Source organism: Eleutherodactylus coqui, chromosome 3 (assembly GCF_035609145.1).
Source record: "Eleutherodactylus coqui strain aEleCoq1 chromosome 3, aEleCoq1.hap1, whole genome shotgun sequence".
Lineage (NCBI taxonomy): Eukaryota > Metazoa > Chordata > Amphibia > Anura > Eleutherodactylidae > Eleutherodactylus > Eleutherodactylus coqui.
The window spans coordinates 181,104,902-181,176,990 of record NC_089839.1 but is presented as its reverse complement, the minus strand read 5'-3'; positions in this window follow the sequence as shown (position 1 = coordinate 181,176,990).

The following is a 72,089-nucleotide window of genomic DNA, read 5'->3' as shown; positions in this document are numbered from 1 at the left end:
CCTTTAAAAAACTGGCCAGCTTCACACGCTGTTTGCTTCATACTACCCTGAAGCATGCAATGCTAAAAAGATGAATCTGCAATGCTACAGTATACAGAGCCCCCAGATATAAACATAGCAGGACCATAATTACCATATTAAATTACAATGTATCTCAGCATCTACTGCGGTAAGCTGAAAATGCAGAGCAGCCGAGGACATTTATACGCTGGCCTCTTGCAACGTTGCTTACAAGATGTATGTGCCTAGGCAATAAAATGTTGTTTGGACAAATTGTGATTAAACAACGCCCCCTACATGTGAAATAAAGTAATATAAGTAGTAAACTATAGTAGAGTGAATACAGACATAATAAACTATTTACTACCCAACCACAAAATAAACCCTTTTTATTTACATATTGATTTTGCTTTTTACACTTACAGAGGAAGCTGAGCCAAATTTATCCCTTCCTTTTTTATTTGATGCCTTGGATAGACATCGCAAGAGCTCTCCGAAACAAGATAGTGATACACAGTTGCAAGAAAAAGTAAGTGAACCTGGATTTCTGCATTGATTACTAGTAAAATGTGGTCTGATTGTCATCTAAGCGACAATCACAATCAACAATCAAACACGAACAGTTCTACTGTTCGTGTCTTTTTTTAATGTACATTAGCATGAAGGGAAAATGCTCTGGATTTTACGAAGCAGAAAATTCTGTGACACAATCTGCAGCATTTCTGCATTAAAAACAGAGTTGAAATCCATTGGTGCAGATTTTGACTCAAATTTTCAGCTGATTTTTGCCTGCCGCTGCACTCATCCTGCAGTCAGAAGACCCTCACTGCAACGCACAGAGCAGCGCTCACTTCCCTCAACAGGCAACCGTTACTAAACGTCGACAGTCAGGTGACCCAGAAATGGTTAAATTACCTGACTGGCGGCTCTAGCGCTTAATTGTGACTGCTGGGTGAGGGCTGCTCTATGCGCTGCAGTGAAGGGTTGCTGATTGCAAGGTAAGTGAAGCACAAGTCTGAAATCGGCTGTGCATCCACAGCCATTTCTTGTCAATAGTACAGATTTTGACTCAATTTTTGGAAGTTTCCACTGTAGAACATCCGCAGAACTTCCACTGCGTATGGACATACTCTAAGAGCTCCTTCACACGGGCGACACCGCATCGCTGCGAGAAAATTGCAGCAATATCACATTGCTGCACGTACAATATCGCTGCGATTTTCTAGCAGCAATACTGCAATTTTGTAGCGCTACAAAGTTGCATGTGATGCTACAAAATCACGCGACTTTGGAGCATCTGCTACTGTCAAAGTTGCATCGCATGCAAACCGCATTTTCGTGCGATGCGATGCAACAGAGAGGAAGGCTCCATAAAGAAACATGGGTTACAAAACCTCGCGTATCGCGGGCATATCGCCGTGTGAGGGTATATGTATATATTGCCATATGTTTTTTATGCTTTATACCTATATGCAAGTTCTATTCAATTCCAAATGAGGAAAAACTTAATACTTCGCCTTATATCAGATATGCCAAGAGGCCTTGCAAGGCAAAGACAAAATGTATCTTGAACACAAGGAATAACCAGACACGAAGGCCGCGTGTACTTGGCTGTTTTTCCAGAGGCGCCGTAGCAAGATAACGACTGTTCAACTATGCATCTGAACTTTCACTGTCTCAGGCCGGAAATCCGGACTTCCCATATATGGTTATGCTGTGAATTTTAGCCAATGAGCCCATCACCCATTTCTAGTGATGAGACCAAAGGGTATAAGATCTCATGTAATCTGTAATAAAGGGCGCAGCGCTGTCATGTCCCCGTGTGAGAAACTATACCAGACCTCCGTGTGGTGTTTTCTTCTTTCCGCCGGCAGCGGGGCAAGTGGGGTGGGCCTGATTGGTGCTGTACTTAGAAAATTACCCTGACAATTTGGCGCAACCAACTGGGGCGACAAAACCGGAGCCGTACAACGCATTCCACCCGGATCCACGCCACGGAGAAGCCGTCCTGCTGCAAACCGAGCCTGATCAACTCACAGAACTCCAGGTAAGACCAGCATATATTTATGTTGTGTTTTATGCTGAGTCTTGCAGCAGGAGGGACTATCTGTGGTTTGTGACCGGACGGGTTGGGTTAAGAGTTCTACACGGTAACTCGTGGGCTCCGGGTTTGCCGTCATGGACCACTGACCGTGATATGCGCACCAATCGGTCACCCAGAAACTAGTCTGTAGTCTATTTGTTGTTGAAGTCCGTAGCGTTTTAGCAATAGTGAAGGTTGTTTATTGTATCTGCAGAATTTTTTTTTTTTCTCTTACTTTTCATTTAGTCTCACAGAAGAAGGAACCCTCGGTTGTTTTAGTTGTTAATGGTTTAGCAGGAGAGGGATGCACTCTGTGAGACAGGTCCCATAGAAGAAGGAACCCTCGGTTTTAGTTTAGTTAAGTTGTTGATGGTTTAGCTGAGGAGAGGGATGCACTCTTTGGGACTGGTTCCATAGAAGAAGATGCCTTCGGTTGTTTTGCCATATATAAGGGGCTGACAATTCTGGTCAGAAGGATGCACTCTATGGAGCGTGTTATTATTATTATTGTTGTTGTTCTAATATGCGTAAGACCTTATTAAAGAAGACAGAGCCCCTTAAGGGCTGCCGCCGTGCGGATCAATTGATGGAGGAGAGACAAGGGTCACAATCTGTAGACTGTAAGAAAACTTATGAAAATGTGTGACATCGACCCGCACGGTCGATTTCAGTATGGTGACTAGGAGGTCTTTAGGACCAAGAAGCGTGCCTTGAAAGACCAAGGTTTTCTAGAAAGTGCTGGAGGGAGGAGGAGAGAGAGACAGTCAGAGAAAGTTAAGTATGTATACATTATTTGTTTAAAGGTGTATAATACAAGATAGATAATAGATATAGATATATATGTGTGTATATATGTATATACTGTATGTGCAAATCGTTAACTGAGCTTGCTTTTAGATGAGAAAGATTGTTTACATGAAGCTGTAGAGCTTGTGTTTAGTTTTCAAGGTCAAGCGATAACAAAGCAGAGAAAATGAAATACTGACCCTGGAAAATATCTTTGCTTGCTTAAATGGAATGAAAGCTTGAAATGAATTTAATTAATTATACTGTCTTAGTAGGCAGGAAATATAGCAATTTCTAAGGTATATTCTTACTGGGTTCTGAGGTCACAAATGGACACGTCTTGGTCTCTTTCATACAGGTGTAAGAAAGCTATATCCCACTCACATCCTGTGGGGGCTTTTAAGAATACAGGGGTTGAAAATGCAAAACATGTTAAATTTGTCAGAAGGTCCCAGCATATGTGTTAATTCTGAGTTCAAATGCAGGGAATAGTTAAACTAAAACAACTCAGTCAGTGAATGCATATTCGGAGAGATAACAGTTGGTTTTACAAAGGTGGGGGCTTTCAGATTCACTCTAAGCTCAGGGTCACAGAAACTAAAACACTTCAGCGTTTAATATAGCATATAATAGCTTAAGTAGATAAGAAAGATAGAATGTCTCAGCAAATTTTTTTCACATCATTTGTCAAAAATAGCGCTCATTCACAATCTCATCTCAATAGAATCATGTACTTTATAACATTATAGCACTCACCTCAATGTTTTTCAACTGATGTATGTATGTTTGTCAAACTTTTTTTGTCTGTGCATCTGTATGTACTGGTACACCTTCAATAGGGGGTGACGGAGCAGACTTGAGTGCATGGATGGATGAGAGTTAGTGATCCGTGTTCGGGGCTGTGGTGAGTGTGTGATGCAGGTAATGACTGGGGATAAAAGTCCCCCCCATGCATGGGACTTTGCTTGGTTGAGATGTGGACGTGTAGACTGTTACGCTGAAATGAAGGTTTGAAAAAAGACGCACGCAGCCAGTATCGAAGGGGTGGAGCTAGATGATGTAAAAGTACGTAATGTGTTTCATCCCTCTTGTCCACAAGGGAGGGGGTGAGAATCTTGAGCAGCTAGTAAAAGTTTTTGTTTTGTTTTTTCTCCTGTCTCAAATTTGATAAGACATTGCAGGCAGGAACAGACTAATAATGAATTCACTTAAAGGATCTCACATTTCAAATATTAAAGGGGTTGTCCCGAGGCAGCAAGTGGGTCTATACACTTCTGTATGGCCATAATAATGCACTTTGTAATGTACATTGTGCATTAATTATGAGCCATACAGAAGTTATAAAAAGTTTTATACTTACCTGCTCCGTTGCTGGCGTCCTCGTCTCCATGGTGCCGACTAATTTTCGCCCTCCGATGGCCAAATTAGCCGCGCTTGCGCAGTCCGGGTCTTCTCCTCTTCTCTATGGGGCTCCGTGTAGCTCCGTGTAGCTCCGCCCCGTCACGTGCCGATTCCAGCCAATCAGGAGGCTGGAATCGGCAATGGACCGCACAGAAGCCCTGCGGTCCATGAAGACAGAGGATCCCGGCGGCCATCTTCAGCAGGTGAGTATGAAGACGCCGGACCGCCGGGATTCAGGTAAGCGCTGTGCGGGTGGTTTTTTTAACCCCTGCATCGGGGTTGTCTCGCGCCGAACGGGGGGGGGGGGTTTAAAAAAAAAAAAAACCGTTTCGGCGCGGGACATCTCCTTTAATAGGTGTTTGTAGATTATTCTGCCCTGATGTATAACTCATGTCTCTGTTATTGGTGCTAACATTTTACAGGCCTTATCTGCATCCATCAAATCTTTTTACAATGTTATACTAACTTGAACCCGGCTACTATTCTTCCAATTGAGTACCCTGGTTCAAAGGGGGGAGGAGAAGGCATAGGTGATCTAGGTATTGCAAATCAGCCATTTTTAAATTTTTTGCAAGCCATTTTTAAATTTTTAAATTTTTTGCAACAAGCTTCTGATCTTTTTGAAATAGAATATCAGCCTGATTGTCTAGCATTGATGCAACAAGAAAATGTAAGTTTTAAAAAAGTTACTGAAAGCCCTTGTTAACAATGCATATTTTGAGTTGGTTTTTATAGATGGTACCAGGGTGATTGACGACTCCACACTGGATATGCAGTGGTCACACAACAAGATGTCCTAAAAAAAGCAGAATGCCTCCACATGTCGCAGTACAAGAAGCGGAACGAAAAAGGCCATCACTGAGCCGTGTAGAGTGGTAGAAGGTAAGACGGCAAACATTTACACTGACTCCCGGTATGCATTTGGCATAGCTCATGATTACGGCCCAACATGGAAGGCCAGACAGTTTTTTACCTCAGCAGGACAGCCAATTAAGAATGATGCAGCGGTGCAGTCTCATGGAGACCCTACTTCTACCTGACAAGGTGGAAAGCTCACACCAATTCCTACACCAAAGAAGCAAGAGGCAACGCCATCACAGACCACACAGCAAAAGCAGCGGCCCTCAAGCCGTGGAAGAAAAGAAGAATTTAACAATAACCTTGGACTTTGATAATAACTTTGGACTTTGATAAAAACTTGGACTTTGATAAAAATTTGGACTTTGATATACTAAGGACTTTACAGTTACAAGCCAGCAAGGAAGAAAAGGAAAAATGGACTAAAAAGGGGCGGTGTATGGCGAACAGTCAACAGCACTTGCCTACCACAGTTCCTGTGCCCCATGATGGCCCAGCTGACGCACGAAAAGACGCACCTCTCAAAGCAGCAATGATGTCGACGCTTGAACAAGGACGGGTGGCTCCTGGGTTTTCTGTAGCTGCTGCATCATTTGTCCAGTTTTGCATGATCTTTGCCGTAAAGCAACAGGGCAGAAGTAAAATTTGCCACATCACACTTGCCTAGACCACTCTACCCATTTCAGGGATTGCAAATTGGCTACACTCAGCTCCCACTTGTTGGGAAGCATGAATATGTGCTTGTTGTTGTTGATGTCTTTTCAGGTTGGAGACCTACTCTGTTACCAAGGTCAATAAGCAGGTAACCGCTCAGAAGCTCATGAATGAGGTAATCCACAGATACGGGGTACCGGAAGTGATTGAGTCAAACAAAGGTACACACTTCACAGGTGAAATAATGCAACACATCATGTCTGCTTTAGGTATATTCCAGGCTTTTCACACACTCTACCATCCGCGGAGTAGTGGGAAAGTAGATACAAAAGCCAACAGAGGAAATGGGCAAATCTTGAATTGAGTGTCTTCTATTAGTTTTTCTTTTTCTCCGGAGGATACATGCCACAGTATCAGAGTTTGGGGAATGATTTTCTTGTTAATGTTGTCATAGGCCTCTCCAAGGAATTGTCAATAATGCATTCTGCAGTCTCTGCTTTTCTCCCAGGTCCTACAGATGAGTGTCACAATCTGAAACCAGGTGACAGGGTCTATGTGAAAAAGTTTGAAGGAGAAACCCGGTTTAAAGGTCCTTACCAGATGTTGCTCACCACCCCAACTGCAGTCAAGCTCGAAGGAAAGCCCACTTGGATCCACACTTCGCACTGCAAAAACTCATGATCCTGCATATCCTTTACATGCTATAATGTGGTACAATTCCTCTAACACACACCTTTGACTACTGTACACTAGCCCCCTGTTTCAGAACAAATTAATACAATCACATGTGCAATATGAAGCCTACACTGAGGGTGAGAATCCAACACCGCATCGTGCTAAGAGAGACGTTGACACTCCAGGTGGTAACTTTGATCCACATGTATACATAGATGTAATAGGAGTGCCAAGGGGGGTGCCAGATGAATTTAATTCTAGAGATCAGGTTAAAGCAGGTTTTGAGTCCTTATTTGCTATTGTCACTGTTAATAATAATGTAGATTGGATGAATTATATATATTGCAATCAGCAGAGGTTTGTAAACTACACCAGGCATGCTTTGCAAGGGTTAGCTGACCAGTTAGGGCCCACTGCATCCATGGCGTTCCAAAATAGAGTAGCACTGGATATGATTTTAGCAGAAAGAGGTGGGGTATGTAATTTCCTGTATGTGTATTATCCCTTTGATCAAAAAGAGTATGAGTAAGAGACTGGATAATGTGACACCAAAATTTCTCTTGTTTGAAAAAAGATGAAGAGCCAGTTCCGATAGTGCCAACCAGGTACGTTACCAGAAAAATGGAGAAATGTACTAGTACTGCGCCTGCCGCGATCTCCTAAGATGGACTGTCAGTGGAATTCCCATATGCCTAGGGACAGTGCAGAAGACCTTAGGTTCCGGCGAGGGCACACCCTGTGGGGTGTTAACTTGTACAGAGAGAGGGTATGGATGCCCGGAAATAAGCCCAGGGAATCCATGGCCTCCTTCTGAGGTGAGGTAGGGATCCCCCCCTTTTAGGAGTAGGGACTTACGGGCAAGTGGAGAAACCCTGACGCAAGGGAGAGGCGACCGAGGAAGAGTGCAAGGCCTGGTACTTGATCTCCATATTAAGTTTTTTAGGGGGGTTTGTGAGGGTATATGTATATATTGCCATATGTTTTTTATGCTTTATACCTATATGCAAGTTCTATTCAATTCCAAATGAGGAAAAACTTAATACTTCGCCTTATATCAGATATGCCAAGAGGCCTTGCAAGGCAAAGACAAAATGTATCTTGAACACAAGGAATAACCAGACACGAAGGCCGCGTGTACTTGGCTGTTTTTCCAGAGGCGCCGTAGCAAGATAACGACTGTTCAACTATGCATCTGAACTTTCACTGTCTCAGGCCGGAAATCCGGACTTCCCATATATGGTTATGCTGTGAATTTTAGCCAATGAGCCCATCACCCATTTCTAGTGATGAGACCAAAGGGTATAAGATCTCATGTAATCTGTAATAAAGGGCGCAGCGCTGTTATGTCCCCGTGTGAGGAGCTATACCAGACTTCCGTGTGTGGTGTTTTCTTCTTTACCGCCGGCAGCGGGGCAAGTGGGGTGGGCCTGATTGGTGCTGTACTTAGAATTACCCTGACAGCCGGACCTGCGAGGTTTGTGTGTCGTTTTGTAGCATGCTACAAAACATCTCATGTGTGAAGGAACCCATAGGAAACCATAGGCTTCTCATACATGCGATTTGTAACATCGTAGCACTTCCAACATGCGATTCCAACATGGACAGCTTCCATTGACATGTGTGCTCACCTTTCATAGGCCACTATAGGGCTATATGGTGCGCAAATGGACAAAAAATAGAGTAGGTCCTATTCTTTTGCACCTGTGAGAACGAACCCACTGAAATAAATGGGTTCTATTTTCCACGTTTTGCATGCTGAAATTTTCTACATGCAAAAACACTGTAAAATACACCCGTCTGAAGGAGCCCTTAAATAGATGATATTGGAAATGCAGGTTTCACAGGTATTTTGCTTATTTAGGGTTTATTCACGCTAGCATGTATCGGCTCCGTTTTCACAACCGGCTGATATACGCGACCATCTGATGTATTGAATTCCAATGCATCAGTTCAGATGGCCGACTTTCGGGTGTGTAAAAACAGTTGGCCAAAAAAGATAGGGCATACAATGCGCATTCCAGTAACCCGTTTTTAGATAGTTCTGGACCTATCTTTTTGGACGGAATACAGCGGGTGGTTCCATAGACTCCTATGAGAACTGCCGGGAAAAGGTGGTGGAAAAGGTGCTAAACTCCTTCCCCCTTCCCTCCATTTCTCCACCCCTTGCCGGCTGTTGGCAAAGGGAGGGTGCGGAATGGGCGGGAGAGTAGCACAATAGCTCCCACCGGTCCCTTCCCCTTCCCGCCAGACGGTATTCCAGGTGCCGTTGTATACTCGCCGAACCCTGGCCGTCTGAACGGGCATACAAAAGGGAGATGCAGCCGTGACTTGATTTTCAGCCGAAAATCGCAGCGCCTGTGTAAAGGAGCCCTCAGGCTGTATTCACACAAACGATTTTTATGCACAAATTTTATTCGATTGTAAGAAGGACAGAACTCACATGTGAAAAGAATCTATTAATTTCAATGTGTTAATTTACAAGTGATTTTTCTCTTGAACCAGTTGTTCAAGATAAAATAATCACAGCATGTCCTAATTTTAGGCAATTTTTGTTCAAGAATTATGTGTTATTTGCTATGACAGAGAAAAAAAATGCATAACTCTTACTTGCCATTTGATTTGCACGCAAGTATGATATGCTTTTTCCTATTTTAACTATTGGAACCAGATGCATGCAGGAAAATCACAGAAAGTTACTCGTGAATGACTATGATGTAGATATATTTTCAGTAACCTACAGTGACGTCATTTGCCCGTGCTCTGTGCTTTTTTTTACATGTGCGCAAATACTATGTTCAGGCCTTCAATGGGCAAAGTTTTATATGCCCCTTCACTGGTGCAGCTGTGCTTGTAGAACACTGTCCCAGTGTTCAGTGATCATGGGACTCCCCGCAGGGACAAAAGAATCCCATTCCACAGCTGTCACAGCTGTGGCAGAGGACTGCGATGCTATCCCATTGCTTTCAAATGGGGCCGGCACTGCTGCCACCCCATTGAAAGCAACGAGGTGAAGGCACCCCCCACCCCAACGATTATTTCACTGGCCAACAAAAAAATGTTTTGGAATGCTTCCTTAACTTCATGAGTCAAATCGTACTAATTTTGAGGTGAGAAAAACGAATATGACAAACAAAAATTTTTATTAGCTCTAGTTTCTGGGATATGCAATAGGTGGAAGTATGTTAATTTAACGGATTAAGAGAAAATCATATATTTTAATTACATATGCTAACAACATTGAAAGTGCATTTTAAATTTTTTTTAATGACAGTTACATTCTAAGGCCTGATGTCCACTGGGAAATTCGGGCCCGCGCGGATTTCCCATGTAGAATTCTGCAGCGGGTCCCTCTTTTTCCGCAGACAAGAGGCCTGAAAACAGATAATACTCACCTGTCCGAACGCTGCGGGTTCCCGTCCTTCGCGGCAGGATCTTCTTTTTTTCCTGCCCTGCGGTTGTGCATAGTCCCGCGGGACAGCATAAATACAGCTGCGGGTGTGCAATGGGAGCGGACGGCTCCCATAGGTTTCAATAGAAGCCGCGGGAGCCATACGTGCAGGAAACCAGCAGAAAATGGAGCATGCTGTGGGTGATTTCCCGCACGTGTGATCCGTGCGGCAGGGAAAAATGACATCTGCAGGTATTTACTTACCTGCGGGTATCCAATGCATCCCTATGGGTGCGGATCACGCGTGTGGGACACCCGCACGGATTTACTAATTTCATTTTGCTGGTGGACATGAGGCCTAAGAGTACTAAATTGATGGAAAAATTCCTGGCAGGTGGTTTAGTGTGAAGAGAATCATGTGGTGACTTCATTGGATCGTTTTCTTTTGGTTGCCTCTTGTAAGTGAGTTCCGGAGCATCCCTGCACACAGACCAGCAGTAATCCGCAAGCATTGCTTCATTCCAACAATCCTGATATCTTTGTTCCATTACAGAAATATCCTGGTGGAATCTTTCTCCGTGTTCATTTCTGACAGCTCCACAACTAGGAGGGAAAAAGTCTAGGTGGGAGTGGAGAAAATGGATTTTAAGGGACATGTTGCATCCGAGTTGATGGTATTTTTTCAGAAGTACTGTCACCAACTGAGTGTAGTTATCATCTCTTTTGCTACCTAAGAATCCATGAATAACTCACTCTAAGGCTTGCCAAGCTTCCATTTCTTTTCCCCTTCAAAACGTGGTGAAACGCAGGACCCTTTACAAGTTGTCGAAATTGTGGCCCAACAAAAATACCTTCCTTAACCTTCGCATCACTCAATCTAGGGAATTTGTCTCTTAAGTACTTAAACGCTTGTCGTTCCTGGTTCATACCTGTGACAAAATTTTTCATTAAACCCAGCTTTATATGAAGGGGTGGAAGAAGAACATCTTTTGGGTCCACGAGAGGCTCGCCAACAGCATTTTTCTCAGTAGAGTCAAGATTTCTTGCAGGCCAGTCCGCTTGAATGTAATGCGATTTTCTATCCCTACTGTCACACATACATAAAAAGCAACAGTATTTAGTGTACCCCAGTTACATTCATAAGAGTACAGCGATGACTTTTAGATCGCCACAGATTTTCCACTTGTGTTCAGCATATTTGATTGAGTCGAGGAGTGCTGTCATATTTGCATAACTCTCCTTCATGTGAACTGCATGACCAACAGGAATAGAAGGAAGACAGTTGCCTTTGTGAAGTAATACAGCTTTTAAACTAAGCTTTGAGGAATCTATGAATAATCTCCATTCAGTTGGATCATGGTTCAGATTCAAACATTTCATCAAGCTATTAACATCGCAGGAAACAACCAGATTTGTTTCTCTTCTCAAAAAAAGGAAGCAGATCCCTCTGATGTTCTCTGTACTGTGAGACCCTGACATCATGTTAGAGATAGAGATGAGCGAGCACCAAAATGCTTGGGTGCTCGTTACTCGGGATGAAATTATCGCGATGCTCGAGGGTTCGTTTCGAGTAACGAACCCCATTGAAGTCAATGGGCGACCCGAGCATTTTTGTATATCGCCGATGCTCGCTAAGGTTTTCATTTGTGAAAATCTGGGCAATTCAAGAAAGTGATGGGAACGACACAGCAACGGATAGGGCAGGCGAGGGGCTACATGTTGAGCTGCATCTCAAGTTCACAGGTCCCACTATTAAGCCACAATACCGGCAAGAGTGGGCCCCCCCCCAACAACTTTTACTTCTGAAAAGCCCTCATTAGCAATGCATACCTTAGCTAAGCACCACACTACCTCCAACAAAGCACAATCACTGCCTGCATGACACTCCGCTGCCACTTCTCCTGGGTTACATGCTGCCCAACCCCCCCGCACAACCCAGTGTCCACAGCGCACCCCAAAGTGTCCCTGCGCAGCCTTCAGCTGCACTCATGCCGCACCACCCTCATGTCTATTTATAAGTGCGTCTGCCATGAGGAGGAACCGCAGGCACACACTGCAGAGGGTTGGCATGGCTAGGCAGCAACCCTCTTTAAAAGGGGCGGGGCGATAGCCCACAATGCTGTACAGAAGCAATGAGAAATATAATCCTGTGCCACCGCCATCAGGAGCTGCACACATGGGCATAGCAATGGGGAACCTATGTGCCACACACTATTCATTCTGTCAAGGTGTCTGCATGCCCCAGTCAGACCGCGGTTTTTTATAAATAGTCACAGGCAGGTACAACTCCGCAATGGGAATTCCGTGTGCACCCACAGCATGGGTGGCTCCCTGGAACCCACCGGCTGTACATAAATGTATCCCATTGCAGTGCCCATCGCAGCTGAGGTAACGTCCGATTAAATGCAGGTGGGCTTCGGCCCACACTGCATGCCCCAAGTCAGACTGGGGTTCTTTAGAAGTGGACACATGCAGTTACAACTCCCGTGGACCCACAGCATGAGTGGGTGCCAGGAAGCCACCGGCGGTACATAAATATATCCCATTGCATTGCCCATCACAGCTGATGTAACGTCAGCTTTAATGCAGGTGGGCAAAAAATTAATTGGATTACACTGTAGGTGAGGGCCCCAAAAAATTGGTGTACCAACAGTACTAATGTACCTCAGAAAAATTGCCCATGCCCAACCAAGAGGGCAGGTGAAACCCATTAATCGCTTTGGTTAATGTGGCTTAATTGGTAACTAGGCCTGGAGGCAGCCCAGTTAAAAAAAAAATTGGTTCAGGTGAAAGTTTCAACGCTTTAATGAGCATTGAAATGTATAAAAATTGTTTACAAAAATTATATGACTGAGCCTTGTGGGCCTAAGAAAAATTGCCCGTTCGGCGTGATTACGTGAGGTTTCAGGAGGAGGAGGATGACTAGAATACACAAATTGATGAAGCAAAAAGGTCCCTGTTTTTGATGGTGATAGAGAACGATGCTTCCATCCGCGGGTGGAGAAGAGAAGTCTGGGGAAATCCAGGCTTTGTTCATCTTGATGAGTGTAAGCCTGTCGGCACTGTCGGTTGACAGGCGGGTACACTTATCCGTGATGATTCCCCCAGCCGCACTAAACACCCTCTCTGACAAGACGCTAGCCGCAGGACAAGCAAGCACCTCCAGGGCATACAGCGCGAGTTCAGGCCACGTGTCCAGCTTCGACACCCAGTAGTTGTAGGGGGCAGAGGCGTCACCGAGGACGGTCGTGCGATCGGCTACGTACTCCCTCACCATCCTTTTACAGTGCTCCCGCCAACTCAGCCTTGACTGGGGAGCGGTGACACAGTCTTGCTGGGGAGTCATAAAGCTGGCAAAGGCCTTGCAGATTGTTCCCCTGCGCTGTACATGCTGCCTGATCTCTGCGCCTCCCCTGCTACCTGGCCCTTGGAGCTGCACCTTCTGCCACTAGCGCTGTCGGATGGGAATGTTACCATCAGTTTGTCCGCCAGGGTCCTGTGGTATAGCATCACTCTCGAACCCCTTTCCTCCTCGGGTATGAGAGTGGAAAGGTTCTCCTTATACCGTGGATCGAGCAGTGTGTACACCCAGTAATCCGTAGTGGCCAGAATGCATGTAACATGAGGGTCTCGAGAAAGGCATCCTAACATGAAGTCAGCCATGTGTGCCAGGGTACCTGTACGCAACACATGGCTGTCCTCACTAGGAAGATCACTTTCAGGATCCTCCTCCTCCTCCTCCTCCTCCGGCCATACACGCTAAAAGGATGACAGGCAAGCAGCATGGGTACCCTCAGCAGTGGGCCAATCTGTCTCTTCCCCCTCCTCCTCATGCTCCTCCCCCTCCTCCTCCAAAACACGCTGAGATATAGACATGAGGGTGCTCTGACTATCCAGCGACATACTGTCTTCCCCCGCCTCCGTTTCCAAGCGCAAAGCATCTGCCTTTATGCTTTGCAGGGAACTTCTCAAGAGGCATAGCAGAGGAATGGTGACGCTAATGATTGCAGCATCCCCGCTCACCATCTGGGTAGACTCCTCAAAGTTTCCAAGGACCTGGCAAATGGCTGCCAACCAGGCCCACTCTTCTGTAAAGAATTGAGGAGGCTGACTCCCACTACGCTGCCCATGTTGGAGTTGGTATTCCACAATAGCTCTACGCTGCTCATAGAGCCTGGCCAACATGTGGAGCGTAGAGTTCCACCGTGTGGGCACGTCGCACAGCAGTCGGTGCACTGGCAGATTAAACCGATGTTGCAGGGTCCGCAGGGTGGCAGCGTCCGTCTTGGACTTGCGGAAATGTGCGCTGACCCGGCGCACCTTTCCGAGCAGGTATGACAAGTGTGGGTAGCTTTTCAGAAAGCGCTGAACAACCAAATTAAAGACATGGGATAGCCATGGCACGTGCGTGAGGCTGCCAAGCTGCAGAGCCGCCACCAGGTTACGGCCGTTGTCACACACGACCATGCCCGGTTGGAGGCTCAGTGGCGAAAGCCAGCGGTCGGTCTGCTCTGTCAGACCCTGCAGCAGTTCATGGGCCGTGTGCCTCTTACTTTCAGCACGGCCTGCTGACGCTTGCCCACCGCTGTGCTACCATGCCGCGCGACACCGACTGCTGGCGACGTGCTGCTGCTGCTGACACATCTTGATTGCGAGACAGAGGTTGCGTTGGAGGAGGAGGAGGAGGAGGAGGAGGGTGGTTTAGTGGAGGAAGCATACACCGCCGCAGATACCAGCACCGAGCTGGGGCCCGCAATTCTGGGGGTGGGTAGGACGTGATCGGTCCCAGGCTCTGACTCTGTCCCAGCCTCCACTAAATTCACCCAATGTGCCGTCAGGGAGATATAGTGGCCCTGCCCGCCTGTGCTTGTCCACGTGTCCGTTGTTAAGTGGACCTTGGCAGTAACTGCGTTGGTGAGGGCGTGTACAATGTTGCGGGAGACGTGGTCGTGCAGGGCTGGGACGGCACATCGGGAAAAGTAGTGGCGACTGGGAACTGAGTAGCGCGGGGCCGCCGCCGCCATCATGCTTTTGAAAGCCTCCGTTTCCACAAGCCTATACGGCAGCATCTCCAGGCTGATCAATTTGGCAATGTGCACGTTTAACGCTTGAGCGTGCGGGTGCGTGGCGGCATACTTGCGCTTGCGCTCAAACAGTTGCGCTAGCGACGTCTGGACGCTGCGCTGAGAGACATTACTGGATGGGGCCGAGGACAGCGGAGGTGAGGGTGTGGGTGCAGGCCGGTAGGCACTCGTGCCTGTGTCCTCAGAGGGGGGTTGGATCTCAGTGGCAGGTTGGGGCACAGGGGGAGAGGCAGTGGTGCAAACCGGAGGCAGTGAACGGCCTTCGTCCCACCTAGTGGGGTGCTTGGCCATCATAAGCCTGCGCATGCTGGTGGTGGTGGCTCCCCAGCTGATCTTGGCGCGACAAAGGTTGCACACCACTGTTCGTCAGTCATCTGCACTCTCAGTGAAAAACTGCCAGACCTTTGAGCACCTCGGCCTCTGCAGGGTGGCATGGCGCGAGGGGGCGCTTTGGGAAACAGTTGGTGGATTATTCCGTCTGGCCCTGCCTCTACCCCTGGCCACCGCACTGGCTCGGCCTGTGCCCACACCCTGACTTGGGCCTCCGCGTCCTCGCCCGCGTCCATGTCCTCTAGGCCTACCCCTACCCCTCAGCATGCTGTATTACCAGTAGTGCAGAAACAGAACGCTGTAATTAAATGTGCCGCTTATTGGCCTGTGGTTGGACGCTGACTTCGCTTACGAAATGCACAGCAGAGGCAGGAAAGAATTTTGCGCAAGCCTGCTGTAACACTTAGCTGGCTGCGTATGAATTAGGACAACTACCCCCAGCAGAGACCCAGTACACTTGTGGACAGGAATACAGCGGTGATGTAAGAGGCAACACAGAGGCAGGAAAGAATTTTGTGCAAGCCTGCTGTAACACTTAGCTGGCTGCGTATGAATTAGGACAACTAACCCCAGCAGAGACCCAGTACACTTGTGGACAGGAATACAGCGGTGATGTAAGAGGCAACACAGAGGCAGGAAAGAATTTTGCACAAGCCTGCTGTAACACTTAGCTGGCTGCGTATGAATTAGGACAACTACCCCCAGCAGAGACCCAGTACACTTGTGGACAGGAATATAGCGGTGATGTAAGAGGCAACACAGAGGCAGGAAAGAATTTTGCGCAAGCCTGCTGTAACACTTAGCTGGCTGCGTATGAATTAGGACAACTACCCCCAGCAGAGACCCAGTACACTGAGGACGGTTACAGGGAGCCCAAATAGATTTTTTTTCCCAAATGTTTTTGGAAAGGCCCACTGCCTATATACACTAAATATGTCTTCTGTCCCTGCTTCACCACTACTGGCCCTGGACAATGTAAAATTACTGCAGGACGCAATGCTCTGCACGGCCGATATACAAAAAAAAATGTGCAACACTGCAAAAAGCAGCCTCCACACTACTGCACACGGTTAGTTGTGGCCCTAAGAAGGACCGTTGGGGTTCTTGAAGCCTAAAATAACTCCTAACGCTCTCCCTATAGCAGCTCCGGCACCAGCAGCACTGTCCCTGATCTCTGTCAGAATGCATCTGTGGCGAGCCGCGGGAGGGGCCGATTTTTATACTCGGGTGACACCTGATCTCGCCAGCCACTCACTGCAGGGGGGTGGTATAGGGCTTGAACGTCGCAGGGGGAAGTTGTAATGCCTTCCCTGTCTTTCTATTGGCCAGAAAAGCGTGCTAACGTCTCAGAGATGAAAGTGAAAGTAACTCGAACATCGCGTGGTACTCGTCTCGAGTAACGAGCATCTCGAACACGCTAATACTCGAACGAGTATCAAGCTCAGACGAGTACGTTCGCTCATCTCTAGTTAGAGAAGATTCCATTGCTGTAGTCTTGACCCTAGAAGTTCCGCCTTCTCCTTTGACAAGTCAATGTCTTGAATGAGATCACTCAATTCCGCTTGACTCAGTCTGTGCGGTGTATCATCTTTTACCGCAAAGTCAGGGTCATGGGATGTGGAAGGCGTGTTGGGTTCTTCTTTTTCCACACTTTCTTCATTTTCTACTTCAAGCTCATAATGTTGGGGTGGAGTAGGAACTGGTAAACTATGTGAATGTGGAATAGGTTGAATAGCAGATGGAAGATTTGGGTATTGAACTGTTCCTGTTTTCTTAATTGACAATCCTGCCTTTAAAGGTGGAGTCAAGCAGTCATCTGTAAGGTTTGTAGGCTCCCGCCAAACATTAGGTATAGCAAGAGCCATAGATCTTTTTTTTTTTGCAGCCATTCTCGTAGTTTAACTGAACAAGAGATGTAACATATATGTGGAGCCCATGACTTATCCTGGTCCCCTACCTTCATACCAAAATAATGATGATAGGCGGTCTTCACAATAGGCGTCAGATTGTGTTTCTCTGACAAAAATGTTATTTCACGACAAATATAACAAAAATTATTCACTAAATTTACACATTTTCGTGACAGTTTAATATAGCAGATTTTACACTCCAAAAGCACTCCAAAACCAAAAATTTTGAAAAAAAGAAAACCAGAAACAATATGAAACTCAGTCATAGCAACATTTATTATGTTTATAACCTACAAACATATGGAGAACGTTGTGTTATGTCAGTTGAGAGGTGTGATAACTCCCCACCCCCCCAAAAAAATTCCCACAAAATAAAAATGCAAAATCTAAAAAATGACATGTCACTGTATCTCCATAGCAAGAGCTAATTGGTCATTTTTATGGTGATTTTTGAATTCAGCAGATGGAAATACATGAGAATATGCTAATTTTGAGTTAATTTTTGAAACAAAATCTTCGCTGAGCAGTGTTTTCGGAATGGGGGGCTTGAAATAAAAAATCATCCCTAGCTGTAAGAGAAAGAAAAGTTAACTCACCTAAAAGTGCTGTCCGGCTCTTCTTCGCCTCTATTTGGTCACAGAGCTCAGCCAATCAAAGGCAGTGCTTTCTGAAAGCGGGGATGTTTCAATCCCCGGCCACCAGAATACAGAAGAAGACTGCTGGGGACGGGAAAAAGAGCCAGACAGTGCTTCTAGGTGATTTAGCTTTTATTTTATTTTTTTTCTACAGTTAGGTATGATTTTCAGGGTAGGGCGTATTTTCCAGGTCCCATACACCCCCCAAAAATCCTTGCTGTGATGGTTGCCGTCATCCCTTTGTTTACAATGGGGCAGCAGCATCGCCGGCTCCATTGAAAGCACTGGGATGGCATCGTGCTTCTCTGTGACAGCTGTGGCAGGGGATTCTTTCATCCCCACTGCAGTCCCCTCATCACTGAACACTGTGAAACAGTGTTCAATGATGAGGGGACACCCTGTGGGAATTAACGGAACCCTCCAGGAGTCCCCTCATCCCCTGTCTCCTCTGTAACATCACATGACGTCTTTACGTGCAGCATGGACCTTACAGGCATGCATTCTAGGCACACATGTCCTATATTTTGCAGGTGTGAGTATTTAGCACTTCTAAAAAATGGACATGCGAACACTTCATAGGAAACCAATGCGTCTAATAGACGCAATTTATTTTGTACACATAGGCACGGAAAAAAACACACTCATCTGACTGAGGCCTAAAGGCATATTCCACGCTTTTACTATTGATGACAAGTCCTCAGAATAGGTCAGAATAGGCCATCCACTGCTGAGACTCCTGGAAGATCAGCTGATCCTTCTGCGCACTGTAAGTGCTGTAAATGTAAGGCCTTATGTCCACGGGAAAAATATGGTCCATGAAGATTTCTGCTGTGGATTTCCACAGCAGATGCACTTTTACTTGTCTTTTTTTGCATGCGGGATATCAATTGAGATAGAGGACAATTGGGCCCATCCCCGCATGATCCGCCATAAAATGGAGCATGCTGCGTTTTAATTCCCGTGTGGGTGATTCCGCAAATCACTCTAAAAAAAAAGATCCGTGGCTATGATATCCTAGAGGCAATTTTATATGCGGACCACGGATGCGGGAGATCCATGCGGATTTAATAACTCTATTTTCCCCGTGGACATTGGGTCTAAGAAATGGCTTTAATCCCAATGAAAGCAATAGAGGGATGCCATTTATTACATTTCTGTCTCCTCATTACAATCAGGCCTGGAGATGTTTTTTTTTCGTTGGGTGCTTTTCCTCTGTAGTGGCCTGAATCATTGCTGTAAATGCAGGCTCCAATGATAGAGTTAGAGATCCAAAGATATTTGAATTAGAGGATGAGGGGGTTTGGTGCTCGGAGGAAAACCATGGTCCTTTTACTCTAATGATCATTGGGGTCACAGGGTACAGTGCACCTCCAATGACATCTTTTGGCTCTCCACTGACCTTTTAACAAACTTCAACAAACGTTACCTAAAATTATGTTTTTGTGCTGAAACATTTCTCTAAAGTTATGGCTACTAAGGATAAATCTTCCTTGTAATTTACATTGCACTGTCAGTTGCCATATAAAGTCCAGACAGATATTGCTGCAGCTAATAGTGTTTGCTGTGTCATAGCTACTTAAATCACATTTATACTGCTCAGAACGGCAGTACAATGTCCTCCATGATGCTGTTATTTTTCAGGGTGTACTATAGAAAGATGGAGAAGACAATATCCTGCCCTCCCATGTGTGCAGTGTATGGGAGGCATTATAACAGCTAATCTACACTCACCAGCCCAAGGAATTTTAGAAGGGTTTTCCCAGGACTTGAAATTGCTTCACAGCTACTTTGTATTCATGTTTGCTAATGCGCACTATAGTTAGCAGTGCTTACTATAGCCAGTGATTGGCTCCATTAGTCACATGTCCTGGCAGCAGCAACCATGAAGGACAGAGTGGTTGTAAACCGATTTTAAGTCGTACGACAACCCCTTTAAGAATTGTATATACAACCTGAAGATGCGTAAACTGGTGAAAAATGCAGAATACAAGGTATGTTATTCTTCATTTACATACATGGCAGCTAAAAGTCTCCTGAAAGTACACATACACTTTTAACTAGAGATGAGCGAACGTGCTCGGCCCCGCCCCTTTTTCGCCTGAGTACCGCGATTTTCGAGTACTTCCGTACTCGGGCGAAAAAATTCGGGGGGGGCCGTGGCGGCGCGGGGGGTTGCGGCGGGGAGTGGGGGGGGGGAGAGGGAGAGAGAGAGGGCTCCCCCCTGTTCCCCGCTGCTACCCCCCGCACCGCCGCGCCTCTCCCCGCCCCCCGGCGCCCCCCGAATCTTTACACGCGAGTACTGAAGTACTCGAAAATGGCGGTACTCGGGTGCGTAAGTACTCATTACGAGTACGTTCGCTCATCTCTACTTTTAACCTTTCCTTAAAGCCCAGAGTTTGCATGATGGCAGAGCTTCCCAAATTGTTTATATTTTAAACTCAAAGAACTACAAATGTAGCAATCATTAACATGACTGAAACATCACAATAACTCGACTCACAACACTGTAGTACATTGTAATTAGGTTATCATAACGTGTTACCCTAATGTCAAAGTAACATTTGCTACATCTATACATGCCATAAAGGCAGACTTTCAGGCCCTTGGAAGGAGAAGCCGTAGCTAAGTACACCACAGGTACTAAGATGAGACTGAAAGCATCATGGAAACGGGTTAGAGAAAGTACAACCGGATACTACTGTACAGCGGGGTGAGTTCATTTTTGGTCTTTGTTGTAAGGCGCTCTCTCATTTATGTAAAACACTGTTTAAAACCAATGCAACTTTTTGAAAAAACATGCAGAATTCATTCGATCATGAGATTCATAGATCGGGACGTTTCCAAAAGAGTAAGTATTATTTTTCCATCAACTGTAATTGTGACTCTTCTAGCTGAAATAGTAATGATGTTCTAGAAAATCCATGCAGAGATAGCATTCCTCCCATGAGAATGTTTTAAACAGCAAGCCCCCCTGATGCCTCACTCCACGGGGACATTTGTATGATGCTAAAATATTTTATTCCAAAGAGTAGCATCTATTATGTTGAGATAACAATAGATCACCAAGAATCGTGATGTGCCTAAAAATATGAGGCTACTGTGGTTATAAGGACGCATCAAATATAGAATCAAGCACTTGGGGTCTCTCTCATGTATACAGCTTAGATGATTATAGGAGATCCCATGAGGAAACAAGGACAAGTCATTCTTTTGTATTTGTTTCCATAGAGAAACGTCTTTAAATAAAATGTTGGCACAGAACTGGGAAGTAAACAAAGGATTATTGCGAAAGTTGTTATAAATCAATTCGAGCATGCATTTTATTGTACGCTATTTACTATAATCAAACATGATCTAGAAAGAAAGTATAAAAAACGTCTTTTCATATTAAATAATAGCTCCGGGTGATGTAGCTTTTGGTGTCAGAGTGTTGGAAGGAAATGTAAGCCTAGCCATTTTTGGTGTGCCAAATAGAAGGTTTTATAGGCTGCAAACCATACATTATAATTAGGTACTGTTGCCGGCAACCTTTAGATTGTTATTTTTGTGCAGGGCGCAAATACGACGTCCCTCATGGACGTTACCAATATGTCAGACCAAGAAGTAATGAATTTCCAAAATGAACCAATATAGACATGTACAGCAGGTTGACACAAATATGGACACACCATATGAAATGCATGGGATTTTAATCAATAGCACTGAGCTGCCCTTTTAACCCCTGCTTGTCTGAGAGCTTTCCCGCCAAATTTGTGTTTACTTCACCTCTTGCTCTGCTCTGGTTGGCTTTGACAGTCAGCTTGTAACAGCTGAGTGGCTCAAACACCAAGCATCTGTGTCATATTATCTCCACTTAAAATTGGTCTCTATATGTCTTATCGAAATATGATTGATAATCGCATGTAACTTAAGGCATGAATTTCGTATGGTGTTTCCAGGTTTTTGTCCATCCCCGTATTATATCACCAGAACATGGAGAACATAAGATAAGGCAAATAACGGTAACAGAAACACAGGGATGGGAATGCTTTCCCTAACTAACTTTGGTGTGGCAGACCCTGCCTAGAAGCAGGGTGATCACCATGATAGAGGCGACCCCATGTCAGGTACCTAGGGGGCCTAATCTGTTCATGGATGAAGGATAGGGAAGATGTTGCAGGCAGAAGGAAAGAGCAATGTATATTAAATAATATTTGGTAGAAGTGAATAAGTCCCATACAGAATAAATAGCCACAGGTACTTAGCTGACAGGAGCTGCCTCATCAAACACCTCAGGCAGGATAATACCTAGTACCTATGTAGAGGCTGTTCCAAAATAAATACACTTCCATTATGGCTGATTAGTCAGCAAGGGGAAACATCTCCTTGTTGGTCTATTGATCCATGCACCACAAAAGAAGTTGTAACAGGGGTGTGAAGAATGGCACATTATACACTGAGTCCACTGAGGGACGATACTCTAGGAAATTTCTACAGTAACAGGAAGAAGGCATTCATTGGCACACAGTGCCGAATGACAAGGCACATGTGCAAAAGGCGTAGTCACATGGGTCGGGGCAGACATCATGATGTCACTATAGCTCCATTTCCTGATTTGGCCAAAGTTCTGTAACATAGATACACTTTTCTATTTTTGTCCACCCCATACAAAGTGAAACTTTAGGGAACTAGAATGTATAGAAATGGTAATATTCATTGCAGATGATACAGGTCCTTTAAGAAAGGTTTGAAGGTTAAACCATCTTATAGTAGTTAAGAGCCCCGCACACATAAGAGAGAAGTCAGCTGAATCATCTGACTTTGGAAGGAATTTTGACTGTCTTATCTGTACAGGGACACATAGATGATGTTGGAGAAAAGAAGGGTTGGGCATGTTGAATTTTGTTCATAAGGGAGATAACCCACTACCATAGTCTGACAGAGGTTTACTCCCATCTCACCTCTTAAAATGCATGTTCATTGCTAAGCTGAAATGATCATGAATATATATTCTGGAGGATTTGATGGTGTATGGTTACCATTTTTGAAGGTGTATGGTCACCTTTAGGCTCAGCCTTGTCCCTGATGAAGGACTAATGATAACTTCCTCTTACCTTCCTAGTTAAGGTACCTCCAACTTGATATATATATTCATTTAGGTGCAGCTCATTTGGGTACCTCTGAAGGTTATACCCACCTATCCGTCCTTGACTGTTACTTCATTTTATTGATACTTGTTGCTAGTAGTTGTTTTCATATTTTGTGTTCTAAACGATTTTTTTTCCATTTTAAGAATAAAATCTCATCATATTGATCATTGGTGGCACTGAGATCCTGGAAAGATTCTGAAGTTGAAGGCAGACTTGCTTGTTTCATACCACTTTCACCACCCATGAAGAAAACAGTGTGCTCAGTATTTATGCTCAAATTGTGGGGAAGGTAAGGAGGATGTGGGGAATCGTGTGTGTACGGGTATACATTCTATCATCTGTAGTCTGATCTACCCAGCACTACCATTCTGCCCTCCAGAAAATACATTGGATATCTGAAGATTCCTTTAAAATCCTTAAAGGAGATGTCCCGCGCCGAAACGGTTTTTTTTTTTTTTAAACCCCCCCCCCCGTTCGGCGCGAGACAACCCCGATGCAGGGGTTAAAAAAACCACCCGCACAGCGCTTACCTGAATCCCGGCGGTCCGGTGACTTCAATACTTACCGCTGAAGATGGCCGCCGGGATCTTCTACCTTCGTGGACCGCAGCTCTTCTGTGCGGTCCACTGCCGATTCCAGCCTCCTGATTGGCTGGAATCGGCACGTGACGGGGCGGAGCTACACGGAGCCGCTCTCTGGCACGAGCGGCTCCATAGAAGACTGCTGAAGACCCGGACTGCGCAAGCGCGGCTAATTTGGCCATCGGAGGCCAAAAATTAGTCGGCTCCATGGGAACGAGGACGCCAGCAACGGAGCAGGTAAGTAAAAAACTTTTTATAACTTCTGTATGGCTCATAATTAATGCACAATGTACATTACAAAGTGCATTATTATGGCCATACAGAAGTGTATAGACCCACTTGCTGCCTCGGGACATCTCCTTTAATAGTACTGCAAGCCTACAAGCAACCAAAGAGAGACCCAAATAACAGAGTAGTAATAATGGATATGTCTTTATGCCTAAAGAGTCAATCACTTTTTATTAGGGTCTGTATGTTATGAGATATTTAAAACATTATCTATTAGACTTCCTTGATGTTATATCCTGTGTGCAATCATAAGAAGAAGGATTATTTTGTAATAAAAGCCAAGAAAAAACTATTGATGACCCTTCCTCGGAATAAGTCATCAATGGTTAATCACCAGGGACCCTCCGCATGTGTTTCCCGGTAATCTCCCGATAGCGTAGCCAGCTGTCAGTTCAGCAGGACCTATGTGTGTCATAGATAAGACTGGAAGTGGCCTAGCTGTTTTCACTCCAATTGAAATGGAGTGGCTATCATATGTCCATGGTGTTGGAAACAGAAGAGCTGGAAGTGCAAAAGCTGCTTCAGCTATCATTGATTTCCATGGGACCAAATCCAACTATGCCACTTACGCTTCTGTCTTCTATTACACATGTCCAGTCTGTTGCACTGGCATTGGGCTGAGTGATCAACTTGAAAAACCCCTTTAAATATAAACATCCAGAGGTTCTGTATCGATGGAGCGTAACTCCTTAGTATCATGTAGGCCAAGGAACCTCAGTCCATCACTACAGATCTATTATTACAATGAGAAAATAAGTGTTTGACATGTTGTGTTTTTTTATACCCATTGCAAAACCATTGTGTGATGTTCCCTGAACAAGGTAATCCTTATAAGGGTTTGTTCATATCAGCTTCGGAGGTTCTGTTCAAAACCTCCGTTGCTGATTTCCAGTAGAAAACAGGTCAAAATAGCGCAGCAAGCAGTGCTATTTTGTCCAGAAGTGGAACGAACTCCATTACAGTTAGTAAGGGTCCGTTCGGCACCATTTGGTTCTGCCATAAGATGGAACTATTCAGCTGGGGGGGGGCGGCTGTTTTACTGCTCCCCAAACAGAGCAAGAATACTGAATTCCAACAACAGTGATGTAAACGAACCCTATCTTAGGAGTAATGATTCATTATATATTTTCCTATGGATTCCTAATGATATTATGCTCTACTATAGTTATAAATTGAATTATCCCCCAACATCAAAGGAAATGATTGAACGAAACAATTTTCTTAAACAGACCTTCTCGAAAACGCACAATAAAAACTCAATTATGTTTACATCTTTTAATATTTAGTCCTAAATTGCATTTAGCTCTACAATGCCTTTAGTCATTCCAGTTATTATCAATTTCAATAGTTTTTTTATGCATGAATGTTTTATGTGTCTCTGATCTTTTATTTTAATATTTCATATATTCTGTGAGATGTATTTCAGGCAACATAAAACAATTATGTGCTTCGTCTTTACACTGTGGAATGGACAGTATGCCAGAGGGAAATAGACTTTAGATATTCATGTCCGTGTCATTTTAATTGTACTCCTAGAGACAAAAAAATGGTCCATGGGATTCTTTCATTGAGAAGCATAGAGCAGAGGTGAAACAGATGTGCAAATCCCAAGGTAACTCAAATGGGATCCAGGGTGTAAATCAGAGCAGATAATTCATTTCTTACATTCATTTCTCGAACCATAAATGTGAAGTCTAGGGCAGAGCATAAAAATAATGATAAAAAGTGAATAGGAAACACGGGGTTACAGCCTATTTGTGGTTATCGGATCGCTTAACCTGGATTCTTGGACTTTTTCTAGATTTTTCTTTTCTCATAATATGAATCATGCTAAAATATATATAATCTGTAAATAAACCATGTTACATCACCTTTAAAGGGGGAAATTTAGGTAAAAAGGTCTGATGCTCATGTATGTCTTCCATTAGTAAAGTTCATGATTTTGGATTTTCCAAAAATGAATGGCTCTATCCTCGCATGTACTAGGTTATGGGACGCAAAGGCAGGGAACATGAGTCCAAGGAGTAGTGCTTCATACTCATTGCAAAGATGAATGGGGGAGCGTGGGCTGAAAAGAGTTGCACTGTTTGCAAGTGCTGGGGGGAAACAGTGCTGGAAAGGGGCCCTTTTGTTTTTGGCAAGTAGTGATGGTCCAAGATCACATACTTCAGCAATGTGGGGTGGCTATACACATTTAATGTGTCCACTGACACCTACTGTATTTTGTCTGACATCCTCATATACATGAACACTCAACTGAGTGTGCATGTGTTCTGAATGTAGAGAATAAAAAGATTGGTCATATTGCAATCCAACTGTCCAATCCTTATTTGCCTTAACATTTTCCAGCAGTAAAGAGGTAATAGGCCCCCATGGACATTATATGATTGGCCGGATCCACTGAAATCAGGCGTTTTACCTATATATATATATATATATATATATATATATATATATATGGTTCCCATAATCTTCTCACATCTAGCTACAGGTGTAAGTGTAGTAATGCAGGAATCAAGATACAACACACTAGATGGAGTAACCAATATGTATAATATTTAAGAACATGACATTAAAAGTTAATACAATGGATAAACAATTGGATTATATTGGATGAACAATAAAATTGTTACAATAGTTTATTGCACCAAGATTGATTATTTTGGTGCAATAAACTATTGACTATTGACAACTAATATCCTCTTAAGCAATTTCATTAATACTTTTCTAATCTTAACAGAGTTTCAGAGAAATACAGTTTGGAGAACTTGACTCTTCATGTCCTCTTCATCTACGATGTATGCACGTTCTGAACCACCGTTCCTCTTCGTGATCAGGACATGAGCAATGGATTTCGTCAACTGTCTGTATGCCTAATGTAGTCTCTGTTCTCCTGCAGCAGGCCTTCTAGCTAACTGTTTATAACTAGTGTGCAGACCTAGCATCTGTGATGAGACCGGCCTAACTTACAGCTTGTTGTGTGGAGGTTGCAGCTTATATCGAACCATGCCATCCCACCAAGTTGTCTAGGAGCACTCTTCTTCACTCCTCTCTACTCCTCGTCGACGATGGTCAGCCCTCTGCAGCTCAGGGTTGTGAACCCTCCTCTCAAGGCCTTTCTTCCAGTTCAGTATCCGATTCAGCTTAGCTCACACTTGCAGTCAGTGGCCTCCTTGCTCCTCAGTGTGATGCCTACTTAGATCACTATGCAGTTAGAAAGTCTCTTTTTCGTGTGAGAGCCTCCAAGAATCAGAAAATGTTCAGTAAGCATGCTCAGTTTTGCTGTGCCAAATTTTGTGCACATTTTGGCAAATTTTTTCAGAAGGTCGCTATAACAATGGAGCACTATAGCAAAATTGATAATTAAGCCGCATTTTAACAACGTGTGAAAGTCTTAAGATTATTTTGTTCATACTCTATCCAGTGTGTCTTTTCCTCCAATCCTTCATCTCCAAGCGATCTGCATCCTTTTTTCTACTTTTGTCTTCCATCATCTAATGTTTTTACTAACTACCACTCACCTCTTAGTTGCTTAGCTACAAAGCCCCTGCTATGCCTACTAACCTGGTAGGTACACAGATGTATTCAACTAAGAGCAATCAATTCAGATATATTCTTTCGACATCAGTCGAACATAGTCACAAACATTCCCCTTATATCTAATTAACATTTACTGAAGTCTTTTATGGTTCTAAAAATGTGGTAGATGAAGAAAACCTCACTAATACATTTATGATCAATTTTACTTCAAGCAAACATCTTATAATATGTAACGTTGGGTTCCTTTGCCATTTGGCTCAGCATTAAAAGATTGTTTCAGCCAGTACTAGGTGTTTTGCACAAGGAACAGAGGCTCCAAGCCCAAACTGGCTGGAACATCTATCTCCTTGGAGAAGCCCTCTATAATACATGAAAAACCGTCTAGAAGCTTGCTTTATTTGCCAATGACTGGTAACAGCTTTTTCTTTCATATTAAGCCAGCTAGGACTCATATCTGTATTAATCCCACAAAAATATACTGATCTGCATAGAAACAGCAAAATAATGGATTTCCAAAATTCAGTTAACTCTTTTAGGACCACTCATTATTTAATTATGGTTGGCAGGATGTGCATGAACACCTAGCCTTCCTCTTAGAAGGCCAACACACACACACAGAATCAGGGACTTAACTAAAGGCTCAGGGGCCCAGGTGCAAAAGCTCAGTTTGCCCTCTCCCCACCTGTACTCATACCCATACCTAAACTCCACTGCCTGCAGCTGCAAAACGAATTTACATACATGATCTAGTCCCTTGGCATAAGCTTTTCAAACATGGCTCATTTCCTAGACTGCGTGAAAATTTGTTTGTAGCCTTTTGGATAGCTTCTTAATCACAAGCGCAATATCAGCCATGTATCACAGCTCAATATCACACTGGCCAACATGCAATATTCCTGCAGATGTGATGCATTTTTATATCAAAACCACCTCCCATCACTTTGGGGAAGTAGCGATCCTCCATGGCTGACAGATGCAGCAGAGGATTGCAGAGTGTCTCCAGTTGTTTTCAATGGGCAGACCTTGCACCCTATTGAAAAAAATAGGCCTTGCAATGCGAAGGCACACTCAAAGATAAGACGTTCCACGATTTGTTTCCTGCACATTGCTCATGTGTTAGGTACTACTCAAAAGAATGGGGTTCATATTGTTGCAAGATTTGTGTGTCTCACAAAGCACATATCTTACGCAATTTTTTCAGCCATGCAAAAACAGTTTTAGGCTGTGTTCATGTTTTTTGTTGTACTTTTCAACCACAATTAAAGAAACACATAAAAAACTGCATGTGGTATTCAAAAACCACCTATGCTTTTAAGAAACTGCATAAGCTATTAAAAACTTAATGTGTCTTTGCTGCATTTTTGTGTGTAAAGTGTAAAGTTATACCAGCTGGACATATATAATTATATATAGGAGATACCCAGGTCATACTAGCATGGTCGATATCACTGTATACAGGGAGATATACAATTCCTGTATACAGTGATATCGGCCATGCTGGTGTAAGGCCAGTTTCACATCTGCGCCAGAACCTTCAGTCAGAGGTTCCACAAATGCGGCTCAAAATACTGAAAGAAAAAGCACTGAATGCAGCTCTTTTTCTTCCATCCAAAAGCAGGGCGAAAAGTGGACAGACCCCAATATAGTTTATGGAGTCCGTCTGGTACGGTTCAGTTCAGTCCAGAGACTGAGTCATTCAGCTGTAGGATTCCTCTTTCCTGTTCCCTGAATGGAGCAGAAAGCGGAATTCCACCCTAAGGGCTCATGCCCACAGTCGTATGTGTAAAATGCTGCGGGTCTCATGCCCACAGTCATATGTGTAAAATGCTGCGGGTCTTCCGCAACATCTTACACTTTTCCCGCCATATGCCCTGCCAGCAGAGCCCATGTATGGCACTGCGCATACCCGCAAATCACATGATCACAGACATGCGCAGTGTGATTTATTTATTTTTTTACTTTCATATGGAAACGCTACCCATACACAATCTATTGCGTATGGGCAGCATATTATACGCAGCCTATACAAATGTATAGGAATCACATTGCGTGGTACGCAGAGAAATAGAGCATGCTGCAATTTATTTCTCTTGCGTATCGATACACAGTGTCTAAATGCACATTTTCATAGATCAATGAAAATCCATTGACTTTCATTGACTTCATTCACCGAGTATCACGCGTTCATGCAGCACATGCATGATACATGGTGAAAGCACGGTTATAGGCATAAGCCCATACCTGGGTATCTGCTGTATATAGTGACATGCACTATGCTGGTGTAACTGGTATCTCCTGTATATAATGATATACCAGGGTAAACCAGCATGGTCGATATCACTACATATGGGGGATGTATAACATGTAGCAGCTGTACATATATAATTATATATAGGAGATATCCAGGTTATACCAGCTTGCTCCATATCACTATATAGAGGGATATATATCTGTAAATAACTATGTATGTACAGCTGGTATAACTTATACCAGCTATACATACAAGATTACATACGATACATACCTCATTGTACTGCACGTATTTGTTGTCCGCTCTTCTCCTTGGCTACCTGACACCATCAGTGAACTGATAGATTGCAGTTGTGACCAATCACAACTACAGTCTCTCTGTAGTAGGAGGACCACGCGGCCGGGAAGTCTGCAGCCTGTAATTGGCTGACGGCTCCACGGGTAACGGACATCCCCTCCCTGAGTGCTGGCCTGTGAAACGGCATGTGGCAAGGGCCTGTTGGCCCTTTTTGCTGAAGGGCTGGGTTGCAATTGCGATCCTAGCAGTATGCTTGTGCCCAAAATACTATTCATAAAGCCATCAGGATAGGTTCCAGGCTATATAGGGCATCCTTCCTCCTTGGAGGGTACTTGAGTATTTAGTCTCTAATGTGCAAATCTGCTAGTTGCTTCCTATCTCATTTCCTGGTATTTGACCCCTGCCTGACACACTCACGTTTTCCTGATTTCTCTATTTGTAATCCAAGCTCATTTATTGATTATGCATTTCTCTGTCCTCTACCTGCAGACTCTTGGCCTGTTTCTTGGCTATGCAAGACATCTGTCAACCCTGACCCTTGTCCTGTTCTTCAACTACAGAAGTTGTCCACTAGCCTTGACCGCAGTTTGTTCCTTGTCTATGTTTCGGTCTACATCCTTCGTTACTGCATTACAGTTTTCCTGACCACATAACATCAGTTGTCTCTAAACTGAGACTATTTCTGGGTTATTTGCAGGGAAGACCAGATCCCAACTAGTGAGGTTAAATGGTGAAAACCAAGGAATCCTGGGTGCAGCCCAAGACTTAGTCCAAAGGCAGTTTGGTTAGAGACACAGTGAATCCATGTCTACTGTTGTGCCACTTATCTCGCTCTTTACAGCTGCCACAAACAGGAGATCCCACCAAGGAACAGTTATCATCTCCCATACTACAACCAGAACTCTACAAATGTTCCCATGCGTAATGAATCAAGTTCTTACATTTAGAAGCCAGAATATGTAGTCCCTTTAATGCCACATCCAAAGCCAGTTCAGCTGTAGCCAGAACCACGTGAAAAATAACCTGTTGTTTCCTGGAGTAAGTAAGGCAGATTAAATAAAGGTTTCTTTCTCCTTCACAATCACAGTGTTAGTAAGTATATGGCTGTTTCCAGTTATTTCTCCTTCGCTACCATAGTTTAAAAAGTAGATGAAGAACTTTAATTAAATCGGTGATCCAGAGTTCTGTCTTGTTTGCTTTTACTTGGAAACCAAGTTTGGAAGCTTTTAATGTTCTGTACCTTCAACCTTTCAGTGCAAGTAACACGGTTGAATCTATAGAAGAATGTGCAGATCCGGAATTATCAACAGTTGGCTATATTGGTTATTACTGGAAATCTATACAGGTCACCCCACCATGAGATAACTGGATACGGGTATTGTGCATATTGTCTTGAACATAATCAAGTCCATACTTAGCAAACAGTGGAGCCAGAATAAGGTTTCTTTTAAGTAGGGCACTTAAGCACCCGACAGCCATCCCAAAGATTATCGCTCCTGTGCTTTATTGATCATTCGCTGAATGGAGGTAGAACGCACCGGAGGTCTCTTGTGGTCACCCGTGTCTATTCACAGTAAACAGGCAATCATTCATTGATGGATTCACTTTTAAAACTACATGAATTTGGCAATTTTGCCCTAGAAAGACTACTTCATTTTCATTCTAATCATGTTATTTCCATTGCACTTTGCTTTCAAAATGACTCTGCTAAAAGTTTCCAGCCATTAAGACACAATTCACTCTTGATGCATCTCCTATGTTGATGCTATTGGTATAGAACGACTGTACAATAGGAGATGATAACACTCCATTGTTGTGTTAGTACCTTGTGTTGCGACAACAGAGTACAACCTCTGAGATTTGCTCATTCTAATCCCATTATGTGATCAAAACTAAGAATCCCGGCCTTACACAAACAATGATATGGAATGTATTATATCTTCATTGTGTCGTGTCCTGAACAGATAGAAAAGCTATTCAAACTGTACAGTCAATTTCAAGTTAGTCATTAAGTACCAAGCATTAAACACATGTATAAATAATAGATAAAAAAATACAGTTTAAAGTTGACTTTTTGCACACTGTAGCTTTTATATGGCATGTTTTACAGAATTTCTTTTTTCTTTTCAAAAAATGCTTTTGTTAACTTAAAGCCAATACAGAAATATAAAACAGACTACAGTGTTTTTTCTGACTTTGAATACATTTTTGATGATTTTTTTTTAAACAAATGGTGTTCTACTGTAGGCATGGTTTCTATTTTTCATTTTCCCATAGGTTACTTGATAGGACTAGGGTTTAGGGGCGGCAATGTTTTTGTTTGTAGGGAGCACCACAGGAGAGAGTACTACAAGGGCTCTCAGCTATTGAATGATAGCTGAGAGCTGCCTCTGATTGGTCCCTGTGCTCAGCCAATCAGAGGCAGCACTCACTCACCCATTCATGAATTCATGAATGGGTGAGTGAGAGCTGCCTCTGATTGGTGAGGGCTGTGAACAATCAGAGGCAGCCCATTCAGCAGACAGGGATTTTAAATCCCCGGCTGCTGAATACTACACAGAGCAGTTCAGGAGAACTGCCGGCCGGACGCGGCTGAACTCCGGCTGCAAGAAAAAGGTGAGTATACTTTTTTTTTAACTTTTACACATTTTCAGCATGGTTTTCAGGGAAGGGCTTATATTTTAAGCCCTTCCTCGAAAATTCATCCAGCGCTTGCCAGCAGCCCATTGATTTCAATGGAGTCGGCTGTATTGCCGGCTCCATTGAATTCAATGGGCGAACAGCGCTGGGCCGTTTCGCCGAAAACGCTGCTAGCTGCAGATTTTTCAGCGAATCGTCGGCCCCGGTCACGCGATTTGCAGATGCACATCCATCATGCGATCTGCAAATCGCGCGAAAAAATGCCCGCGTGACCGAGACCTCACGCGATTTCCAGATGCGCATCAGTCATGCAATTCGCAAATCGCGCGCAAAAACGCCCATGTGACAAAGGCCTAAGGGTGTAAGGGCTCTTTATAGGCCATATAATGCTACCTGGGAAAAAGCCAAGCAAATGAGTATCACTTATTGGAAGGAAGCTATGTTATCAGTCAATACGTATATGACCTTTTAAAATACCTTGTAAGATAACTAGTGATTTAACTCAAATGCAAATATCCATGTCTAAAGAGATTTTTAGAGGTTTTTGCCCTCATCGGTGTACAGTAGAATATTGGGTTGCTCGGTACACCAGTCATCACAATACTGATATCGGCAAAATGACTAGACTAGTTAATCCCAGCATAAAATTAAAGGCTCTGAACACCTTTTGGGAGGGGAGGGGGGGGGGCTTTTTTCCACTTAAATGCATGTATTCAAAATAGTTCCAAAGAGAAGAGTTTAGGGCAGAAAACTAAGTCAGCGGTCCAACCTCGCTAACAGATCACCCACTGAAACTTAAACTGCAGTATCTATTGAAGGATAGTGTGCTAACCGCGTAGCATGGACGCTGCCATTAACCTTGAACAGTGGCCACGCTAGGTAATTAGCATGGCCATGCCGAGTCACAGCTCAGTGAGACTCATTATCTTAAAAGCATGCTAACACAACATGCGTTAGTGCCCTTAAATCTGTAGAAGCTGCAGAAGACAAACGGTGCAAAATAGTGAAATAAATCCTATTGCAAAAATGATTGCCAGCCCAAAATACATGCATTTAAGTGGGAACAAAATGCTCCCTAAAGGTATTAACAGCCTTTAAGTAATATATATGGACTGAAGCAGATTTTAAATTGCCCAGATTAAAAAAAATAGACTGGCCAGTCCTTATCCTCACAGTGCGCTATCATAAAATAAAGGTTAACACTGAAATTGCCATTCTGGACAAGCCTGGAATGGGTTTAATGCTCTGCTGTATAAACAATAAGCGGGTGTAGAATAGTGGTTCCGCCATGTTCTCAACTGTCTGGGTTAGTGTTTTCGCTAAAGGGTGCAACCTGCTCTTTACTGGAGTTAGTATAGACTCTCTTTACTGAGGGGTTGTAATCCTAGGACAGGAGGCTAGTGCTATGAGGCAAGTTTCATCTCGGCCATTTGTCTCTATGTTTAGAGAGCGCCGGGGTCGGATTCCTTCAAGTAGGGGGGAGCTGCAGTGGCCCAAAAGTTGTGATGTGGATGAATGTGAATGACTGTTGCGAGTGAGTCCTGTGTGTGTGCCCCCTTAACTGCGTGAGTGACGTGGTTGAAAGTCTTGGGTAGTTGAGGAGCGAAGTTTAGAAAGACGGAGTTGAGAAAATGTAGTTGAAGGTAGTGGGCGTTCCTGTGCTGAGCTAGGCATAGAGTAATCGGTATCCTGCCTCTACAAAAACAAGTAAAGCAACTTAAGAAGCCTGAGAACTAGAGATGAGCGAGCATGCTCGGATAAGCCAGTTACTCGAGCGAGCCTCACTCTTCTCAAGTAACTGCATTCTTGTCCGAGTGTGCTTGGGGGGGAGCGGGGGGTTGCGGGGAGGAGAGAGAGAGATCCCAATTTCAAGTGGAAAAAAAAACATTATCTTCATTTTCTAATTCTTTTCTTTCTATTGTGTTTGCTTTCATTGTTCCATGGGAACCTTTAAAAATAGTACTGTCTTTTTCAGTCTATCAAGTAGGCTTTGTTGATGAATCAAAGTAATTGCCAAAATAATGATTACAAGTGAAACATCTGCTGATGTTGAAAATGTTATCTATATCTTGTGCTAACAGGAAAGATAAAAGGAGTGCAGGCATGAAGTGTTCAAGCAGGTATTGTGGAGCACAATTACAATTTAACTCCAGAGAATGAAAAAGGAAAACAAAAAGTACTTTAGATCAAATGCGTATACAGAACTCTATCACTGTAACAACCTGCTCCGTACAATAGCCCAATGTGTTGACCGTCAAGTTGTCGTCTGTTAGGAAAAATGAACATATTTGATGTAGCGGAATGTAACCTTTGTCAACTTCAATGTAATGATTCAGTAACCGTGATACTGCGAGGAGATCCATTGTTCAAGCAAATAATAGCTTTATGGTAGAATATAAAATAGATGGCGGCCCAATGCACTTCCCTAAACAAAAACAAGAAGATTATCAAAGCCATCATTTTGAGTTCGAAACAGGGAAAAACGGCTAGGAGATTTTATCCTTAAGGGAACTTTGTCTAATTGTCCACATTCAAAGAAAAATCCTATACCACTGTGCCTTAAATACAGATCTTTTCTGTTTTTGCAGAGAAACATTTCGATCCTTAAATAGAAGATTTAAAGGTTATGGATACCTTTGCAAGGCTTTTTCTAACTAAAATGCATGAATTTTGAATTGAAAATTATTTTTGCAGTAGGGTTTCCCTTGTAATCATTATTCTGGCAATTACTTTGATTTATCAACAAAAGCTACTTGATAGACTGAAAAAGACAGTTGAATTACAAAATGTGCACTCTTTGACTTCTGCAACTTATACATATCACTGTATAGAGAAACTGCAGTCTCAATGAGTCTGGGCTGACAGGCTGATTATTTCACCCCTCCTGCAGTTTTTATCAGCTAATTTATGACCAAAACAAAGATAAATTTTGTTGTGGTCATAAATTAGCTGATAATAATGGTTGAGGACACAGCAGACGGAAACTAAGCCATCAGTACAGCTACTCTGACAGGTCTCTTACAGGGACTGTAGTGTCTTTATACAGTGATATGTAGAAGCACCAACGTATCCATAGCTTTTAACACCTTCCCGCTCCAGGACGTAAATGTACGCGGGGCGACCTCTCTTCATACAGCGCAGGCATCAGCTGTTTATTACCCGCGGGCAATAGCTGCTAACGGCCGTGCGATTACGGATTACGGATATTAACCCTTTAAATGCCATTGTCAATTCTGACAGTGGCATTTAAATCCTCCGAATGATGTTCGGGGGTCCCGTACGCCCCCCTCCCCCTCAATGGGACTTTGTAATGTAAAAAACGCAACGCAACTGCATTTTTGGTGCATTGCGCTGCATTGCGTTTTTAACATTAGAAAGTCTCATTGACAATCGCGTTAACAAAAAACACAAACGCAAGTGTGTGGGAGCCCTTAGAGCATATAGACATAGCATTGTTATGTGCACATGTAGGGATGATCATATTCCCCCCTACAAGCTATGCTACTAAATGCTGATATTTTAGTTAGAGTATTCTTTTTTTTATGGATTTTGTTTAGATTTCGCTCACAGATTCAAAAATTGTGACGTGTCCATGCATGCAATCTTGTGGAGCTATTGTCCCATTGGAGCATGGCTTCTAGGAAAGAATATGGTGACTCACTAAAGCAACATGCAGTGATATACAGAGGTCGCATGGGTTATTACTGTTTTCCAGGGTGCTATACGTATGAAAACAGGGGATTAGGTGCAATATATATGAAAAACAACAAAGACGATAAACATTAAAAAAAGGGGTTACAAACTTATACAGAGGACGAGAAATCTCTGCCAAGGAGGGCTTACAATCTACAAGAAAGTAAGTAAGGATAAAGGTTGCTCATACAGTATAGTTGCAGCAGGGTTACAGTCGGTCTTAGGTTTTTCTAAAAAGGTAGATTTTTTTAGATCTTTTTGAAACTTTCCAAAGTTGTAGAGACTCTGATGAGTTGGAATAGTGAGTTCCAAAGTATAGGGGATTCACAAAAGAAATCTTGGAGACAATTATGTGAGCAGACTAGAGCAGAGAAGAAGGTATTGTGAAGGCAAGAGATTATGTGTGGGAGGTATTGGGAGAGTAAGATGCATGGAGAGGAAAGGCTTTGGGTAGTTGTGTATGTCATTTAAAATATTTTGAACTGGACTCTCTGGACAAAAGGTAGCCAGTGAAAGGATTGGCAGATATGAGAGGCAGGGTTGTAATGTGTGGGGAGAGGTAGATTAGTTGGGTAGCAGAATTGAAGATGGATTGGATGGGCAGAGGATTGTTTGATGGGAGACCACAAAATAGAAAATTGCAGTAGTCTAGGTGAGGGATGATAAGGACTTGCACTAGCATTTTTGCCGACTTGTGAAGAGATATTTTTGAGTTTGGAGGCAACAGCAAGTGGTCAGGGCTTGTATGTATGGTTAGAAGAAGGACATGCAAGAATTAAATCTTACACCAAGACAGCAAAGTTGTGGAACTGGGAAAAGTGTGGAATTATTGAGTTCAATGAATGGGTCTGATGGGTGTGTTGAGTGAGATGAAGAGTTACGTTTTCTCCATGTTAAGTTTTAGAAAGCAGGCAGAGAAGAAGGATACGGATGAGGTTCAAATTCTGAACTTTTTATCAGTATACTGCAAAATAAATCTGAATTCATCTGACCAGGACATGTTTTTCTACTGCTCAGTGATCCAGTTTGTTCACTCTTTTGCTCACTGGAGTTTTGCATTCGTTTTGCTTAGACAGAATTGGTACTAAAACTGGTTGTCTGATATTATAGCCTATCCATGCTAAGAAACAAGGAGTTGTGCATCGGGACACATTATTTGAAACACCAACATTATATTTCATTGCTCTTTGCTTGACTGTGCACCACATATTCATCAGAATGATTGTTGACATCCTCCTCTGATCCCTTTCAGTGAAGAGATGTTTACGCATACGGGATCCTCTTTCGCTGGAGGTTCTTCCTCAATCCCACCATTCTATTTCATATAGATATGCCATAAATATCTTATTTTTGTTCCACTTCTGTTCCCTTCCAATAACATCCCAGATTACCTCCTAGAGGTCTCTGCTGCTTGAGAAGGACAGATTTTGCAGAAACAGTCAAGCATACTGTACTATGATGTTTATGTAACTTTCCTTCACTTCTATGGGAATTATGGTTATCAGTTGTTACTGTAAAACTGGCCACAACTGGGAATTGCATACGGATGGATATTCCCATTTTAGCCATGATTGACTGAGATGAGAATACCACTTTAATAGTTAACTCAATAGAAGACAATATCGTTCTCCATAGTTTTAGGCCAAATGCCCACGGCCGTATTTGCATTGCGGGATCCAGAGCGAGAGTTCGCCTGTGGATCCCGCAGCACATACTGCCCATAGGACATGCTATGGAAAATTCTTTTCCATGCCCACGAGCGGAAATCAGCTGCGATTTTCTGCTCGCGGTGGAAAATCACAGGATGTCCTATTTTAGTGCGAGCTTCGCAGGGACAGCTGCCATTGCAGGGAATGGAAGCCGTCCGTCCCGTGGCGAGTTGCAGGCGATTCACGTCATCGCCGGCGCGACTCTCTGCACTGCACAAGTGCGGCATCCACAGGGCAGAAAGAAGACTGCAAGACAGGTACGCGGGTACATGGGGGTCAGCGAAAGGGCACATGGTCTAATTCCATTGCAAGATTGCGCAGTCGGAATCCGACTTGGTCGTGTGCATTCGCCCTTATTCAGCTGATATAGATTATTATTGATCAACACTGCTTGTAATATTTTAGATTATATCTACATATATTAGCTTGGATTATTCATTCTGCCATTCAACATTTCCCTGATAAATGTTCAGTTTTCTTGTCATGCATATTGATAATTTCATTAAGTCTCTATGGTTTCCATGGTGAATTATATGCATCATTTGAAAATGCCACAGATATGGTATCATTACATTGAAATATACAATAATATGAAAACGCGGATGAAATGCATGGGATTTTAATTATTAGCATTGAGCTGCCCTTTTGGCCACTGCTTGGCTGAGAGCTTTCCCACCAAATTTGTGTTTACTTCACCTCTTGCCCTGCTCTGGCGGTTTTGGGAGCCAGCTGGTAACAGCAGCTGAGTAGCTCAAAACCCTGACCAATGGAACCTTGTTACTCAGGCAGATGTTCAACGTAAGTCACTTAAGTCACATGGGATTATAAATCATATTTCAATAAGACATGTAGAGACCGATTTAAAGGCATGCATTTCATACAGTGTTTCCATATTTTTATCCACCCCTTGTAGCTTTTAATGTACAGTAGACATTGAATAGACACTTTATTAGAGACACCGGCCCTTTCACTATTAGAGCTGTATGGAAATTAAACCTGTGACTGAGAAGTGCAACATAAAGTCAAGCAAGCAAATTTTCCGTGAATGAGTTTTTAGTGTGAATCCACATTATGTGGGAAAAGTCCAGTGATCTGAGTGACTTTCAGTGAGGCCTGGTCATCAGTACTAGATTAGCAGGGTTCAGGATTTCATACACTGCCAACCCTGTGATTTTTTTTGTTCAGCGGTGTCGAGAGTATATTGAGAATGGGAACGACATACATCATGTCGCCAAAAATTGAAATGATGACTTGCCTTCCTCAGTGCAATGTAAGTGCAAGAGATTGTGAGTTGAAATTTATAATGACCACAACCTGTCACAAAAAATGCAAAACTGCTCAATTTTTAGCAACTGTTGGGTCATGGCAAGTTACAAGTTACTACACAACCACATACACTTACATAACATGCGAGAAAGGCAACTCAACACTGCAATCTTTGCCTGTGCAACCTCTGCCGTGGTCAAAGTCACTGTGTAGCCTGAGGTCGGTGATATCTGAAAAGTGACTTTGCAGACCATTGCTGGCTGTACTGAAAAGCTAGAGCAGCTTGCTCTCCTCTAGTCCTATTAGCCTTGCTGTACCAGCAGTGTGAACACTTATCAGTCATTGTGCAGTGGTGCTTGTAGGGCAGGAAGGGAGGCAAGCTGGTCTAGGTTGTACAACCATCATATTGCTCTTTAGCTCAGTGAGAGACTAAAAAAGAAAGAATCCCAACAAGTGGATGGTTTTTAACTGTGTTACTAACTCCCACTTGCATATATCCTTGGATGTTATAGTATATAGTGGAGAATGTTCTCCTAGAGTTTGTTAGGACCTTGATGCTTGATACACTATCTACTGGGACATTTCTAAACAAGATAGAGAACTTCAACATACATGTACTAGTCATAAAATAATCTTTTATCTTGGCTCTCATGATTATGTTCATCGGGATAATGCACTACTGATGTAGCAAAGTTTAATTTGAATCTAAGCCCGTTAAGACAATTTACTGTGTCAGTGTAATTGACCTTTTAATAGCTTTTAAATGACCTTTGTTTTGTTAAAGTGACCCTCTAGTCGTAGGGCAATTTTTTTCCCGGGATAGGAAGGGGAAATAAGTTATTACCTGCATCTGTTCTTCTTTACTGACCCTCTAATCTGCTGGTTTCAGGCCCTGTTTACACCAATCCAAGATGCCTGTAGTAATTTTCTAACTACATAATGCATACTGTGCACTGCTCTCTAAATGGCCACTGCTGATCACATGAGCAGCTTTGTCTAATCAGAGAGCTAGTATAGTACATTGGTAGTCTAACACTACCTATGCACTGTTGGGATTAGGTAGTCTGAAGATTGTGTCAGCCATCTTGAACTTCCAAAAACAAGACCTGGAACTGGTAGATAAAGAACAGCATGTAATATACTTCCCTTCCTTCTAGTCCCAGGACAGAATTTTGCCCCATAGCTGGAGTAATGCTTTAAGATAACAATTGCTTTTCAATGGCTGAAGATAAGATAACTTGTCACAAAAAGTTATCACAAGCTATATTTAGGTTATACATGCAGGATTTCTATGTCTTATGACTTGTTTCCTATAGGTTAATCGAAAAATTGCAGCATGTTCTATTTTGGGGTAATTCTGTGAACTACTGGAACAACATGCAATTTTTCCCTGCTCATAAAAATCGCATATACAGCAATGCGAGTTTTTCTCACAAGGCGCATTGCAATCACAGAAATAATTCCAGGTTTACAAACGTGACATCGTTCCAATTTTCTTGGACCAATATCACGCTTTCAGATGTAAATACAGCTTCAGGCTACAATTACACGAGCAATTTTCACCCACAAATTCTGTGCATTGCGAAACATACAGAACTCACATGTAAATAGAACTCATTATTTTCAAAAAGTTTAATCACATGGCTGTTGTTTCTTCCTTGGACCGAGAGTCCAAAATAGAAAAATTGCAACATTTTCCATTTTTGGGTGATTCTTCAAAAGAAGTGCCCATTATTTCCTGTGGGTGAGTGATAAAATTACATTGTACTCGCATGCCATGCAATTAGCTTGCAATTGCAATGCAACTTTTTTATTTTCAGATTGAAACAACATATGATTTATTTTCACCTGCATGCAAAACACGCATGAAAATCGTATGTATAGCAATGCAATGTGTTTTTAAAGCCTTGATGCATCATAATAGTTGAAAATTCGCAGGTTTATCAGTGTGTTATCGACCCGATTTTTCGCACTCACCCAAGTGACATCACAAGGATCCTGAGATCATGGAACGGCTCTCTGAAAATGAACACAATTTCTTTTGAGAAGCACAAGACTCCAGTGCTGAGCTCGTACTCCCGAACTCATCCTGGGGCTAATTTTCTTGAGGCGCTACTGGCTAGAAGATAGATGGATGATCCAATATGTATCTCCATTCATCCTCTAGATAAGTAGAAAAACATGACAGTCATGTATAATCCAGAAATGTGTCTTCCCATAAAATCCAACCGTCAGAAATCTATCGGGCAGGTAACAATTCATTTATAGTATTAACAAATGTTCATGAGACCTCATGCCTCAGTGATATGTCTAGTCCTTCAGAAGGAGAAGGATAAATTCATGACTGCGAAGGAGATGAATCTACTTTAATGTGACAGTCTTCTGCACACCAGGCTGATCTATTACTTGTTTGCGCTATTTTCACATCTGTTCTGTTATTCTTCTTTATACCAAAAAAGTTGAAATATTTCTAATCTGACTAGAGGTCCCTCCTGCCCACAATCGCATGTCATGTTTTCTATTTTAAGAATCTTTCATGTAAAGAAAAGAAGAAAATACTCCTTCTGTTATCAGATCCAGACTGAAAACTCCACGTTTTGTGGACAAAAAAAAAAGTCATTTCTTTCCTTAAATCTATCCATGGGCCCGTGTTATATATTGTGTTCAGATGAGAGAGGAACAAATGAAATGCCTATTTTTTTGTGAGAAGAACAGGGAAAATTAATCAAAGATAACTGCTGTCTAAACTGCCATATCATTATCTTTAATAAACCCTGTTAAAGAACGACCTGAAGAAAAAGAGCTTAGAAGTAAATGCCACTGCCGTTTACTTTTGACATTATTAAGGCACAAATGTCAGAGGAAAATAATAAAGTCACAAAAGAACTAAAGATTGGATTGATCAATGTGGTTATGTTGCCACCTGTGATAAACAAGCTTTGCATGGCAGGAAGCTTCGACATTCGTAAAAAAAAAAAATATTATTATGATAGGCGCCCAAAGTGAATAACAATGGGACCATGGACGATCAGGGGGTTAAAGAGGGTGTAGTGGTAAATCAAAGGGGTTGTGCCACAAGTACAAGTTATACCATAATGAAAGGATAGGGAATAACTTGATAATCGGTGGAGGATGCTCAATGATCCCAAGTATAGGGGTCCCATGTCCTCCTCACTACGAGCTTACTGCATGCCCACAGTGAGGAGGAGACTGATTAGAGCAATGGTCACACAAGTGCACTGCTGCTTCATTCACTTTCAACGGGGCTGCAGAGATAGCCAAGCAGCAAGTGATATGGTATTTGTCAGCCCTCTTGAAATAAGCGGCACCACACATGTTAAGTCAGCTTTCACTCACTGTGAGGGGAGAAACTTGCCCACAGTAAAGGGGGACATGGGACCTCCAGTCTCACTATCGATGGGGTCTCAGCGATGTGAGTCCCACTGATTAGCAAGTCATTCCCTATCCTGTGGAGGGAATAACTTGTAATTCTGGTACAACCCCTTTAAGGAAATTGGTGTTGGGTTGCCTTAAAGTGGTTGAACAAAGATAGACTTCCTGTTACATCCATGCGGTGCACTAAAGTGCCTCTCCTCAGCATGGGCGCAAGATGGTGTCCTAATAAAACTGCAGTGAGCCTGCAGTGAGAAGGGCATAAGAAATGTGCTCCCCCTTCTCGGGATCGGTGGGGTTCTTAGTAGTGAGACCAGACTTTTATAACTTATGATATGGATAGGTGCTAAAAGTCGAACTTGGTGGTGCTGCCTTTTACCATTAGTAACATAGTAACATAGTATGTAAGGCCGAATGAAGACATTGTCCATCTAGTCCAGCCTGTCTATCCTACTGTGTTGATCCAGAGGAAGGCAAAAACCCCAAGGCCAGAAGCCAATTAGCCCTTTTGGGGGAAAAATTCCTTCCCGACTCCCTAATGGCAATCAGACTGTTCCCTGGATCAACCCCTAATAGTTCCTACCTGCCTATATACCAGGATTGACACTTAACCTAATATTTATATCCTGTAATATCCTTCTCCAGAAAGACATCAAGTCCCCTTTTAAACTCCTCTATGGATTTTGCCATCACCACTTCCTCCGGTAGAGAGTTCCACAGTCTAACTGCTCTTACAGTAAAGAACCCCTTTCTGTGTTGGTGATGAAACCTACTTTCCTCTAATCGTAGCGGATGTCCTCTTGTTACCGTCGTGGTCCTGGGTGTAAACAGATCGCGGGAGAGATCCATGTGTTGTCCCCTCATGTACTTATACATGGTTATTTGGTCGCCTCTTAACCTTCTTTTTTCTAGAGTAAATAGTCCCAATTTGGATAGCCTCTCTGGGTATTCCAGTCCCGTCATTCCATGTATTAGTTTAGTTGCCCTTCTTTGAACCCCCTCAAGCACTGTGACATCTTTCCTGAGCACCGGTGTCCAGAATTGTACGCAGTATTCCATGTGAGGCCTGACAAGTGCCTTATATAATGGAAGGATAATGTTCTCGTCCTTCGCCCCTATACCTCTTTTGATGCACCCCAAGACTTTATTTGCCTTTGCAGCAGCGGACTGGCACTGGTTACTCCAGTTTAGTCTATTATCCACTAATACCCCCAGATCCTTTTCCATATCACTTTTCCCTAGTGGTACCCCATTAAGTGAATATTGGTGACATCCGTTTCTCCTGCCCATGTGCATAGTCTTACATTTTTCAACATTGAACTTCATTTGCCATTTTTCTGCCCAAGGCCCCAGGTTGTCCAGGTCCGTTTGTAGCCTTACGTTGTCATCCGTTGCATTAATTATATTGTATAATTTTGTGTCATCTGCAAATATTGATATTTTGCTGTGCAGCCCCTCTATCAGGTCATTGATAAATATGTTGAACAGAGTGGGGCCTAATACTGAACCCTGTGGCACCCCGCTAGCGACTGTGGTCCAATCAGAGTACGAACCCTTTATTACCACCCTCTGCTTTCTATCGTTGAGCCAATTTTTTACCCACTTACACACGTTTTCGCCCAGTCCGAGCTGCCTCATTTTGTATATTAGCCTATTATGTGGCACGGTAGTAGTAGTGAGAGTGAAAGGTCTTGTCTCAGATAGGATCAGAATTGGCCTTACCAAATGAGAGGTCTCTGGAACAGTTGGAGCCACCTTTCTCGGCACCTTAACCGTCATCAGAAATCAGTAGAAAACACTTGGTCACAAGGCTAGCGGAGTGTGAGATGGTACAAAGGTACCATCGGAGTTGGCCACATTGCTTTAAATGTTTTTAATGCAGAATATTGTTGCTCAACAGTGCGAATAGCAATTTTGAGGATATTCACAATGGATACTGCTTCCAGCAACACTTGTTGTAGGTATCCAGATCTCTGCTTATCTGGTAGCAGCAATTTCTTACTTTTCATTAGACCATGATGCTCTTCAAGGAGGTCTTGAGAAAATGGCAGTTTCTCCCTCAATGCTTATACCTTTCTGCTGTCATATTCACTCTGCTCCTGTGCAAAGTTTCATATTTTTATATGTTAGGGTGCCCAGTTTTGGCGGTATCACCTTCAGGCATGCTTACACATAGCTATACAGCCATTTCCCCACCGACCTCTTATTTTCTCTGTACACCCCCCAACTATCTTGCATCAACCTCTGTTGCATTTGGCTTTTGGTACTTTGAATCTGTCAAGTGGATGGTCTCCTCCGTTCTCTGTCCATGGGTAATCTTATTAGGTGGAAAGAAAATCTGAAATCACCACCTACTTGATAGATTTAAAATGCTAGGAGTCATTTCTATTGGGGGTTGGTGCAGGGCAATGGGTGTAGTATCAAATGTGATAGAGTCAGCAAATCTATGCAGCTGGCCCTGCTTATCGGAGGACATGAAAAGTCCTCTTTAAAGGGGTATTAGTGGAAGAAATTCCAAGTTTTCTCTCATCCACTGGGAAAACTCATAGATCTATTTAACAATGCTGGGTTGCTTCTCCATATTACCCTAACATAGAAATTAATGGGCCACTGGTTGCTCATGCACAGCCATGGCTCCATTCATGTCAAGGGGACAGACAAATAGCTGAGTGCTATTCTCAACTATTTTCAGCAGCTCCATTGAAGTGAATGGAACTGCACAGAGCATGTGAGGTGCCGCTCCAGTTATTTGAATAGGACTAATGGAAATAGCTGAACATTGTGCTTGGCTGTCTGCCCCATTGAAATGAATGGAGCTGCAGCACACATTTGGAATGTATTTAAATTAATTTGAATGGGGCTGACGAGAAAATAGCTATGCATAGTGCTCAGCTATCTGTCTGCCCCATTGAAATGAATGGAGCTGTGGCCATGCATGAATGATCAGTGGCTTATTGATTGCTACATTAGGAAAATACAGAGAAGCAACCCATCACTAGCAAGAAGAAGGGGCATAGCTTCCCTGTCCTCGGGATAAGTGGGGTCCAAGCGATCATATCTCCATCCAATCTATCAGTTTTCACCCATACACCAATCGGAATATCCCTTTAACTTCTCTTAGGCCTCGGTCAGACACGGGTTTCTTTTGCACACCAATAGGCGCGCAAACAAAATCCCTGCTCGCATATGTCAAAATCATGTGAATGGGCAATGTTTTATGCGCAGAAGACCCGACCTTCATGTGCATGAAAATCGCCCATTCACTGGAGCAGCTGCGCTTTAAAAAGCACAGCGGTTTCAGGAGGAGAGAGAGAAGAAGTACTGCAGGGCTTCAGGGTTTCCCCATAGCAGGGAGAGAGAGCAGAGTTCTGGGGGATTAACCCATAGCAGGGAGAGGCAGAGTGGGGCTATGGGTTAATCCCCCATAGCTCCACTTTCTCTCCCTGCTCTGGGTAAATCCCCCATAGCTTCGCTCTGTCTCCCTGCTCTGGGGACCCTCAAGAGATATTCTCATAGCACAGCAAGAGTAGGTGGGCTAAAGAGATTAGGCAGGCTATAGGGCTTCTCACAAAGAATCCCCAAAGCAAATAGAGGTGGCGGGCTAGAGGGGTGGGACTAGAGGGTGGATCCCTCTAGCCCTTCCCCCTCTTCCCACACTCTCGGGGAAGCCCTCGGGGAAAGCTCTGTAACCCCGCCCTGTAGTCCCTTATTGTCCCCCGCTGTTGGGGAATTGCTCAGCATGGGGATGGAGGAATACCCTGCTGCTTAGAGTGGGACATTTGAAACATGCTGCCCAGAAGTACATTTTAAACGTCCTGTTGTAAATTCCTGTTAGTCCCCGCAGGGATTAACGGAACTCTTAGGGAATCCCTTCATCCCCATGGGGACTAACGGAAGTTTACAGTGGGACATTTAAAATGTGCTTTTGGGCAGCACGTCTTAAATATCCTGCTGTAAGCAGCAGGGAATCTATTCCCCGCGCAGGAGTTTCCATAAACTCCTGCTCCCACAAGAGTCAATGGAAATTTCAGACATCGCACCCCAAAGACAGGTCTGATGATCCTATCTTTGTTAGGTGAGCGCCTTTTTTATGCACCTAACATTCTCTCATGAAAATGCTTCTATAGAAACCTATTTGTTCTTTTAGAAGTGTTCGTTTTGCGCCCCCTTTGTCTGACCAAGGCCTTATACTGTTTCACTGAAACACTGAGTGAAAAACTGCAGCTGCATCGCCCTCCTCTCCCTCCTTCTGTCTTGTATTTACTAGTTTATACTTGACGGATTATTTGTTGACTGAGGAGGTTTGTGAACATTTACAGAGATCCTGAAGACAAGGAAACTGGAACTACTGAGGGATGGAAGAAAAAGAAGATGTTGCTTTAATAATAATGCATTGCACAAATTTTGCCTAGTGTCCCAATGTAGTGAGCGCTGGAGCCTTCACATTAAGTGAGAATTTGTATTGAGCTATACAGGTAGTCAACTTGCATTATTATAATATCCGAAAATTCTGTAGTTTGGTAATCTTACAGAATCTTCTATGTGTTGAAAACAACTGATGACACTTTTACCTCTGGACAAGTCATTCATACCATGAACTGCCAATGAGAAGAGTACATGAAGAATATTAATACCAATCCACCTAAAATATATAAAATATTACTATTAAGAAGAAAAATTGTAATTACTTTATAATGTAGTACTGATCAAGATAAATAGCGTAAAGCGATGGAGTGAGAGGAAATGGAGCATATCAATAGAAGGAAATCAGCAGGAAAGATAAATAATTTGGAAAACGACAAGATCTTTATAATCACTTTTATAATGATGGATGGAGGACGACTAAAAGAGAGGAATGCAAAGAGTGAGATCTCATTATAATTTACCTTACTGGAGTGAACTGTAATTATGTTGTGACCACTTTTATGTCTGCTCAGCCAAGTGAAAGTTATAGACGACTTCTGTGGTTTTCATAAAGTTAAATATTTCAAAACTTTGACAAATGAAATCTCCTTCTCTAGTTTCATGTGAATACTAAATAGCAGCACAAAGTAATTTATTAAAGCGGTTATATGAGACGGAAAAAAAAAGATGTGATTTTTTTATTTTTATTTTTTAAGAAATGGCTCCGCTCTGGTTTGTTGGCTGTATCTGGTATTGGTATTGCAGCTCAGCCTTATTGCCTTGAATGTGGCTATGCTGCAATACCAGACACGGCCTATGGATAAAAATGCTGCTGATTCTAGAACAAAAATGCTGACTTTTTTCTCTATCTTAGACCCCCTCTCCCATAATTCATAAATTAATATTGCACTTTAAAATTATAAGCTAGTCAGTTTTTAAATGCCCAGCTATAATATAATTGTTAGAATCAGCAGACGTAGAACTGACTGTGGGCCAAATCTAGAGGAAATGCCTGAAGAACCCTGGTCTTCATCCTTTCACCCCAACAGTTGGGATCTGGGCTTTGCAGTTGGGTCCCCAGGCCTTGCTCTAGAAGTGTATTACCTACAGACCTCATGAAGATACATAAGACACACCCAACCTACAAAAGCAAACGAAAAGTAGCAAAAAGGAATAAGTAGGCAAAATAATTAGAGATGAGCGAGCATACTCGATAAGGCAAACTACTTGAGCGAGTAGTGCCTTATTCGAGTACCTGCCTGCTCCTCTCTAAAGATTCGGGTGCCGGCAGGGGGTGGGGAGCGGCGGGGGAGAGCGGGGAGGAACGGAGGGGAGATCTCTCTCTCCCTCTCCCCCCCCCCCCCCCCGCTCCTCCCTGCTCACTGCCGCAACTCACCTGTCACCCGCGCCGGCAGCCGAATCTTTAGAGACGAGCGGACAGGTTCTCGAATAAGGCACTACTCGCTCGAGTAGTTTGCCTTATCGAGTATGCTCGCTCATCTCTAAAAATAATGTAAAATATATCACATTTTATTAATCTATCAAATAAGAGGACAAGAAGCTCTTCTGATGAAGCTGAGTACGGTCAATTGACAACAAACACGAGGGCCACAGCGGGGCTGGATTATAGCAGCACAGGAGGGGTAGGTATATCTCTTTTTGTAATATCAATGCAATTACAACTATCAGGGGAATGTTGTCCAGTAACTGGATAACCCTTTTACAGCTACACAGCATGGGTCAGCAGTTTACCGTGTGAAGTCGCCGGTGACCCAGCCTATCGCCACATATGGCAGCAAGATTGTACTGCGCATGACATCGTATCTGACGCACGCTGTCATGTGCAGTCCACCTGTTTATTTTTTTTATATTTCTTTCGCAATGCAATTGTGTATGGGCGCTGGTATACATGCTCTCATATAGAACAATGGTCTCTTACGCACGTACATATGCCGCAAAATAGAACATGTTGTGTTCTTTTTTGCACTCACGTATTACGCAATTCCGACACGCTAATGGGAGTAGAACTGCATATGGCAATGATTGCCTGCAAGTTACAACATATCACACGGGTTTACAGAACACGAATAATAAGTGGTTATCATACGCCCGTGTAAGCCTGGCCTTAGACATAACTATGTTAAAGGATTATCCACTTTGAATAACCCCCTTATATGTGCTTTATAAGCAGATACAAAGCAAAAGGTCATCCAGTCTTAGTGTTCTTTTCACAGACCGAGAAATGATTAAGATTCCCGTGATTAGTGAGAATCCGAATGCTTATCGCTTATTCTAAATGCATGAACGATGAATAAAATATTTGTTTGGCATTCAGTTTCTGTATGCATAAAAATTGAAGAACAGATCATCCCATGTAAACAGGAAGTCATTCATCTCTGAGCCATGCTCTGAATGGAAGCTGGCGGGCCAGAACACTCCCCGGCCTGCTCCACCTCAATTTACTCAGCAGTGATCATTCCTGTGTAAAAGCACGGGAATGATCATCCCTGGGACGACCTGTTAGGCATCTGCACCCAACAGGTCATCCTGTGTAAAGCACCCTAAAAATCTTCTCTATGTGCGACAGCCATACAGTTCAATAGGATCAATGTATCGAATAGGAAGCGGCTACTCGCTAAAACACAGTAACATCTGATTGATTCATCGTTGGCAATCAGCTCATCATCACGCAAAGCAGAAGCTGAACTCTACTTTCAAACAATTTTAAAAGTATCATAAAGTTATCTCCAAGAAGTTTAAAATTTGGATATTACAGAATTGGCTCTGTTCCCTATGCAGAGTAACAGCACTCCATGTGGTCTGGCATGGTGCTGCAAGTAAAAGCAATAATGGCTTCATTGTAAAACATTTTATAAATTGTTGAGATGCATGAATGACGCAAAGTGACATTGTTCCAAAGCATATTGTAGCGTATCAATTTGATATTTCTGTCGTTACTAATTTACGCCCCCATGTGTAATCTGCAGTGATAAATCTGATTTAACAATTTTCATGCTACAGTATATAAATCCTAAATTTCTGAACACGGCCTTACAGCTCATGGGCAATTTACATAAGAACATTAAGCATTAATGCCGAATATAAAGCTTACTCTGAATAAGCACCCAGTTGCCTCTGATACATACAACCTGCACAAGTCTCCTAATACTTAACACCTCTTAGTCAATGCGGACCATTGATTTTCTTATGGAATTGACCTACTAAAGTTATTTTGCAAGATTTTTAACATATAAATTTCTATTACTTTATGACCCAGAAAAGAGGGAGAAATCAGAGCACATATTGTTATCCGATTTAGACGATTGTACTTTTTTTTTGCATTGCAAAAATGATTTCTCACCCCACTGGCTCTGAATAAAATGAATTTCAAGCATCATGCACTGCACAATGCCATTGAATTGTGCTCAGCTCTTTCCTTCAGCTGTTATTTCAGAAAATTTCAAAGTAATGCAAAATAGAATTGCAGCAACGTATTTTGACTGGTATGTAAATAAGTATAAAAACACTGGAAATTATTCATAGATGAAATACATCACCTGACATGGTACAAGTAATAAGTAAAAGTCCAACTAGTCTCTACTTCAAGCGGCCTGGTCATGAGATTTCCAAATTCACATATTGATCTTTTACTGAAAGTGATTGTCTACATTTTAACCCTTTGCAATCCAATTTTGGATTCAGGGTTTTCTAGGGGGCTTTCTCTTTCTGCAATTATACAATGGGCCATCTACTGGCTAGAGCCAGTACTGCTGTATGGGACATGCTGGAGAGGCCCCCGACAATAGAGCAGCCGGTAATATACAGTAAGAACACCCTGCCGGACATCTTCTAACATCAGAGCTGTACAGCCTTTAATCAGAATGTCTTCAGACGTCAGACAGTGGATTGGAAAGGGTTAATATCATACAGATGCAATTAAAAGTAAGCAAACCCTATGGAATTGCCTATTTTTCTGCATAGATAATAGAGATGAGCGAACGTACTCGTTTAGGGCAATTACTCGATCGAGCATCGCTTTTTTCGAGTAACTGCCTAATCGGGCGAAAAGTTTCGGGGGCTCCGGGGGGTTACAGGAGGGAGTGGGGGGGGAGAGAGCTCTCTCCTGTTCCCCACTGCTACCCCCCGCTCCATGCTGCCGCCCCCCCGAATCTTTTCGCCCGAGAAGGCAGTTACTCGAAAAAAGCGATGCTCGACCGTGTAATTGCCCTAAACGAGTACATTCGCCCATCTCTATTATCGAAGTCACATCTATAGACAAACACAATCTAACTAAAAACACACAAACTGTTGTATCATTCATGTGTTTAATTGAGCACATTGAGTAAACATCCCCATTTCAGGGGAAAAGGTAAGTGAACCCTTGAACTTAACCTATAATTCAGCCCCCCCCCCCAATCCTACATTAGCAGTAATCACCTCTACCAAACATTTCCTGTATCCGCAAATAATATTTGCACCTAATTAAGGAGAAAGTTCACCCCTGCAAATGTGTTTCAGTTTATCAATATTTCTGGCATGCCTTTAGGTGCATGCACCATCTTCAGGTCATGTCAAAGTAACTTCATAGGGTTAAGGTCAGAACTCTGTCTTGGCCATTCTAAAACACAAATCTTTCTTAACCATTCTTTAGTTGATTTGTAAGCTTTGATTTATTGCCTTGTTGGATCACCCAACATCTATTCAGTTTGAGGTCACAGACTTACATTTTCATAGAAGCATTGTGGAACATCCAGGTGGTCTTGAGAAAGCTTAAGTTGGGTTGCAATCTGTTTTCTTGACAGCAGCGGATTCTTTTGTAGTGTCCTCCCATTGGGAAATTCACTCCCCAACTGAGGTGATGGTGAGGGGCTTGTCTCTGCTCCCTGGTATGATGGTATAGTGTAGTGCAAACCCTGATGAAAGAAAGAGCCCAAAGAGTCAGAAAAGAGTAAACAGTTCAATTCACATCTACTTGTTCCAGAAGCATTACGGTTCAACTTCTGCAAAGATGAAAGCACAATTCTTGGCATTGCAATCTAAATCTAGTCCTGATGGTGATGGCTTTAGTGCTTGCCACTTTGCTGCTCTGTATTGCCTGTAGTGGGTTTCAACATGGCCCTGGTCTCTGCAGGCTTTCTGTAACTTCATACTGCCTTTTGTGAGATTTTTATCACAGCCATGGAGAAAACAGCCTTCTCTATAATCCATCCATCATTAGCCCAAATTTTAAGGTTGCTTTGGGTGACTGTACCCTAAAATGAGCTTAACTTGTTTTCACTACACTACTCTTCTCTAAACTCTACACTGAAAAAGTCTATATAACGGCTGCATCTTTTATAAACTTTGCTCCTCCCACTATTTGATGCTGATTGGCTAAACTATGGGAAAGAAGAATTCTGGGCTATTGTATCCCTCACCTTCAAGGCATAGTTCAATAATAAGGTGCATAATATCTTAACAGACACATATACACACTATCTCAAAGATATTAATTACAGGCAAATGGAGTTTTTGCAGTTTTTACAGCCTTCTCTAGGACTTTTTCTGTTACCCTTGAATTCTTTCTCACCAAATTCAGGATTGCCCACTGTTCTCTTGGAGTGATCTTAACAAGATATTCACTCCAATGGAATGTAGCAACAGCACCGAATGTTCTCCATTTATAGATGATTTGTTTAACTATGGATTTATATACACCCAGGTCTTCAGCAAAGCTTGTTTAGCCTTTTCCAGCTTAATCTATTTCCAATATCTTCAATGAGGTTTGCACATTGACCCATCCACCAAATGAGCAAAAACTTAAAGAAACTTTTACTCTTCATGATACCCCTTTCATTTCCAACCCTTTAACAGGCAACAAGCAACCATCTGCGATGATTTAGTGAATCCTGCACTGAGCAGGGGATTGGACCCGATGACCCTTGAGGTTCCTTCCAACTCTACCATTCTATGATTCTATGACCTTGCAACATAACAAAAGATATAAGCCAAACCAGAATATTTTCCATAAGGAAAAAGGACCCATCTGCGGGCAGCTATTCTAGGAGTTTTGCCCCTCATCAGTGGCTGAGTGAGAGGCTTTTGTGGGTCTATTTTTAAGAAACTCCAATCAATAGACATCTTCCAAGCCATACGTTGAAGTGGTGATAGTAAACCCATTTTTAAAACTATATAAATATTAGATGGGCATTTTTGCACTTTCATTTCAGCAATGAGTGGGGAACTCCCCACTGATCAAAATTTGGAATATCTCTGTATGATATGTGAAATGTTTTAGGAACTCATAACTACACTTTAAGTGGACTTTTATACACACAATGCATGAGGTCATCTAAGGATTATGAATACATTGAATCCTACAAACACCGATAAACTAATTCTCAGTTGATAAACTCTAGTAAGGTTTTCATGGAACAATACCATAATATTGCCTGACTAAAGAATGACATTTACTTCAATATGGATCATTTTTATGTTGTACAAAGAGTCAAGGTAGAACCTTCCTTGCTGCGAAAGAATTTCATTGACTCAAAGTCAGAAGGCTTTTAATGGCCTATAACCATTTATCACTAAAATCAGCATGAAGGTTTATTGAAATGATTATCTTATTACAGAAGCCTGGAAACAGTCCGCATTTATTCAATAAACATTATCTCCTATCCTTGTGGAAAGGCTAGCATTCTGCCTATTGTTCAGTTCATAGATAAGAGGCCAATTAATTACAGTAATTTAGATAACAACTAAAGGTCATTTATGAAGTCATGTAGATATTTGCGCCTAAGACAACGCTCGCTTAGGAACTTAATGAATTTAAATTTGTAATATTGTTTGCTTGTTGTTGTATGGAAAAAAAATAGGAGTAAATACAAAGTGTTCATCTTCCTAAATTGCAGTAGAAAGAAATTTGGGCCTCCATTCAGTGGGCGATGATCGTTCATGAGCGATGATGTTTGGGACAACTGTCAGGTTCTTAAGTGCTCGACAGTCTTGTGTAAAAGGACACTAAGACAAGAGGCCTTCAGTTCCTTCACCTTCAGCTTCTTGTGCAGAGCACTAATAATACTCCTTGACGAAATACAGGTAGTAGAAATAGTAGTAGCATATATGAATGCAAACAGCAACTAGTGCTATAATGAGGTACCTTAGGTCAAAAAGGTCCACTCTATCCAAGAGTGCCTTAACCATAGGAAAAAGCGTGCATCTACATTGCACACCCTGACAATGGCATGACTTTCAACTGTACTCTCTTCCTCAGTTGAAAAGTCGTGTGGAGCTTCAAAAATAATAAAGCAACACAAATTTAACTCTTGTATACCCTTACCACTCCGGTCCAACAGTATCTACTCACTTCTGGGCTCAGCAATCACATGCCTATCGAAGTGCATCATCATCATCTTCGGTACCATTAAGAACAGTGATTAGGCAAAGTTGTAATGTGCATAGCTGGACATGTGACTGCTGGACTAAGAAGTGAACAGAGACCGCGGTGAAGCTACATGTGGAAACCATGCTCAAACCATGGAGGTTGGCCACATGCAGCTGCACCCCATTGAATGGTAAAAAGGTTGAACTTTTAATTCTCGTTTTATGTACACTTTTTATGATTCGTAATAGGGCTAATAGGAGGTTTTAATATTGTTATATTGTTCAGATATTTACAGGACTGTGAATCTGAAATGTGTTTCTAACTATGGGTGGTGACAAGGCCATTGTTATGTACAATTATAACTATATAAAGCCTGTCTAGTACATGGGGCAACTTGCAATTGATGAAGCCCCCAGGGTGGAAGTGCTTTGTACTGTATGTACTTTATTTTGCTTTTTGGTTTAATAAGTACAGTGGGATGCATCTCCTGGTGTGGGGGGTTTCTGGTATATGGGTCCACCAATCTCTACTTGTCAGCTGAATTAGTGGTACAGTTATTTTAACTGCACAGTTTCAGAATGTTGCCACACAGTTTCAAATATTTTAGCAATGCAATCTGTATTACTTGACAATACAGTCTCTTGAATCTTGGCAACACTGTCTCAGCTTGCCAGTCTTTGTTGAATTATGTACAGTCTCTTTACTATGTAGCTATCTCTTTGTACAGATGGATTGCTCTCTAGCTTGACTCTTAACGCAATGTGATATTACAGTATGATATATACGATATCACATAAGGATGGTTTATTTACACTTTAAATTGCTTTACAGCGGACACCTGCACTGTATACAGCAGGACCAGCCCTCGATCCCACTCCATACAAACACCAAACCCTCAGGATATAAATGTACGCCCTATAGTGTTAAGGGGTTGAGGTAGAATAACTTTCTGTGCTACGCTATTACAATCAAGGTAAAATTTGTCCCATCTATACATCAACAGTGTCTTGGCTTGCCAGCTTGTGCAAGAACAAAATGTGAAATGCATTAGGGGTATTACATCTGTACTCATCAGGCCAGGAGATGCATCCAAATGTATTTATTTCATAGAGATCTATAGGATTTAATAAATATATTTTGATGCATCTCCCAGTACAGAATTCCTGGTATAGAGGCCCATCAAGCAGCATCCTGGGTGATGTTTCTTCAACCATAAAATATATTTCTTAGAAATGGGGTTACCCCCTAGGGACGCCGGGGGGGGGGTTGGTTGGTGCAGGATGCTCGTCCTGTTGCTGCGAGGGCCCGGGCTGGTGGCTCTGTCCAGGGTTCCCGCACTCTGGTGGTCGGACGCGGGGCGCTCGGGCCGGTGTGCGCCACCGGGGGGGAGGCAGCTTTATAATTCCCTTCAGTCATCATGTGACTTCGCCCCACCCTTCTGGGTGCGGAGTTCTGCATATATACCTTGCTGGGCCAGACTCTGGTTGCCAGTGTTTGGTTTTGACTTGTCTGCCTACACCCACTATTATTGACCTGACCTTTGTGTGTTTGACTTTGGCTTCTTCATTTGACTCTGCCTCTGTTTTGCCCTCCTGTACTCTGCTCGTGTCTTTTCGGTTTGACCCGGCTTGTTTTACGACTACTCTCTGGTCTGCTCAGTCAGCTACACGGTGCTCACCTGTCGGTCTCCCTGTCCCTCCCTGTCCCTCTAAAACTGATGTATAACACCATCTAAGAGCCATAAAAGTATAAGCGTAATACGCAGCCCCCATACATCCAACTGATTGAGCCCTAACAGTATTATAAAGGGGTTTTATATCTCTTAGATTGTGTTATACACCAGTGTTCACGATTAATGCCAAGCAGCCCAAACCAGTAAAACACTGTTTCAAGTAGAACTTTGCTAAAAGCTCGGTTTGGGTTTGCACCAAACCCACATTTTTAGAAAAGTTCAACCAAAAACAAGTTTCTATTGGCTTGGTTTGCTCGACACTAATTCCTATACATCATGAAAAAAGAAAAAAACAAAGATGTGAAAGTTTGTTTGGTGACCCAACAAATAAAGAGGTTAGACTGTCAACCCATCACGGTCACATAGAACTAAAACATTCCTGGTCAATAAGTGGTTAATATAGTAACCTGGGCCTTCACCCTATGGAAAAATTGCTAAGTGCCAACACCAATTAAAACATTCTACATTAAAAATACCTTCTGCCGTTTTATTGTCTCTTTTATTTCAAGTTCTTAACACTTAGAATCGCGCCAAACGCCATAGAAAAAGTCATAGCAGACAATTACAGTGAAACTTCTGCCTTTCATACAACACTGCTGAACAATTTTCAGAAAATGAGTGAATGGTATTGTATTTACTGAAAGGCACATGGGGATCATTTGTACTGAGGCACATTAGTAATAAATCAGCATTGTTTGGAATTATTGCTTTACTTCCCATCTCATTTAGAAAAAAAAAATCTGTGCATTTTTCTTCCTGCAAACATATCTTATAAATGTTCCGTTTTGTGGCTGTCTTGGGTCTCAGCGGAGCCTCATCAGTGATCTGTAAGTCAGCCACATTCATTCCACTTGCCGGATTAAAGCCCCCTAGAGAGGCTGCACAAATGAGCATGTGGCAGGATTCATTTAAGCAATGATCATCTGTAACTTATTTATTTATGGAGATAGATCCCTTACCAGCTCAATGTGCCAGACTAGTACTTAGCGGTGCCATACAGGACAAGAGCAAACCTCTGCATCTCACTGTTAGCCTTGTACTTCCATTATGTCTCTGATATTAAAGGGGACCTGTCCAAATATTATATGTTTTGCATGTATATGAGTATTGGCCAGTGGAAGAGGTCGCCCTAAATTCTACTGATGGTGTCTGGTCTATGGCATTGCTCAATTTCCATCCCTAATAGGAACTGACCTTTGATTGACGTTGGGTGACCCTATGCACAACTTTGCCTACATTAGTGCCCTAGGGAGTGCTGCCTAGAGTGCTTTTCCTCTTTCAGTTTTGCCTGGATCATTAAAGACCTGTGGCCTGATAGGGGTGTTTCCATGTTATGGCAGGGCAGATCCCTAAACTATGCCATAACATTATGGTCAGTGAAGGGATGACTTCTCAGACCCCTGTCTGTTATAAGATAATAAAGACCTAGGTCCCTTTCACTGATCCCTACAAAATGGTGCTCCTGTCCATTTGTTGTGCAGTGAGCTGCAATCCAGATACATCCGAGTGTTGTAGTTCCCCACACAATATGTGATCAGGAGTGTCTCTGTGCAGTGAAGTACTAAGGGCCAGTAGTACTTAAACGGGATATGCCAAGAACACAATCCTTGTTCCTAGGCCCTACTAGGGCATAGGAATGCCATAGAGCAGGCCACCCTGCTGTGGTCTCCTCTATGAGTCTATTCTTGTGGACTTTGGGCTCCTCTTTATTACATCCATATGCCCAGTGGCATGCTTTAAAGACAGAGGGAGTCACTGCAAAAATCAACATAGGCCTCCTATTATAGTGCCAGATTTTGCCACTCAAGGCCAAATGACTTGTGTTTTTTTTCCTGCTCCTATGCTTTTTCCATGACCAATGGTTTCCATGACCCGTGGTTGCCGGTGGAGAGAGAGAGTGATTAACGGGAATAATGGAACCTTCAGATAACTTGGACTGTGGATTGTACAACTACAATGTGAGCTCCACCAAGATGTTATACTTGTAAACTGTGATTTCTACATCTGTTCAGCAACTGTTCTGCAATTGTTAGTGACTTTATGCAAACGTTTAAGCAAATGGACTAGATCGACCGTTTCCGGGTTTGTTCCAAAATATACTCTTTGGGTGTTGGACTACTTTATTCCTTTACAAGATCTGGCCCTGGAGAAGGAACGGTGGCATCACGAGTGACAACTGGACTAAAGGTAACCCCTGGTTACTATCCCTGTGATCTCCCCCAGTAATAACTGGTCCTGAACTCCCCTTAGGGGCGGAGATGGTAGAGCCCCGTGACAAGGTCTTTCTCTACCCCCCTGTCTCCTCAGCTGTAGGCCTGCTCCTCAGGTGCTGACAAAGTCCAGAGATCCCTGAAGAGCATGAGTCCAAGAGGGCAAGGCGCGTTGTGCAGTTCTATACAGAGTAAGAGCCCTGGAGAGCAAGCGAGCCATGTAGTAGCAAAGTAGAAAGCTGATATGCAAGCTTAAGGAGGGTTGTCTTCCCACTTTTCAACTGAAAACCTATCCTCTGGATAGGTCATCAGTAGATAATGGTTGGGGTTCATCTGCTCAGGATTCGCAGCCATCAGCTGATCATCTGGCTTGTTGTCCAATGCAGTGAGCAGGATATTGCGATCAGAGATCAGAACAGGAAGTGGGAGTGACGGCTTCATTACCATTGAAATCAATAGGAGAGTCAGGGAGCAATGGCACTTTCTGCTTCTCTGCTGGTCAGGACTGGATGTAATGTCATGACCAGGAGAAAAGCAGGAAGTGCCATTGCAGTATGACTCTCCGATTGATTTCAATGAAAATAAAGCCAGCGCTGGCACTGATCCACAGATGATAATGTCTGCCTCGCTGCACTGGAAAGCTGGCAGGCTCATCAACTGATGGACGAGGGTCCCAAGTAGCGGACTCCCATCCATCAACTACTCATGATCAATCCAGAGGATAGGTAAGCAGTTGAAAAGAGGACAGACAAAACCTTTAAAGGAAAAGCTTAAGTGAACTGAATTGCAAAAAGTGCCACCTCCACAGTCATTATTTGTAATCTTTTTGTTCTGTTTTAGCATGGTTGCCTGAAAATAAGAAACTCTTCCAGCATGGAATCTAAGCATTCAATCCTCCCAAGTCAGCACCTGCACTGCGGCTGGGGATCTTTGGCATCTTTGCCCGTTACTAAAATGTCATGGTGCCAGCTGTGCCGTGACTTCCTGGTTCTCTACGAGTCCATGGTGACATCAGCATACCCTTGACCAAGCGATTCGCAGGATGGTGCACGTGCTGTGTCATTCAACACTGGACACCAATAGAATACCATTTTCCTCTGGTGTCAATGCTGATAGGCTGTCTCAGTTGTCTGTTAACCCAGTCAGCCTATCTATGGTAGTTAGTACATATGTAAACTGGCCTATTAATACTAAGACTGCTAGTTATACTGTGTGTACTCTGGTCACCGGCTGAGCCAGAGTCTATAGCGTTTGTAAATATTCTGAGGTTCCAGTATTTAGTTATTATTTAGATTCTAATATTCAGTTAGGTTATTTCCTCATATCAGTTACATTCAGTGTCCAGAGTTGTTGTCACCAATTAGCCCGAATGCAGATGGCCGAGTCAGATTCCACATGCGTGATTCCGCAGCGGAATCCGACCCTGTACCCATCCGGAAACCTCTGGGTACCAGTCCGGATGGTCCTTTTCTGTGTTGCAGATGTGCTAGCTGGCTACGGTGCACATGTGCAGTACAGAAAATGCTGCGCTGTCTGTAGGCGATGACGCGGAATCCACAACCCTTCCGCAATGTTATTGCGGCAGGGCCACGGATTGGACGGCTTCTATTGTCTTCAATGGAAGCCATCCACATGGTATCCCCGCTGGAATAGGACAGGCTGCGATTTTCCCCCTGCGAGCAGAAAATCTGCATTGATTTCCATGGACATGGAAAAGCAATTTTCCAAAGCATGTCTGTGGGCAGTATTTGTGGCGGAATCCGGAGTGCATTGTGCCTTAGTCTCGGATCACTGTCCAGTCTCTGTCTTGTAGTGGGGTCGGCCTTTTTGGGCTAAATGCTCCACCTAAGGGACTGGTCTGGTTTGTGTGGGTCTGGTACATTTGTTCATATTGTTCCCTGTACTTCTCCATAGTAAATCCTGGTGTCCTTTGGTGGTTTAAGAAGACCCATGTTGCTTACTTGTTCATTAACACCTATTTCTCCATTGCAAACTAGCTCTAGATGTGACTTAGTGCAGCTCTTGTTGAAAGGGGAAAACTACAAAGGTATTGCAAAGTCAATGGAACCAACCAGGGCTGAGCCTTTCTCTCTCTAAGGGCCCTATAGCAGTTGCATGGTCTCCCTCTATGGTATACGATAATAACACATAAGAAACGTAGTTGTGTAAAGCAAATGCAATTTCTTTTCCCTATGTCCTCATTTATTATTGTATATTTCAGTTTTACAATGTGATTTTATAATATGACATTTATTCCAGAGACAGTTTTGTTGACCTTTGAATAGTAATAAAACGGGGCAGTAACTGCAAGCTATCTGCAATGACGTTGAGTGTCATCGTACATCTCTCGCGCTCACGATTCATCATGCAAAAATCAGTCACAGTGTAAATGAGAATACTAATTCTAAATCGATCTACTGCTGACGAATCTCTTAATTTGCAGCTGCTGATGACAGAGCTGACACGGGAACATAGAAAGAGCCATAAACTGTGCAAGAAGTGTATAGTTAGCAGCCCAAGAAAATCTACAATCTGCACTCTACCACAGTAAATGATAGCATTGATTACAACGTATCATTTAGTGGGTTGTATATTTTGTTTGAGATGGTCTATTGATTGCAAAGCTCTCTCTTTTATACATCTCCATGCAAGTCATAATTTTGGTCGTTTATGTACTCAGATAAATAATTACCCCTCCGCTCCGGTTTTCTGTTTGGCTGGTTTTCAAGATTAATGCTATGTTTGACGCTAATACCTTATTATACAAATGAGGCTGGCGGCTTGACTTCAGTGCTTTATTAATACTATTTATGCTTATTATTATTATTTCTGCAGAGATTCCAGGATTCAGAGAACACATTTTTTCATATTAGTAATACCAAATCACTTTCAATATTTGCATTCATAAAAGAAAATTATTTTCTTGTAAACCTATTGCAAAACACTTATTTTTTTCATGCTAATACAAATCAGACACAGTACTGCAACAAACTGAAGTATATACTGAATATGCACTATGTGTCTGTTGCTTTTTTCTATATTGAAGGTCCTTAAAAGGGTTACTTCCATCTCAGCCCTTCCTGGATGATATGAGAGACCCATGGCTTGTTTACCAACCACCTCGCCAGGTGTTACGGAAACAGCGGAGCGCAGCTATCCTACGCTGTTTCTGTAACTTCAATTGAAGTGAATGGGAGTTGCCCTTACCGAGCCATGTTATAGCCCTCTCACCCAGCCAGCCAGAAACCCTTGACAGGGGGTTGATAGGTGGCAAAAACTCCAAAATAGTCTGTCTGTACATGGTTATCTTTTCCTTCTGGAGAAGACTCTGGCTTTGCTTATTTATATTCCCAGTCATTGTTACAAGGCTTGTTAAAAAGTTAGACATTGATTTGTAGGAATGCTACATTCTAATAGGTGGCTACAATGCACTACACATTTTCTGTAAGACCTATTCACTTCAAAGGGAGTTACAGAAACAGTGTAAGGCCTTAGTCACACGGTCGTTTTTTCGCGCGATTTGCGCATTGCATGACGGATGCGCATGCGCAAATCGCGTGACCGGCGCCGAAAAATCGCCCGAAAATCTGCTCCTAGCCGTGTTTCATTAGAAACGGGCCGGAGCTGTCCAGCGCATTGCATTGAATGGAGCCGGCAATACAGCCAGCTCTATTGAAAGCAATGTGCTGCGGGCGAGCCCGGGATGAATTGTCGGGAAGGGCTTAAATATATAAGCCCTTCCCTGCAATTCATCCTAAAATGTGTTAAAATAAAAAAAAATTGTATACTCACCTTTCCGCTGCAGCCAGAGTTCTGCCGCGGCCGCTGTCAGTTCTCCTGAACTGCTTCTCGGCACTATTCAGCCGGCGGGGCTTTAAAATCCCCGCCTGCTGAATGATCTGCCTCTGATTGGTCACAGCCTGACCAATCAGAGGCAGGTTTCACTCACACACCCATTCATGAATTCATGAATGGATGAGTGACTGCTGCCTCTCATTGGCTCAGCGGGAGCTGCCCCTGATTGGTCCCGCTGAGCCAATGAGAGGCAGCAGTCAGCAGGCGGGGATTTTAAAGCCCCGCCGGCTGAATAGTGCCGAGAAGCAGTTCAGGAGAACTGACAGCGGCCGCGGCAGAACTCTGGCTGCAGCGGAAAGGTGAGTATACAATTTTTGTTTTTATTTTAACACATTTTAGGATGAATTGCAGGGAAGGGCTTATATATTTAAGCCCTTCCCGACAATTCATTCCGCGCACGCCGGCAGCTCATTGCTTTCAGTGGAACCTGCTGTATTGCCGGCTCCATTGAATTCAATGGGCAAACATCGTTCTTCTCTGCCACAGTTGTTACAGCTGTGGCAGAGAAGAATGATTTGTCTTCTATATGTTCTCAATGGGGTCAGCGCTGCTGCCGCCGGCCCCATTGAGCGCATATAGAGAAGAGAACAGAAATCGCAGATCGCAGATAGGTGCGATCTGCGATTTCTGTTCTATAATTTATCGGACGAGCGCATAAAAAGCGCTCATGTATCCGATACCATTGCAAAGCAATGGTTTTATAAAATCGCCGGACGCATGCGCATGAGCAAATCGCGGCTAAAAACGCCCGTCTGACTAAGCCCTAAGGCCTCATGTCCACGGGATTATTATCATTTAAAATCTACAGCGCTTTTCCCGCACGCGGATCCGCGCCCCATAGGGATGCATTGGACACTCACAGGTAGTTAAATACCTGCGGATGTCTTTTTCCCCTTCAGGCGCGGATCCTCGTGCGGGAAAAAAAAACGCGACATGCTCCATTTTAGTGCGGGTCTCCCGCGGGGACGGCTCCCGCAGGCTTCTATGGAAGCCTATGGAAGCCGTCCAGATCCGCGGAACACCCATACCAGAATTAAACTCACCTGTCCTGGATGCTGCGGGTATCCCCTCCGTTGCGGCCGGATCTTCTCTCTTCGGCCCGGCGGATGTGCCCGGCGCATGCGCGCGGCACGCTGCTGGCATGCCGAGCACATCCGCTGGGCCGAAGAAAGAAGATCCGTCCGCAATGGAGGGGAGACACGCAACGTCCAGGACAGGTGAGTTTATTCTTATTTTCAGGCCTCATGTCCCCGGGAAAGGAGGGACCCACTGCGGATTCTGCATGGAGAATCCGCAGCAGGCCTGATTTTTCCCATGGACATGAGGCCTAAGGCTGCCATGCACGGCTGTTTCTGTAAACCCAGCGAGGTGTCATCAGTAGATTTTCAGTCTTTTTGGATGTGTTTTCTGTAGTGTTTATGACTTGAACCTGTATGGCAATCATGAACCCCTCTGTTTCTCCAAAGAGGTTACCCCACCCAACCAGCAGTTTGATGCAGTTCTGTCAACATGAGCCCGACTGAGGTCAAAGGCATGCCTACCATGGAGCTCCTTCTTGGCCCATGATTGCTTAATGGTGTCGAAAGGCAAACGTGGCTCTTGCTGTTGATTGGAAACTCACTGGTCTATTAGGTGAGCCCAGCTTTAGTTTACATAATGGCATAGTTAGCAGGATGGCATCCCAGTGGTAGGCAAAGTGCAGCAGCATGCAAACTCCCATGAACAATGGACTTTGCAAAAGACTCTTCCGTGTTGTAGAGATAAACCAACTGGCAATAGCACTGGGGAATTGACCTGCCTGCACCGCTCCTTACAAGTAAACACCCATTGAAGTCTGTGGAATGCTACTTTGCTTCTTTATGCTGCTGCTTTCATATAGAGGTAATTTTTGTTAGATCATGTATGAATATAATAGGAAAAAAGTTGTAGCATGTTCTATTACAAGGCCATTGTTATCTAGAAAAAAAGTCAAAGCAAGCAATAGATAGTAACTAGTACCAGTGTTTCTGGTGGCACAATGCGCCACTTACTTCTGTGATATAGTGAAAGAGCCTAAACCAGCAGAGCCGGACAGCAGCCATGTGCTTACAGGACCTGTGATGATGTCACACAGTCACTTACAGACAAGTGGTTGTTAGTATTTTGACTAGTAATTATTAGGAAATTATAGTATCAGTCTTTCTGGTGGCGCAATGCACCACACAGCTTTGCTACATGCATGTCAAACACACAGCTGTGGTACATGCCATGTGCCTGACAGACACAGTTCTGCTATATGACATACCCGTCACAGACACAGCTTGGTACATGACATGCGCCTGACAGACATGACATGAGCATGGTACAAACACAGGTCTGCCATATTATATGCATGTGACAGACACAGCTGTGCCACAGTACATGCACATGTTACAAACTCAGCTTTGCTACATGACATGCGCGTCACAGCAAAGACACAGCTCTGCTACATGACATGCGCATGGTACAAACACAGGTCTGCTACATTATATGCTCGTGACAAACACAGCTGTGCCACAGTACATGCTCATGTTTCAAACTCAGCTCTGCTACATGATGTGGGCGTCAGAGACACAGCTTTGGTACATGACATGCTATGATGTCACCAGCGAGCAGAAGCATGAGAATCACTCACATACTTACAGACATGTGGTCATTAGTAGTTTGATGGGAGGGCAATTATAAAAAAACGTCATCAGAATGGCACATGTGAAAGCACACTATTTTTTAGACAAGGTGCAAAAATGAGTCCATAATATGCTGAAATTAGCCTAATGGTGCCTTCACATGGACGTATTGAACACGCTTCAGCACAACCGTATTTGCGCTATGAATGAGGTAGATTTGCGCACGTGTCAGGACATTTTACTGTATTTTTTGCGCACACAGTGAAGGTGTTTTTGTGCATGGGTCACTACCACACCCCAATTTAAAAGCCTATTTAGCCTAATGTGAATAATATGTGTTTGTTTTTCACGGAACTGCACAGTGTATTGCACATTTGAGCACTGAAGGTCCTCATAGAAGTCTACGGGAGGTGCGCAATATATGAGCGCAAAATTACAGCTTGCTGCATTTTTTCCTGCGTACATGAAATGTGCTTGCAAAAAAGCAGATTGTGGACGACCCCATTGAAATCAATAGGTTGTATTCTCTGCCTATTGCACACACAAATTTTGAGTGTGCAAGTTCGTCTCTGTGAAGGAGCCCTAAGACTAAAGGTGCTTTTACACGGAACGATTATCATTGGTTTGAATTTGAATAATAATTGTTCAGTGTAAACACAGCCAGCAATGGAACAATGAATGATAATTTGTTTGCTTATCGTTTATCAATCATTTCCTGCAAGCATGGAAATCATCGTTGGCTTGTTCGCTAATTGTTGGGTTTAAATACCGATCGTTCTGTCGTTTTTATGCACTTCTACGGTAAATCATCGTTAGCTCGTTCGCTAATTGTTGGGTTTCAATACCAATCGTTCTGTCGTTTTTATGCTCTTCTACGGTAAACTGAATGATCATGTTAAACAAAGAAAAGATTTATCTTTCAGTTAAACTGACCCACTGAACAAAAGAGTAAATAGTCTTCATTTGCTCAGGCGAACAATTATCGCTACATGTAAAAATACCATAATGCTACACAGAGACGTTTTGCAGTGTTACTAATTTTGAACTATAAAGTTAACCATAGTCCACAAGATTACATACATTTCAATGTATTGCGAGGGGCAAACACCCCCGAAACAGCTGTCTGTGTATGGATTCTGGTTTGGCTTTCAATTCCCAATCATTGTTACAAGATTTGTATACAGAGTCTAACATTGGCTTGCAGGAATTTTGCATTCCAATAGGTGGCACTGCAGAGTTATTGTTCCATCTCCTTTATTTGTACATTACCCAGAGGAGCTTGAATGGCCTTATAAGTCTCCTCACTCACCTTCTAGGTGCTCTCCCTAAGCAGAGAAGATAGAGTTCCTGACCAATGTATTGCTTTGGACTGCAACTGTAGCTCAATAGTTAAAAACAATCAGTAGCGCTCCAAAGAGTCTTAGTGTAGCCTGAGGCTGAATTCACACATTGCAGCCACATGGCGGTTGTATTGTGGCCAAAACCAATTTTTAAAATGACTGCAGCTAAAAGCATTTTCATTGTTAATGGCTGTACAGTTATGCATCTAAATGGCAGTTTATCACTTGGTCAAATGAAACTACTTTAGCTGCAGTCAAGTAGAAAACTGCGCTAATCTTTATGTCGCACCTCAGCTGCAACATGTGAACCCGGCCTCAGGTTCTGAGACTGCAGAATTCCTGCAGCGCAATATGAAATTGGCCATTGACTTGTTAACATATAAATGCCAAGTGGGTTTGAAACCTTGTTTGCGGCTTTGCTTTATAAAAAAAAAACACTGTATATATATATATATATATATATATATATATATATTTATTTTTTTTTCCTACAACAGCCCGAGGACAGAAAAAAACTCCAGTCAGCTGTTTGTTTCATTTCAATGCATTTAATAACTGTGCTATAAAGATCAGATCCTAGGAGATTGTTATTAAACAAATTTATCTGTGGTCTGACTGCACAATGACTGGCATACATAATTTTACACAAGACTTGCTTTGCTTTCAAGCTTTAGTCGCATTGGTTTGTCTGAGTTTTTTTCTCATCTCAGACTGATAAAACACTAAAGCTTTTCAAATACTTTTGTCTGGCTTTAGGCCTAAATACTGACTCGGTGAGAACAAAACAATGCTTATTTGCTTTTAATGCAAATCAATAACTTTGTGGGAACTATATAAGTTTCATTTAATTTTGGGAAAATGAGGAAAAGTATCTGTTTCATTGTTCCAATTCTTTGGTAACGATTCTAGTATGCCTGTCTGATAAAATTACCACCAAATGTCAATCACTAGCTAAAAACTGAAAGTTGGTTGGAGAGGGACTACTTAATACTAGGCCATACCCCTAGGTTTTTCATAAAATGGCTTCCTGATTTCCAAAATTGCAGAAGAGGATTTGATGTAGTCTGTGTAGGCAAGAAAGTGGTCAGAGCACTGAGGAAACCCAAGACCTCAATAGCTAGGCATAAGAATAATTCAGATCATTGCACTGGCAGTAGCTTAGAAACAACTGAAGGGTTGAACAATCCTGCAGGTCTCACTCAAGTCATCATTGTGCTGTTGTCAAGTCATCACTGCCGACTCGACTCTCCTGACGGCCGCAGCGTACATTCAGCACTCGCAGTAGCAGACACCCAGCTATGCTATCTGCAGACTCTCCTGGGCTGCAGCCCAAAGGGTCTTGCACTTGGCCATGCACTTAAAGAGCAGCTTGCTAATGTGTTCCCTATTAGTCCTCAGTGTTCCATAAATATATCAAGCATCCTACCCCTGTGGAGGGTGTCTGAGTATTAATGTCCTTCTGGTGTATTCAAGTTGCTTTTTAAGTTGTGCTAACTCCATGGTTTCTTGACAGTTGGCTATTCTCTAACTTAGTTCCTGTCTAAAGTCCTGACTCTAGCTTCTTAAACTGACTACACTTCTGCCTGCTGCCTGCCCTGATCTCTGGACATAGTTCCATACTAAACCTGCCCTCCATGACATGACTCTAGCTTGTTGACGTGTGCTTCTTGCCTTGAGCTGGGCTACCTGACTATGCTCCTGTTAATACCCTCAGGTACCATGACTAGGCCTTAAGTAGCATCAGCCGCCACAGTACTGGGACCACTTCCTGAGTAATGGTATGGGAATCTTGCAGTGAAGTCCACATCCCTAATGGTGGGGTTAAAGGATGAAGACCTGAGTACCCCAGCTGTCATCACAGGATTTAGCCCAAAGTCTAATCAGTCTGTAGCTCAGTGGATCCACATCCGCTGATTCTGACAGTTATGCATGGACCAAGGTTTCTAGAGCTGTGGACCAGTGACTTTTTCTGGTGAGTTTCAAAGATGGAAAGTTATCAAATACATTGAATGAGATTGGTGATGAGAAAGATGGATGTTAGCGTGCAGTGTTTTCTACAATCTTCATTAGTATAGTGGGTGTATCCAGACCTGTCACGCGGGAAACTGGTGTCTGTTTCCCCAACAGGAGCCAAAACTGATGTGAAAGAAGAAGGTAGCAGATGATATAAGTGTAAAGATAGCTCAATACATTTGTCTTTTTCAGCAGACAGGAGAATCGGTAAAAAGGGCAAGTCAAAGAGCAGAAGCTCAGTATGCATTTGAGCATATGGTAGTTGGACCAGTTTCACAGATATGCATTGATGGCTTCCCCAATATTGTGTTATTATTTGGAGTTACTTAGCTCTTTTTGGTGCTTTTTAGGTTGTGCTAACCCCCTGGTTTCTTGACAGTTGGCTATTCTCTAACTTAGTTATTCTCTATAGTCCTGACTCCAGCTTCTTAAACTGACTACACTTCTGTCTGCTGCCTGCCCTGATCTATGGACTAAATTCCATACTGAACCTGCCCTCCATGACCTGACTCTAGCTTGTTGAAGTGTGCCTCCTGCCTTGAGCTGGGCTACCTGACTATGCTCCTGTTTACACCCTCAGGTACCATGACTAGGCCTTAAGTAGCATCAGTCGACACAGTACTGGGACCACTTCCTGAGTAATGGTCTGGGAATCTTGAAGTGAAGCCCACATCCTGACTGCTGGGGTTAAAGGATGAAGACCTGAGTACCTCAGCTGTCATCACAGGATTTAGCCCAAAGCCAAACCAGTCTGTAGCTTAGTGGATCCACATCCGCTGATTCTGACAGTTATGCGTGGACAAAGGTTTCTAGAGTTGTGGATATGGTACGTAGAAGATCATTGAAGACCAGTGACTTTTTCTGGTGAGGTTCAAAGATGGAAAGTTATCAAATACATTGAAACATACAAAGGCAGATTGCTGGGAAAAAAAACAACTTAGTGCAGGGTGCCTACTTTGAAAGTACAGCTCAGTACCTAGTTTGACTTGTTTGTATCTCTCAAATCAAGTGCTGTCTCTTTTAACTTTCTTAAAATAAAGGGGTTTTCCAGGATTCAAAAGAAAATATTCTCCAACCATGAATTGTGAAAAAAGCCATATTGATCGCCTTCTGTTCCTTCCTGTTCAGCTCTAGGGTTTAAGTCCCCTCCACTCTGAACCTGGAAGAGACAGGCTGTGGTCATGTCCTGTTCATTGCACACATGACCACTCAGCTGATCACTGACTTCAGCTGTGATTCTGCCATCAACCGCTGAAGCCTGAGATTGTCTGAGAGGTCACATGTACGTGACTGCAGCTGACTTTTGATCAGTGGGGAATAGGGCTCTAGCACTGGATAGAAAGCCACTGGCGGAGGTGAGTATGACTGTTTTCTTTATTTCAGACCATCCCACGGAGGTTGATTTTTTTTTTGGAGTCACAGAAAACCCTTTTAAGCCAATCACCTCAAATTTAAGGGCTTCTTCTTTTTGGGTATTATCTTTGCTTAGAAAAGTTGTGAGTAACGTACAGTCGTGCACCTTCGGTTATTTCCCTGATTCAAGGTGGCTGCAGTGTGGCCTCTCCCCTTAATGTTGGAGGTGGCAGGAAATCAGGAATAATAAAAATAATTGCTACATTGCAAATCGTGCGGTGATGAGAAAGATGGATGTTAGCGTGCAGTGTTTTCTACAATCTTCATTAGTATAGTGGGTGTATCCCCACCTGTCATGCGGGAAACTGGTGTCTGTTTCCCCAACAGGAGTCAAAACTGATGTGAAAGAAGAAGGTAACAGATGATATAAGTGTAAAGATAGCTCAATACATTTGTCTTTTTCAGCAGACAGTAGAATCGGTAAAAGGGGCAAGTCAGAGAGCGGAAGCTCAGTAAGCATTGGAGCATGTGGTAGTAGGGCCAGTTTCTTAGATATGTGTTGATGGCCTCCCCAATATTGTGTTATTATTTGGAGTTACTTAGTTCTTTTTGGAATGTATGTTGATATATCAAATGGGCTTCACAACTTTATTTCATTAGTGGTTGAAAGTTTTCCTGTCCTGAAGTATTTTCTGTCCTGAAGTAGCCACAGGAGTGCGTTTTGGTTGGTTTTTTCACAGGCTGATGTATAATGGGGGCCCCACCGTTTGGAAGAGAAGATGGTGGGGCCGATGTCATATTTTGGTTTTCCTTTTCTTAGGAATTGGATCGACGTTTAAGATAGTAACGCTCTTTATGTTCAAGAACTGACAGCCAGCCAACATTATGCCAAAGGTTGTGCTTTTGCAAGGCGGTTGTGGGCGTTTAGTTAGTGCATTAGTGTATCCACAGAGTGCAGACATTGAGCGGTCCTTCATGTGCAGAGAATTTTCTTTGGAATTTTCCAAGGTCAGGTTCTGTGACAGAGAGGTGTTAGCGAGATGATTTAAAGTTATTACATTTAAATGCGTGGTTGAGTGGTTAAGGCAATGGACTGCTAATCTATTGATGTGGTGGTGAGAGATTTCGGAGTCTTAGAAGATCCAAGACAGACATGTAAGAAAGGGTGAAGTGTTTTGTTGGTATAGTATAAGAAGGGAGGAGCTGGAAGGAATAGAGGGCAGTCCCCCCAGTCCTAGTAATTGCTAGGCAGTTGAACTATTTGCTTCTTTCCATAGTGTGAACTCTTCCATCCTATCTATCCTTAAGTATTTTTTTTTGTTCTCACATCTCCTTAATCTACACCGTATCCTAGAGAAACCCGGCCACCTTATCTGTGACCCATTATAGTTGCTCAGGCAACTGTGAAAATATTTTGAAGGCACTTATAAGCTCAGGGTTGCAGTCACTTGTAGAGGCACTGTGGGGAAACTATGAAGGCCATTGCTGACACTTAGAAGTTCTCTTCAGCTATGAAGAGTAGAAGAATAATTACCCATGTAGGCCACTTTTCTTTCAGCTTGAACAATGTCAACATCTGTGATTGAGTAATGGCGTACGTTCCATTTGATCTATTGTCTCAAAAAACTCAACAGCAGGAATATCGCCTACACTCAAATAGCTTTGTGCTGTCTACAATGTATTATTTTCTAGAGTAGTTTGAAGCTTATTCCATTACACAAGAAAGCGAAAACACATCTGCACTGCCTTTACTGTCATCCTATACAAGTTACTTACTGAGTCATTCTTCAGGTTGGGGTTTCATCTTTTTTGTAACTCAATACAAAGCTGCCTGACGGCACACTAATGGTTTGCATAGTTCAATTGAATTTTTCTATAGAGACCCAAGATAAAACAGTCAGTGATATGCAAAATGTCCAATCAATCTGCAGAATGAAATAATGCTAAAAGATGCAAAATAATCAAAAGGACACATGTTGTAATGGGCCTTTATAACAAAGCAAGCCTCACAAAGTTAACAAGCTGGATCCGCGACTGTGATCGCAGATAGTTATGTCAGATTGATAAGCAGAGAGATAATTGTGATTCTAATGTTAAGGGATGACTTCTTGTAAATGAGAGACATAACAATTGCTGTTGTATTTGAAGAAGAAAGAACAAAATAAGGGTAAAACGGTTGCCATGTTCTCTCTCGTTTGAAGTTTTCCAGTTTGAAGCTGCTACAAAGTTTTTCTAAAAGTTATATGGTAGATTTCCTAATAGAGCATTTCAGTTTCAGCAAATAAATGTTATTTTTCATTTAATGAAAAGTTATTCAATTTCCCAATATACTTTCTGTATCGGTTCTTCATGGTCTCTGCTTACTGTTTTCCAATGGGAACCTTTATTTACTTCCAGTGGATACAAGTTTGTTAATGGTCATGTGATAGTTCGCTAAATGGTCAACTTGTTCGCTAAATGATCCTTTAACTGACAGCTATCTCCTTAAACTTCACCATAAACGTGCACTTGGCCCACCTATGTTTGTAACATAGTATGCAAGGTTGAAAAAAAGACACATATCTATCCAGTTCAGTTCAG